Here is a 72,089-nt window from a genome sequence, read left to right as displayed (position 1 = left end):
GTGCATGCACGTCTGTGTGAGAGAGTCACACTTCAGAATAGGGTACTCCAAAGTTCCTGTTTGTGTTCCTGATGTGATTCCTGTGCTCTTTTGTAATTAGCCTTTTAAAAACAGGAAATGTCTAAACAGTAAGGCAAAGGGGCCAGCTAGATGCTGAAATGGAACCTGGCCTAAATCTAAAATCTCTGTTTCTGACCCACCTTCCCTGGTTATCTGTCTCCCATGTGCAGGCCACAGTGATACCACCCCAGAACAGGACTGTCACATCTCCTTCCTGAAGCCCCATGATCCTCCCTTGCTGTTTGACCTGGTCTGACCCCAGTGAGAACTACCCCCTGTCCCTCCTGGGACACCCTGACTTGCAGGCCCTGCTGCAGAGGATAGGGATGGTCAAGGACCAGTTCGAAGCCTCCACAGAGCTTGGGGAGAGCCAGATCGGGAAAATCTAGAGCCCTGCCGCTCCCTGCACTGCATCCCCAAACCTTTCTGCTGACAGTGTGGATGATGCACCCTCAAACCTACAGCGCTACTTGTACTATACCTTTTGTAAGACTAGTTCTAGTACCTCTACTACTGTGGATGAAGTAGCCCCAAAATGAATCTCTGAAATTGTGGACAGACTGTTCTTTAAGCCATTTGAGAAACTACTGTATGTGGGAAGGAGCACTTAGAAATGGTTCATCCAGTTCCATGAGTGTCTTGTCTACACATTCTAATTCTATGGATGATGGCACCATCATGTGGACAAACCCTGCAATTCAGTGACAACAACACCTAAAGACTACTGTATTGGCTAGTTTCAGGAAATACAGACCAAAAATACATTGTGTGTATTCTTTTTAAATACAGGATTGTATTAATACACTTTTATAGTGAGGGTGAATGTAACCTCTTACACCCAGAGAGGAGTGGTAGCCAAATTTAAACCTCTCTCTACTAACTAGACCCACATGCATGAAAAATACTACAGTTTACTATAGAATACTGCAGTACTTACTATATAATTCTATAGTAAACGATAGTATACTGTAGGATACTATACTACACACTATAGTATCTCTCAATCTTGTGAAGTACTTACTATAGAATGTTGTAGAATATTATAGTAAATACTGCAGTATTTACATTCCCCTCCCCCATAAGTGAGAAACCTACATGCCAAGTAAAGACCATATATTGTGTTCCCTACAGGTTATATAAGAGAGCACAACCTCCACTTATATCTCAAAGATGATAAAATAAAAACACTATTATAAGTACTACACTAATGTCTGCAAAAACACTACAGTAAATACTATAGTTCTGCACTTCCGGGTTGGAGCGAGCGGTCGCATCTGCACTCGGTCCGCAGGTAGTATTACATTTCATTACATTTCATTATAGTACAACGGTTTGATTTGTCTAATCTTAGCAATTTCTTCTTAGCTAGCTACACAGCCGTCTTTGTATCATAGATAATTGCGTAATTATCGTATTTCGTCGTCCTAACGCAGTCTACACTGCCCTGCAGCTAGCCAGCTAGCTAACGTCCACCGTTAGCTAGTCCACCGTCTACCGATTAGCAGCACAACTATTACACTCAACTGTACGACTTGATTAGTGTAGTGTTAGCTAGCTACATAGTTGTCTTTGCTGTCTTCGTACCCAAGATAATTGTGTAGTTTAGAGTGTGTAGTTTTATGTCGTCCTTAACATAGGAGACTCTGCTAGCTAGCCAACAGCTAGCCAACGTCTACCGAACAGAACTTCTGCACTCAACAATCCGGTCGCATTTCGCTTCGCTCCACAGGTAGTATCACATTTTTCATTTCATTTCATTACAGTACAACGGCTTGATTTGTTTGATCGTAGCTAGCTACATAGCTAGCTACACAGCCGTCTTTGTATCAAAGATAATTGTGTAGTCTAGAGCGACTTCCTAGGTTAGTTAGCCAGCTATTGTCGTTCTTTTAACGCAACGTAACGTAATCAACACTGCTAGCTAGCCAGCTAGCCCCGAATAGCAGCACAGTAGAAACTATTACACTCAACGGAACGACTTGATTAGTGTAGTGTCAACAACGCAGCCAATGCCAACTAGCCTACTTAGTCAACAACGCAGCCTCTGCCAGCTAGCCTACTTCAGCAGTACTGTATCATTTTAATCATTTTAGTCAATAAGATTCTTGCTACGTAAGCTTAACTCTCTGAACACTCGTGACGTGTAGTCCACTTGTCATTCCAATCTCCTTTGCATTAGCGTAGCCTCTTGTGTAGCCTGTCAACTATGTGTCTGTCTATCCCTGTTCTCTCCTCTCTGCACAGACCATACAAACGCTCCACACCGCGTGGCCGCGGCCACCCTAATCTGGTGGTCCCAGCGCGCACGACCCACGTGGAGTTCCAGGTCTCCGGTAGCCTCTGGAACTGCCGATCTGCGGCCAACAAGGCAGAGTTCATCTCCGCCTATGTCTCCCTCCAGTCCCTCGACTTCTTGGCACTGACGGAAACATGGATCACCACAGACAACACTGCTACTCCTACTGCTCTCTCTTCGTCTGCCCACGTGTTCTCGCACACCCCGAGAGCTTCTGGTCAGCGGGGTGGTGGCACCGGGATCCTCATCTCTCCCAAGTGGTCATTCTCTCTTTCTCCCCTTACCCATCTGTCTATCGCCTCCTTTGAATTCCATGCTGTCACAGTTACCAGCCCTTTCAAGCTTAACATCCTTATCATTTATCGCCCTCCAGGTTCCCTCGGAGAGTTCATCAATGAGCTTGATGCCTTGATAAGCTCCTTTCCTGAGGACGGCTCACCTCTCACAGTTCTGGGCGACTTTAACCTCCCCACGCCTACCTTTGACTCATTCCTCTCTGCCTCCTTCTTTCCACTCCTCTCCTCTTTTGACCTCACCCTCTCACCTTCCCCCTACTCACAAGGCAGGAAATACGCTCGACCTCATCTTTACTAGATGCTGTTCTTCCACTAACCTCGTTGCAACTCCCTCCAAGTCTCCGACCACTACCTTGTATCCTTTTCCCTCTCGCTCTCATCCAACACTTCCCACACTGCCCCTACTCGGATGGTATCGCGCCGTCCCAACCTTCGCTCTCTCTCCCCCGCTACTCTCTCCTCTTCCATCCTATCATCTCTTCCCTCTGCTCAAACCTTCTCCAACCTATCTCCTGATTCTGCCTCCTCAACCCTCCTCTCCTCCTTTCTGCATCCTTTGACTCTCTATGTCCCCTATCCTCCAGGCCGGCTCGGTCCTCCCCTCCCGCTCCGTGGCTCGACGACTCATTGCGAGCTCACAGAACAGGGCTCCGGGCAGCCGAGCGGAAATGGAGGAAAACTCGCCCCCTGCGGACCTGACATCCTTTCACTCCCTCCTCTCTACATTTTCCTCTTCTCTCTCTGCTGCTAAAGCCACTTTCTACCACTCTAAATTCCAAGCATCTGCCTCTAACCCTAGGAAGCTCTTTGCAACCTTCTCCTCCCTCCTGAATCCTCCTCCCCCTCCCCCCTCCTCCCTCTCTGCAGATGACTTCGTCAACCATTTTGAAAAGAAGGTCGACGACATCCGATCCTCGTTTGCTAAGTCAAACGACACCGCTGGTTCTGCTCACACTGCCCTACCCTGTGCTCTGACCTCTTTCTCCCCTCTCTCTCCAGATGAAATCTCGCGTCTTGTGACGGCCGGCCGCCCTACAACCTGCCCGCTTGACCCTATCCCCTCCTCTCTTCTCCAGACCATTTCCGGAGACCTCCTCCCTTACCTCACCTCGCTCATCAACTCATCCCTGACCGCTGGCTACGTCCCTTCCGTCTTCAAGAGAGCGAGAGTTGCACCCCTTCTGAAAAAACCTACACTCGATCCCTCCGATGTCAACAACTACAGACCAGTATCCCTTCTTTCTTTTCTCTCCAAAACTCTTGAACGTGCCGTCCTTGGCCAGCTCTCCCGCTATCTCTCCCAGAATGACCTTCTTGATCCAAATCAGTCAGGTTTCAAGACTAGTCATTCAACTGAGACTGCTCTTCTCTGTATCACGGAGGCGCTCCGCACTGCTAAAGCTAACTCTCTCTCCTCTGCTCTCATCCTTCTAGACCTATCGGCTGCCTTCGATACTGTGAACCATCAGATCCTCCTCTCCACCCTCTCCGAGTTGGGCATCTCCGGCGCGGCCCACGCTTGGATTGCGTCCTACCTGACAGGTCGCTCCTACCAGGTGGCGTGGCGAGAATCCGTCTCCACACCACGTGCTCTCACCACTGGTGTCCCCAGGGCTCTGTTCTAGGCCCTCTCCTATTCTCGCTATACACCAAGTCACTTGGCTCTGTCATAACCTCACATGGTCTCTCCTATCATTGCTATGCAGACGACACACAATTAATCTTCTCCTTTCCCCCTTCTGATGACCAGGTGGCGAATCGAATCTCTGCATGTCTGGCAGACATATCCGTGTGGATGACGGATCACCACCTCAAGCTGAACCTCGGCAAGACGGAACTGCTCTTCCTCCCGGGAAGGACTGCCCGTTCCATGATCTCGCCATCACGGTTGACAACTCCATTGTGTCCTCCTCCCAGAGCGCTAAGAACCTTGGCGTGATCCTGGACAACACCCTGTCGTTCTCAACTAACATCAAGGCGGTGGCCCGTTCCTGTAGGTTCATGCTCTACAACATCCGCAGAGTACGACCCTGCCTCACACAGGAAGCGGCGCAGGTCCTAATCCAGGCACTTGTCATCTCCCGTCTGGATTACTGCAACTCGCTGTTGGCTGGGCTCCCTGCCTGTGCCATTAAACCCCTACAACTCATCCAGAACGCCGCAGCCCGTCTGGTGTTCAACCTTCCCAAGTTCTCTCACGTCACCCCGCTCCTCCGCTCCCTCCACTGGCTTCCAGTTGAAGCTCGCATCCGCTACAAGACCATGGTGCTTGCCTACGGAGCTGTGAGGGGAACGGCACCTCAGTACCTCCAGGCTCTGATCAGGCCCTACACCCAAACAAGGGCACTGCGTTCATCCACCTCTGGCCTGCTCGCCTCCCTACCACTGAGGAAGTACAGTTCCCGCTCAGCCCAGTCAAAACTGTTCGCTGCTCTGGCCCCCCAATGGTGGAACAAACTCCCTCACGACGCCAGGACAGCGGAGTCAATCACCACCTTCCGGAGACACCTGAAACCCCACCTCTTTAAGGAATACCTAGGATAGGATAAAGTAATCCCTCTCACCCCCCCTCCCCCTGAAAAGATTTAGATGCACTACTGTTCCACTGGAGGTCATAAGGTGAATGCACCAATTTGTAAGTCGCTCTGGATAAGAGCGTCTGCTAAATGACTTAAATGTTAAATGTAAATGTAATAGTATAGTACAATTCACAAAAACACTATAGTAAACACTATAGTATAGTAGTCTGCAAAAACAGTACAGTAAATAATACAGTAAAGTACAGTCCGCAAAAACACTACATGAATTACTATAGTATATACTACAGTTTTGTTTTACTACAGTATTTAATACTGAAGTTAACTGTCAATACTACAGTATACTAAAGGAAATACTACAGTATTCACTAAAGTCCACAAAACACTGCAGTGAATACTACAGTAAAGTCTGTGAAAACACTAGTGAATACTAGTATTAATGCTATTTAAGTATACTATAATACTTTTTCATGAGGAACAACTTCATGTAAACAAATTGTACAAAGTCAGAGAGTGAATGGAAAATCTAAGGAAATTGATTTTTCAGAATTCCGCAGCAGCTCGTAAAGGTGTGCTGCAGTATGAAGCTAATTTTACAGGAAGAACCACTGTATGTTATTGTGTGTTTGTATGCATGTGTCTGTGCCTCTGTCTGTGTTGCCTCACAGTCCCCACGGTTCCATAAGGTGTATTTCTATCTGTTTTATAAATCAAATTTTACTGCTTGCATGAGTTACTTGATGTGGAATAGAGTTCCATGTAGTTATGGCTCTATGTAGTACTGTGCGCCTCCCTTAGTCTGTTCTGGACTTGGGGACGGTGAAGAGACCTCTGGTGGCATGTCTTGTGGGGTATGCATGGGTGTCCGGGCTGTGTGCCAGTAGTTCAAACAGACAGCTCGGTGCTAGGGTCAGCCTGTTATATCTGGAGTATTTCTCCTGTCTTATCCGGTGTCCTGTGTGAATTTAAGTGTGCTCTCTCTAATTCTCTCTTTTTATTTTTCTCTCTCTCTCTCTTTCTTTCTCTCGGAGGACCTGAGCCCTAAGACCATGCCTCAAGACTACCTGGCCTGATGAGTCCTTGCTGTCCCCAGTCCATCTGGTCGTGCTGCTGCTCCTGTTTCAACTGTTCTGCACTTCCGGGTTGGAGCGAGCGGTCGCATCTGCACTCGGTCCGCAGAACTTCTGCACTCAACAATCCGGTCGCATTTCGCTTCGCTCCACAGGTAGTATCACATTTTTCATTTCATTTCATTACAGTACAACGGCTTGATTTGTTTGATCGTAGCTAGCTACATAGCTAGCTACATAGCCGTCTTTGTATCAAAGATAATTGTGTAGTCTAGAGCGATTTCCTAGGTTAGCTAGCCAGCTATTGTCGTTCTTTTAACGCAACGTAACGTAATCAACACTGCTAGCTAGCCAGCTAGCCCCGAATAGCAGCACAGTAGAAACTATTACACTCAACGGAACGACTTGATTAGTGTAGTGTCAACAACGCAGCCAATGCCAGCTAGCCTACATAGTCAACAACGCAGCCTCTGCCAGCTAGCCTACTTCAGCAGTACTGTATCATTTTAATCATTTTAGTCAATAAGATTCTTGCTACGTAAGCTTAACTTTTTGAACACTCGAGACGTGTAGTCCACTTGTCATTCCAATCTCCTTTGCATTAGCGTAGCCTCTTGTGTAGCCTGTCAACTATGTGTCTGTCTATCCCTGTTCTCTCCTCTCTGCACAGACCATACAAACGCTCCACACCGCGTGGCCGCGGCCACCTAATCTGGTGGTCCCAGCGCGCACGACCCACGTGGAGTTCCAGGTCTCCGGTAGCCTCTGGAACTGCCGATCTGCGGCCAACAAGGCAGAGTTCATCTCAGCCTATGCCTCCCTCCAGTCCTCGACTTCTTGGCACTGACGGAAACATGGATCACCACAGACAACACTGCTACTCCTACTGCTCTCTCTTCGTCTGCCCACGTGTTCTCGCACACCCCGAGAGCTTCTGGTCAGCGGGGTGGTGGCACCGGGATCCTCATCTCTCCCAAGTGGTCATTCTCTCTTTCTCCCCTTACCCATCTGTCTATCGCCTCCTTTGAATTCCATGCTGTCACAGTTACCAGCCCTTTCAAGCTTAACATCCTTATCATTTATCGCCCTCCAGGTTCCCTCGGAGAGTTCATCAATAAGCTTGATGCCTTGATAAGCTCCTTTCCTGAGGACGGCTCACCTCTCACAGTTCTGGGCGACTTTAACCTCCCCACGTCTACCTTTGACTCATTCCTCTCTGCCTCCTTCTTTCCACTCCTCTCCTCTTTTGACCTCACCCTCTCACCTTCCCCCCTACTCACAAGGCAGGAAATACGCTCGACCTCATCTTTACTAGATGCTGTTCTTCCACTAACCTCGTTGCAACTCCCCTCCAAGTCTCCGACCACTACCTTGTATCCTTTTCCCTCTCGCTCTCATCCAACACTTCCCACACTGCCCCTACTCGGATGGTATCGCGCCGTCCCAACCTTCGCTCTCTCTCCCCCGCTACTCTCTCCTCTTCCATCCTATCATCTCTTCCCTCTGCTCAAACCTTCTCCAACCTATCTCCTGATTCTGCCTCCTCAACCCTCCTCTCCTCCCTTAATGCATCCTTTGACTCTCTATGTCCCGTATCCTCCAGGCCGGCTCGGTCCTCCCCTCCCGCTCCGTGGCTCGACGACTCATTGCGAGCTCACAGAACAGGGCTCCGGGCAGCCGAGCGGAAATGGAGGAAAACTCGCCTCCCCTGCGGACCTGACATCCTTTCACTCCCTCCTCTCTACATTTTCCTCTTCTCTCTCTGCTGCTAAAGCCACTTTCTACCACTCTAAATTCCAAGCATCTGCCTCTAACCCTAGGAAGCTCTTTGCAACCTTCTCCTCCCTCCTGAATCCTCCTCCCCCTCCCCCTCCTCCCTCTCTGCAGATGACTTCGTCAACCATTTTGAAAAGAAGGTCGACGACATCCGATCCTCGTTTGCTAAGTCAAACGACACCGCTGGTTCTGCTCACACTGCCCTACCCTGTGCTCTGACCTCTTTCTCCCCTCTCTCTCCAGATGAAATCTCGCGTCTTGTGACGGCCAGCCGCCCAACAACCTGCCCGCTTTACCCTATCCCCTCCTCTCTTCTCCAGACCATTTCCGGACACCTTCTCCCTTACCTCACCTCGCTCATCAACTCATCCCTGACCGCTGGCTACGTCCCTTCCGTCTTCAAGAGAGCGAGAGTTGCACCCCTTCTGAAAAAACCTACACTCGATCCCTCCGATGTCAACAACTACAGACCAGTATCCCTTCTTTCTTTTCTCTCCAAAACTCTTGAACGTGCCGTCCTTGGCCAGCTCTCCCGCTATCTCTCTCAGAATGACCTTCTTGATCCAAATCAGTCAGGTTTCAAGACTAGTCATTCAACTGAGACTGCTCTTCTCTGTATCACGGAGGCGCTCCGCACTGCTAAAGCTAACTCTCTCTCCTCTGCTCTCATCCTTCTAGACCTATCGGCTGCCTTCGATACTGTGAACCATCAGATCCTCCTCTCCACCCTCTCCGAGTTGGGCATCTCCGGCGCGGCCCACGCTTGATTGCGTCCTACCTGACAGGTCGCTCCTACCAGGTGGCGTGGCGAGAATCCGTCTCCACACCACGTGCTCTCACCACTGGTGTCCCCCAGGGCTCTGTTCTAGGCCCTCTCCTATTCTCGCTATACACCAAGTCACTTGGCTCTGTCATAACCTCACATGGTCTCTCCTATCATTGCTATGCAGACGACACACAATTAATCTTCTCCTTTCCCCTTCTGATGACCAGGTGGCGAATCGCATCTCTGCATGTCTGGCAGACATATCAGTGTGGATGACGGATCACCACCTCAAGCTGAACCTCGGCAAGACGGAGCTGCTCTTCCTCCCGGGAAGGACTGCCCGTTCCATGATCTCACCATCACGGTTGACAACTCCATTGTGTCCTCCTCCCAGAGCGCTAAGAACCTTGGCGTGATCCTGGACAACACCCTGTCGTTCTCAACTAACATCAAGGCGGTGGCCCGTTCCTGTAGGTTCATGCTCTACAACATCCGCAGAGTACGACCCTGCCTCACACAGGAAGCGGCGCAGGTCCTAATCCAGGCACTTGTCATCTCCCGTCTGGATTACTGCAACTCGCTGTTGGCTGGGCTCCCTGCCTGTGCCATTAAACCCCTACAACTCATCCAGAACGCCGCAGCCCGTCTGGTGTTCAACCTTCCCAAGTTCTCTCACGTCACCCCGCTCCTCCGCTCCCTCCACTGGCTTCCAGTTGAAGCTCGCATCCGCTACAAGACCATGGTGCTTGCCTACGGAGCTGTGAGGGGAACGGCACCTCAGTACCTCCAGGCTCTGATCAGGCCCTACACCCAAACAAGGGCACTGCGTTCATCCACCTCTGGCCTGCTCGCCTCCCTACCACTGAGGAAGTACAGTTCCCGCTCAGCCCAGTCAAAACTGTTCGCTGCTCTGGCCCCCCAATGGTGGAACAAACTCCCTCACGACGCCAGGACAGCGGAGTCAATCACCACCTTCCGGAGACACCTGAAACCCCACCTCTTTAAGGAATACCTAGGATAGGATAAAGTAATCCCTCTCACCCCCCCCCCTTAAAAGATTTAGATGCACTACTGTTCCACTGGATGTCATAAGGTGAATGCACCAATTTGTAAGTCGCTCTGGATAAGAGCGTCTGCTAAATGACTTAAATGTTAAATGTTAAATGTTCTGCCTGCAGCTATGGAACCCTGACCCGTTCACCTGAAGTGCTACCTTGTCCCAGGCCTGCTGTTTTCAACTCTCCAGAGACAGCAAGAGCGGTAGAGATACTCTGAATGATCGGCTATGAAAAGCCAACTGACATTTACTCCTGAGGTGCTGACCTATTGCACCCTCTACAATCACTGTGATTATTATTATTTGACCCTGCTGGTCATTTATGAACATTTGGACATCTTGGCCATGTTCTGTTATAATCTCCACCCGGCACAGCCAGTAGAGGGCTGGCCACCCCTCATAGACTGGATCCCCTCTAGGTTTCTTCCTAGGTTCCAGCCACACCTCCACCTCCTGTCTTTTCTGTAGATATTATAAACATGGATTGCTACCACTGTATCATCAAAAGTACTATCTAAGTGAGTTTCAGAGATTGTCAGAATATGAATGTCATCTGTTACTAGCAAATTATTGATTTCATGAACCTTGTTTCTTAAGCTACATATGCTAATGTGGGGTATTTTTAACACTTTTCTGGGATGCTTGTATGTTTTTATTGCTTTACTGGGAAGCTTAGCAGAGGTAGACATGCTCAGGTTGTTTATGTTAGTGCAGGATGAGCTGCAGTGGACTTCTTTCTTGGGCACACCACCTCAGTGCTAACAGCATAACTCTGGTTCATAGTCATATGATTACTGCACACAATAGCTGTGGGATCAGCAGAGGCATTCAGGGCAGTAAGAGGGACATAAATTAGGTTACTTACATTCTGTCTTCCAGTGCCCCTGGGATAATGTACATTTGCTGAAGTATTATGACAACTCAGCGACACAATGGTAGGGACTAAATGAGCTGGGTCATTGATAAGTCATTGTCTCAACGCAGCCTTATAATGTTGTGAAAGGATCCAGGAACCCAAATAACTGTCAATAAATGTTACACCCACAGAGCTGCAAGTCTCGTACAGTTATGGAGGGATAAAAGTCTGCTGAACCGTCCAAAGCCACGATATATGGAGGGCAGAGGGCCAGATATTATGGGGTGCTTGTTGGTGTCAAGTAATGACCCAATCAGTTCTTTAAAATCAATCTTCAGCTGTTCTGAGCAGCCCTTCATAATGTCATTCGACCCCACATGAACCATGACAGTATCAGCCCCTGGTGACTGACTACCCCAGGAAAACACAGTCTTTGCCCCCGGTACAGATATATGCCTCACCATCGAACTCCTTATCACAACAGCCGGAATGATCCAGACTCTGCCATGTCTTGAAGCTGATTGCGAGGCCAGAACTCACATGAGAAGAGGACTCCTGAGACGCCGGCTGCCTGTAGGCCACAAGAGCCAAACGGACAGAGCTCTGATCCAGAGAGCACAGCCCAATGGAGGGGGGCCATGGTGGTCCAGGCTGTGCCCAGGCAGTTGATTGATTAGGACAGGGAGAGGTAGCTGGAGGGACATCCACAGTCATGGAGGGAACACCCAAGTACCCGGCAGAAAACAGCTGGTACAGGGGCTCAAAGCTATTTGAAAGTATTCAGTCCAGACGCGGGAAGAAGGCAGGTGTGCCGAGAACGAATCTTCTCCTTCTTTCTGGTTCCAACACGCATCCATTTACGCTCACCTGGAGTCGAACAACGAGCAAACATTTTCTGGTTCAAGCTAGTAGAGGGGTGCAGTGGCAGAAATTGATCAGAGTCGAGGAAGGTCCCATTATCATCCTCTCGAATGTTTTGATAGGAAGCATTTGATAGTCTCATGGAATCCTTATTCAGTTCAAGGTGCTTGGTCAAATTTGTAATTTCTTCATGAAGAGTAATAATCCTTTCTTTAGCTGCATCAAGTTCAAAACATTTTTCACAAATGAAGGTATCCATTGGACCTTTCCCCGTGACAACTCCAAACATCTTGTAGATCAAACACTTACTAGCATGGCAGTCCCCAGCAGATCCAAAGGAGTTTTCACTGCTGAACGTTGACACTCCAAGGGAACAAACATTTCCTGGTGCTGCCGGGAACTTAGATGCTCCCTCCATGGCCACGGATGCCCCAACCAGCGCCCCCCCCCCCCCCCCCACACAACTGTCTTGTAATCTGTCTCTTGTTGAATGTGGAGAGCGAGAGAGAAGCGCAGGGAGATGGGTGATGACTGGGTCGGTTGTCAGTGACCGCACCGGCCCGGCTGCGTGTTAATGTTTGGTGTAGCCTCTCAGAGCTGTGTTGGGCATGTCCCCAGTGTCTGTAGTCGAGTGGGATACAAAACATACAATTACAGCAATTACAGCATGTACTGACCAACAATTGGAGTCACACTCACACACTGGAAATAAGGACTTTCCTTTAGTAGTTCTATAGAGAGTGTTGTATGAGTTGAACTCTTGGTAGCCTGGCTCAGTTGTTGGTATCCAGGTACTAAAGTTTCCAGGGGTAAAAAGTTGAATGAGAAAAGTTGAGCGAGGAAAAAACGAAGAAGTTGGTAATTGTGTTAAATGCAGAGTTTTGATTAAATGGTTATTAAAAGTACAACAACGACAAACAGCACAGCAGAACGACAACGCGGATGTGTGACATTTTTCAGGAAAGCAGTCACGTGTGCTGTATGATGGGGTTTTCTTGTCAGGTCATGTTTCTACTTGCACGAATGCACACACACAAACAGAAAAAATATTGTAACTTGGACCTAAATCATGCATTAATGTTGACATTTGAATTACAGTGGCATATTTAAGCAATAAGACCCGAGGGTGTGTGGTATATAGTATGGCCAATATACCACAGCTAAGGGCTGTTCTTAGGGACAGTGAAGGGCTGTTATTAGTGCCTAGATACAGCCCTTATCCGTTGTATTTTGGCCACCACAAAACCCAGAGGTGCCTTATTGCTATTATAAACTGGTTACCAATGTAATTAGAGCAGTAAAAATAAATGTTTTGTCATACCTGTGGTATACGGTCTGATATACCACAGCTGTAAGACAATCAGCATTCAGAGCTCAAACCAACCAGTTTATTACTGGGGTTGGGATTTTACTCTATAAATGCACTTTAGACAGATGATTCATAGAAATTGTGATCCAGCAGCACAGTCACACAACCACAAGAAAGAGACAGTCAGATGCATCCTGACATCAAGCATATAGTTTATTCATAAGATCAAACCCATGACAAGGCAGTGTTTTTCTTAGTTTTTATTTTACATTTTGACAAGTCCCCCTAATGATACAAGATAGATGAATGTGTTTTTGTCACATACTGATGCTCTAGTTATACAGTGAATAATATTGTTTATGGATTTTTTTTAAAGTAGATTAACTGTTAACTGGATGTCTGAGCTGCTATACATGACTAGGGGATACTTGGTGGTTGGTTGGTGTACTTTATCTCTCATGGAAGTTCAAAGGACTTCAATTAAGCTGTTACAAGACAGAAAAAATACACAAAACAAACTGGTACAGTTAAGAGATGGCACACATCTGGAGCTCAAAGCCATGGGCTACATTGTCAAGATGCGATAGGTTCCCGTCAGAGGTGTTGGACTCGAGTCACATGACTGACTCAATTCACAAATTTGATGACTCAGCCTGATAGAAAATAAAATCCCTTGATTATCTGACCAGGTTTTGGAACATTTTGTCTCCGTGGAGAGCCAGAGACAGTATCGCACTTGCAAAAAACAACAACATATTGGCTAGTGAAACGCACACATGGACCTATGATTGGACCAACAAAGTCACCCAACACTGGGTGAGCAACATAGTGAGAAGGTTTTAGGGAGTTGAAACTGAATGGGCAAAATATATATATATTTTTATACATATTTTAATAGAATATATATAGCCTACCATTTGTATTGTATATTTATACAATTGCTTATTCGATCTGGTCATTAACATAGGCCTACGGCATTGAACAATTATTTTAAAAACATATCATATGTGCTTCAGAACCAAAAAGCTGCGGGTCTTGACTGTTGACCAATGTCCAGTCATCAGCATTGGTGCGCAAAGGCGGTCGCACACATCCAAATAGTGACCAAAAAGCACTCGTTTCATTTTCTGCGATTTTGCCTGGTAACAACAGAGTAGCCTGCCTACATTAATATGATCCATATGGAGTACCGTTTAGCAATGGTGATTTAATTTATAATTTTCAAATTTCAGATATGGCTTAGTTTGGGTGGGTTATAATTATACAGCTCAGTGGTAACATCACACTACCTTCAATACTTATGGGATGAAGATGTAGCATATTCTGGCGAATTAATTGCTTATTTGTGAGGAAGAAAAAGACAGGTCATGCTTTCCATCCGATCCCGCAGCCTCTGCTGCATACAGGTAGGCCATTTGATCCTGCTAGCTCTGGGCTCCAGCGAAGTGACAATGACCACGTTTACATGCGCACAATAGTCCGGATAGGAGCTCATATGCCGCTTAAAATCTTATTCGGCTAAATTGTTTACATGCACCTCTGATATCCCGCTCACGAGTAAACGTGAATAAACAGAATATTCCTCATTTAAATTAATATGGGCTAAATGGGATAGTAACTGAAATATGGACACGGACAGTAGGCCTATTACCTCTCACATGTAGCGGGGTGAGTATAATTTGTGGAACGTTCCAACTTTGTAAATAACAAGGTTGCCAACAACGCATTCAAAATTCAATAGTGGCAGAATAAGATACCGGGTAGGTTGTTGGCAGTTTGGTTAAGTTTTTCACTCACCATGTTTATTCAGAAGAATGTTTTTCCTTGATCTGGTAGCCAATGGACAAACATTAAGAATAATCTATGTGGTGAGTTGATGCCTATTTAGCTACTAGATAGCTAGGTGAATTGATCATGCTACTTTGTATGCGTTGTTTGTTGGCATGCTTGTACTTCACGAAGTTTTGGAACAGATTCATGTTGGAAGTGGAACGTTCCACAAATTATACCCACAACATATAGCATAATAAAATATTAACTCCTTCAGAATTACGCATTTATTGCAGTAAAATTATACAACAAATGCTAATTTCGTCATGGGAACAGGAATGGATAAATATTATTTATTTATTTCAGCATCTCGAGAAAATACAAATGCCAGGGTAATGTGTTATCTTTGACACTGTAATGCAAGCAGACATATGCACCCAAGCCAAACTGAAGACTTATCAGAAATGTGTTTAATTGTTTTCTCAGATTTTCTTTTCCTTAAAACCAGTCAAACTGATTACATTTTGCACAGGACCAATCTTTCCACTGTTTTGGAGTTGTTGCATTTTCTTTCAGGTCCCTAAACAAAACAGACAACTTTACCGGTATTTACTAGATTACTAATGCATCCATTCTATCAAATGTAAGACATTATTCTGGTGAGCACTACTTTATTTAGTCTTCTGGGGCAACAATTTATGACAGAAGAGAAGCTGCATGTAGGCCTATCTAACCATAGTTGACAAACAATTGGCCTACCAAATGTAGTCAATTATATGGCCTACCAAATGTCAGAAGTTATAAGCAGAAAGTTGTCTAAATTAGTGGTGAATGTAGCTAGTCGGCTATACGGTCCAGTATGGAGTAGCGGCAAAATAAAGTATTATGGAATTATGGTGGATTGAATTTGACAGGTAGCCCACCCTTTGAAGTGATTTGACAATCTGACGAAAACATCATCGCAGAACCCCATGGACTGTACAACACAACATATGTGCAACTGAGCCTGCGCAGACAGCGAAAAACAACAGTAAAGGGTATAAATTGTTTACATCCTTTCTAAAATCAGCATATCCCAGGCATTTTATCTGGGTTTCTCATAACCGGGACAAAAGCTTTTTTGGGTTATAGTAATTGGGATATGATGTTTATATGCACCATCTCAAAAACAGAATACTTGAGTATCCTGAATAATAACGGGATATTGGTGTGCATGTAAACGTGGTCACTGTGACATGATATCCCTAGTTGATATCGGCAGCTAACATGAATGACTTTCAGCTCAAAATGCAGGTGTAAAAGGGTTCTGACTTATGTTTATTTGTGTATCTTTCGTTTTGAAAATGCATCACCGTTTTTTGGCCGTAATGATAGGCTAAATTTGAGCAGCGATTGTGCGCACCTTTGCGTGGGGGTCTCGCACTTTGAACCATTCCCTTTTGGGGGTTGCGGGTCAAACAGTTAGAAAACCACTGAGCTGGCAAACAGATTGCTGATTTGCTGAACAGCTATAGGATCGTGTGCAGCGCAAACGTCAAATTGTAGGGACAGAGGATTGTCAAATGAATATACATCTCTCTCTTTTTTTGCTGATGATCAAGAATATGAACCGTTTACTTTGCAAGCTCATCAGCAATGGGGCATCAAGCAACAATTTCTAGCATAGGCCTACTGGTGTTTTGGTATGTCAAAATTGCTTGAAATGTATAATTTATGTATAAGACTTGCATTTGGAATTTGGTAAAATAAATTATTACATATAATCAAAATGTGATGTTGACAAAATAATGAAAAGGGCTGTCTGGTAGCCTAAAGAAAATGGACAAAGATTTGTAGTTAAACAAGCCTTTGCCTGTATATATATATTTTTTTAACTTGATTTGAGACACACAAAAAAACTTGCGACTCGACTCGCTCTTAGAATGCAAGACTAGGACTTGACTCAAGACTCAACCTGTTCTACTTGGGACTCGATTTGAACCTTGTGACTTGAGATTTGCAGTGACTCGAATAATAGTGACTTGGTCCCACCTCTAGTTCCCGTGTGAAAGCAGACTCTGAAAGCTATTTTAATTGGTTAATCTTTACTACTCTGCTCTATCAGCAGATTGGCCAGCACTTGAGTGGGTGTGGCATTGGATATCAGCAAGGTGACACTTTACGTGTGTCCCCTAATGACAATGTCACAGATTTGCCTAAAAGCAGTGCTGCTGAAGCCTGTCTGTGGGGTGAATGTCTGAGTTAGCAAGAACTTAGTGGTTCACAAAACATAGTGGTTTGATGTAGAGACAGTGACGTGTATGGAAACGCAACACGCTCAAATTAAAACAAATAATAAAAGGAAATGTACAATGTTCTCTCTTTCCATTGTGGTTTTCATGGTTCTTTTTTGTCTCCTTTTATTTGACATATTCCACTTCAATAACATCCTTAACGTAAAGGACACAGCACTATCTTTGTTGACTCTCTATAGTATTTACAGGATCTAACCGACAGCGATACACATTTAGATTATACCCTCTCTCCCCTCCTACTGACACCACTCTCACAAATAATAAACTGGTCACCATGGAGGTCCCATGACTCCTCATCACCAGCGGATCAACAATGCTCTCCTCTACAAGATCTTCTTCTTGCCGTTTGATACTTGTTGAAGAATAAAAGCAGTAGACGAGCATCCCTCGTCTTCTACACTCAACCTGATATTGGGGATTGCAGTATGACACCTGTTTCAATTCATTCTGTGTTGGCCACCTCTCTACTCCCTTCATCTGTTTAGATGTTATACTGTAGGCTACAGTATGCTATGTGAACTGGAAAAGACAACTGTAGAAAGTCAAATGTCCTATTATAAGTACGTAAACGATGTACTGTATATTACCTATGATAAGAGTGAAATCAAGGAGTACATGTGGAAAGGTCAACTTCTCAGGACATTTATCAGGCAGAATATGAGCCATTAGACATTGTAAAGTCAACTTCTAAAACTGTTGGTCGGACCAAAGCAAGCCTATTATATCCAAGAAACTACCGGTCTTTCAATGGTGGCACTTCAATATCAAACCTTTTTCTAACTTAAAGGGGAACTCCTCTCAAAAACGATATTTTTGTATTTTTCCATAAATGATTAGCATTTAACATCATCATGATGGTGGCCGGTGACATCTTGAAAGTCTAATATCTTGAAAACTTAAATGCTTAAACTGTCTATCCTCATTTTGACTTGATCCACCTCAAAGAGAAGGTAGAAGGACACAGAAGGCACCACTACTTTCTTAGTCAGCATTATCGATGTCATGACATTACTTTCCTTGTCGCCTTATGGACAGTCAACCAAGGCCAATATAGCCTTATTCTCAGTGGACTCAACTCAAACAGGGACGGACAGCCACCTGCACAACAGTGCTTCCTGTGAGGGAGTAGTGTTGAACAGTCGGAACCGTGGGATTATGGCTTCTCCTGAAGAGGACCTTCAACTGTCCTCAACCTGATATTCAGACTGATTATCTCTGTACATGTACATTAGGACACTTCACAGTTGGACCAGATGGAAAGGAATATAACATTGGATTGTTTCTGTAATACTGTATTTGCATCATTAGAAGTCCAGAAGCTGAATGATTCTCTTTTTAAATTATTTTTAAAAATCTTTCTCTCTGTTCCCAAAGCACTGACAGTTATCGCCCCGTTTCCATAGCAACCTCTTCCTGCCACTGCTGTGTTTGGAGATTTGATCAGAGGAGCTGTTGTCCAATGACAGATGACTACTGAGACAGTTATGGACCATGGTGGACTGGGCTTACTATCAGGTCAACATCATCAACATAAGTCAGAACCCTTTCAATGTCAAAATGACCAATATGATGAAGAGCCTCCATTGCAAAACTGAGGCTTCATTCCATTTTAGCTCCTAGTCCCTTCCCCTAGCTCCTGCTCAGTGTTCACACCCACAGATGTGAAAGGATCTGGATAGGTGTAATAAATATGATGGCAACTCCATTTAGCTCAATTGAAGGGCTAACTGTGGCCATCACCACGTCGCTTACACCCGCTCGGTCCTTTCAGATCTGACGCCAGTACATTTTCAAACTATGAATAAAAAAATGGTGGACTTCAAAGCTGGGGAAGGAACTAGAGAAGAGAACTGGTACCAGGCATAAGCCACATAACACAACCAGTGAAAGGATAAGCTCTCTGAAATAGGTCCAAGTCCCACCAATTGTTCCTGACCCACAATTTGGTAAACACTGGGCTAAAACATCATCCCTCTCTTCCTTTCTATTTCTTTATTTTTTCCTTTCTTCACTTCCTCTTGTTTGATTATTGGTTGTGGATGCTACTTTCATAGTTTGTACAAGTCATCTGTATTTCTCTACTGCCTATACATAGGTGTTCCTAATGTGTATATTTACAGATCACACTTTCTTGTACACGATACAGGTGTTAGCTCGGACCAATCACATCAATGTACTCTCTCTCTTCTTCGATCTTTGAACAAAAACATATTTACACCAAACCTCACCAAATAATATGCTTCATTGTCCTCTTGATTTTTGCGCTATTTGTGTGTCCTAATTTTATGTGTGTGATTGTGTGTGCATTACCCTCCTAGCCATGCATTGGAACATGTGAAATAGCAGTAGTAGGAATTTCATTGTTGTTATTGTTTTTTAAACCGAGGAGGATACATAATATCTCAAATACGGTACCAAGACTTATTCCTAGAACTGTATCATAGAAAAAGAAACAGGCAATCCATCTAGAAGATGGAAAATAAACGTATAAACAAATGAATCAATAAATGAATAAAACACGTCGCATACTGTAGAACGGAAATTAACATTCCAGTTTTAGAGGGATACTGTATATATGGGGTATTTTACAATGGAAAGAAGAGCCACCAGTACCCCCTGGTGGTGAGATTGATGAACCTACACAAGCAGCAGCAGGAAGAAGAGGATATGGTTGTCATGGCAACACTTCCTACTTCCTGCCTGCTTTACTCCAGGTAGATGTCTTCGGTGGGGCAAGCGTACTCCAGGTGCTCCTGGTAATACTCCTGGAAAGCCCGTCTAGAGAGCAAGACAGAGAACAGAGGCCTTAGCTTAACAAACAGATGTCTACAATCAAATCACCCTGCAATAATGTCTCAGCCAGACTCACATCATGGTTCTAGCCCAAGATGAGCATCAGCTTAGTAAACATTTACCCATACCATTAATTAATGTCTGAAGCCTTTCTGTCCACTAACCCTGACTCCCCAGCCCATACTGTCCTGCTCTGCCCTCTGCTTTGCTGTGTCGACCTTGAGCCATTGCCATCTTTAATAATTCAAACCCAATTTGCCTGATTCAGACAAGACAGGAACTACAGACATTATAAACCCCAGCTCACACACACACACACTCCCTCTCTCTGTCTTTCTCTGTCTCTGTCTCTTGCTGAGAGAATGACTCAATACTTTGTAATGACTTTTCTTCTCCTCTCCAGCATGCCAGCTGAACTAAACGGCTTGATACTATAGGTATAGTAGTCTATGGTTTCCAACATTCTTATTCAGACCACAGTATGTCATATAAGCAGTAATGACCGAGATTGGGAGATAAAGCATTGTTAGGCTCAACCCTAATACACCCCCCCCTTAGCCCTGCCTCTCTGTTTTGCACTATCCCGCAAGCCACATCGAGTCAGAGGGGTCTTCCAATTCAACTCTGAATGAAGGGTAGTGCCTTTTCAGTATTCTAGTTGGCCCTCCACACTAAGTAAATTGACATGCAGACTTCCTTTCGCGTAGTTGTCAAAACTCCCAAAACTGCAACCCAAGGGTCTAAAGTTGCTTCAAGAAGATGGCTGGCAAAAATACTAGGATGGAAACACATGTAAGTAATCCTAACTTTAAAAAACAAATTACGCAAAAAATGTACAGTTCAGAGGAATGTGTTCGTTAATGTATACTGAACACAAACATACAATGCAACATGCAACAATTTCAATGATTTTACTGAGTTACAGTTCATTTAAGGAAATCAGTCCATTTAAATAAATTCATTAAACCCTAATCTATGGACTTTACATGACTGGTCCAGCCAATCAGAATGAGTTTTTCCCCACAAAAGGGCTTTATCACAGACAGAAATACTCAGTTTCATCAGCTGATAGATGAACCCGCAGGTGAAGAAGCCGGAAGTGGAGGTCCTGGGCTGGGGTGGTTACACATGGTCTGCGGTTGTGAAGCCGGTTGGGAGTACTGCCAAATTCTCGAAAACAATGTTGGAGGTGGCTTATGGTAGAGAAATGAACATTCAATTCCCTGACAACAGCTCGTGGACATTCCTGCAGTCAGCATGCCAATTGCACGTGACAAAACTGCACGTTTTTAGAGTGGCTTTTTATTGTCCCCAGCACAAAGTGCACCTGTGTAATGACCATGCTGTTTTAATCAGCTTCTTAATATGCCACACCTATCAGGTGGATGGTTTATCTTGGGAAAGGAGAAATGCTCATAAACAGGGATATAAACACATTTGTGCACAGAATATGATAAATATACGCTTTTGTGCGTATGTGACCTTTTATTTCAGCTCATGAAACATGGGACACACAGTTAACATGTTGCGTTTATATTTTTGTTCAGTATAGACAAACATGATTATGCATATTTTTGGGTCATCACTACGGGGGCACAGCCAATGCCTTACTGCAACTTCAATAAAACAAACAGTGCTGTGGAGAGGCTCTACATGCCTAGGTTTACAAGCACAGCTTAAAGGGGATTGAGAATCATACTCCAAAGTGTGTCCTATAGCAGAGATGGGTGTGTGAAAGAGAGACTCTGAAGTACTGTGTGTGACTCACCCAACACTCTCGGCCACACGCCGCATTGACTCCTGGGAGACAAAGACGTGGCAGGCGAACCTGTTCAGCATGGGATGTTTAGTGATGAAGCCAAAGTAGCTGAGGAGTGAGACAGGGGGTTAAGTATAAACAAATACAGTTGAATGTTCTACCTTTATTCTTTGGTGTTTTATTGTCTAATGAAATGTATCCTCAACATTAACTTTCATACCAATTGTTTTTGGGGTGGCATCCACAGAAAGAGATGTTCTTCATCTGGAAGAAGTGACTACATCTGTCAAACTGGAGAGAAAAAGGGAGGGGGGAGAGAGAAATGCTCATATTATGTGGTAGTTTCAGCATCCTTTTGATTGCACTACAGTCGCTTAAGAGTCTCTGCCAAAAACATATATGTCCCTGTTACGTCCCCAGTTTCTGTGTTGTGGTTTGTTATGTGTGTGTTTCAGGATGGCTTCCTGAAATCCCCCAAGCAGCTGATTGGTCGACTCCATGGCTAATTTACTTTCTTTGCATTGGTTCTGTCCAGACCATTTTCCCCATATTACCGTGTGAAGGAATAAATTCCTATTAAACGGTAAAATCTCTGCCTTTTGTCATCCTTACTCACACCTACAGTCCCATACCTCCTTCACTTCACGGGGAGTTGAGTTGTAGCAGGGAGTTGCGTTCCCTCTTCATAGAGGCGTACGTAACAGTCCCAGTTTACACTCGTTTCTTACCCTCACTTACACCTCCCCATATCTCTCACCTCATCCAAAGTGTCATATTCATCCTCCAGGCTCATCACCAGTTTAACCCCTTGTAAACTAATCTCCAGCTCACACAGAGAGGGGGGTCTCACATGGACCGTCCGCTTCCGCGCTATCGCAATCTGACAAAGAGAGAGTTCGATACAGATCAACTTTGTTAATTGAACACTGTTTCAGACTATTGAGCACTAGCATTGACCTGTTAGTTTACCCAACCCAGAGTGGTGCATTTCCTGTTTACCTTCTGCATGGCGGCACACAGGATACCATTGCCTTGGTGATAGGGCACCTCCACAGAACCCAGGAACTGAACGCTGAAACTGTCCATCCAGGCTGGGTTCCTCTTCACTCCTACCGGAAGTACACACACAGGAGGTGACATCAGACTGGAGGCATTTATGTACCGTCTATTTTATCTTATTGACATCCAGGTTATGTGTCTCCAGTGATGACATACTCTGTATAGAAAGGGAACTTTCCAGTAAAACTGTGCTCCTACCAGACATGAACGTAACGTTTATGTCTCTCCATCACTCACCCATTATCTCCTTGAACTGCCCTATGACCTCATGGGCATAGAAGGCAGGGAATATCCCCATCTCTCCCGTCCGCATGTTGTAGCCTCTGTACCAGTAGTCATCCTCCTCCTCCTCGACATACAGAGGGTCGTCCACATCCAGCTCCAACTCATCAACATGTCTAGGGATAAACCTGTAGGAGGCAGGAGACAGAGGGTATAGATACACACACATTACTTGGTTTTAGTGAGGAGGAAGCAGCATCTGTCTGGGTATCAGGTGACTCCCCGAGGAGAGGCTGTTAGCTGAAGAAACAGCAGAGACACATTTAGGGATGGAGGGAGGAGGGGAGAGAAGAGGGAGGGTGGTAGGAAGGGGTGAAAGGGAAGGGGGAGGGGAAGTGCTGAATGATTTAGGTTTATAAAGGTTAGGGAGAGAGGAATGATTCAGTTACTGAGGAAAGGGGAAACAGTGTGCACACACACACAGTGAGGCCCAGGTGGTGGCAGGCTGGTGTGTGTATAGCTGTTCCCCCTGCAATTTCACTAGGGCCATGACACCTGCCCTCCTCTCACTCTCTCCTTTCCTCTCTTCCTCCCCCCATCTCTTCTTCCCTCCCTCTCTCCAGACCACTAGTGATTTCACCAGAGTCCCGTCTCCTACTGCACACAACCATCCTTTATCCCATATCACCTACAATCCATAGTGCATGTGTGGGACTAAGAACAAAGAGTCAAACAGATAAGAGATTATAACATACTCTTGAAATGATAACGTTACAATAATTACAGTTTTTTTCTCTGATCTTGATTTCAGATTGCTTGTTGTGTTGCTCTCTGTTTATATAACACGGTATGTCTGTAAATGATGTTCTGAATGCTATGACTCACCTGTATACAGCCCTGTGTGTCTGGTCCCTCTCCTCTCCGTTGATGGCACAGGAGAACAGCCCAAATGACTCTGTACCTGCACAGGTAAACACAAACAGTGAGATCACTGATACACACGTTGGGAGGAACATTAATATAACCCATAGGACCTCTCTGAATAACATCTAAATGAATTATAACTGCATCGGTCATAATAACTCATTATGATGAAATTCTTATTCTTTCCATTTGTAATAGATCCTTAATTATGTAGACAATCCTTCAGTGATCTTTTATCATGCTACAGCTTGGGAGAGCCAACATGAACACTCTGGACTCAGTAAATGAGACATATTCAGTTGGGATCTAACTTGGTACAGGCCTGAACATGAATGAATACAACAACCACGTCTCAGTCACTAGTAAGCAGTGGTACTGATAACTCAAAAATGTACTCAAAAGGCATACGTGAAATATGCAAATAAGCCTTAACACAGCATAAAAAACCCACCCAAAATAAAACCTCTATCAACGCAGTTCCACAAAGAGCCATAAACTTGTTTTTGTAGAACCTTTTATGATAGTTCCTTTTGGAATCAAAAATTGTTTTTTCAAAGAACCATCCCATTTAAAGTTTGTTCAAAGAACCTAAAATGGTTTCCCCTATAGCATCACTCTGAATAACCTTATTTGGTTCCAACTGGAACCTGTATCTTTAAGTGTAGGATACTTACTAGAGGATCGTGAGGTGCTGTTGACAAATACGTTGAGGAACTTCTTGGAGAAGTGCATGTCAGCCTCAGGTGAGGAGTCTTCTGACGAGCTGAGGAGTTCTGGCCGCACCCCTCCGTTCCCCCGGAAGTACCCCACCTCCCCCATCCCCAGAGGGTCATCGTCACACAGTGTAGACAGCTCACTGTCATCACTCAGCACAGAGGTACATCTGGGAGGGGCACGGTTCACACAGGTTAGTCATAATAGCTTCATAGAAGACGACAATATAAAAGCATCCATAATGCACTATAAAGTTGACTCCTGATAAATCAGCTTGGGACTGTTGTGACAGCACTGACTAAACAGGAGTAATTAAACAACTTGATGTAAATGACTTTTAAATTGCCAATAGAATAAAATTCAACTAAACCCTTCCACAACAAAGATGGGCCCTTTCTCCATGTAAGTACCTCCTGAGGCTGACCAGCTCCAGTGTAGTGTTCTCATCCACCACCAGAGTGTACTTCATGGAGTCGTATGCCAGACCGTCGTCATCCGGCTGGGACCGCAGAGGGAGGTCTCTCTCACACAGGGTGCGTTCCTGCTCCAATAGGGTGAGGTCCCGGACACTCTCGTCGATGGGCGGAGAGCTATCCAGGTACTGGTGGCTGCCAACGTAGGATGACTGCTTCCTCAGGCAGCTCAGGAATGGGGAGGAGTCTCCCTCTTCCTCATCATTGTCAGTGGAGTAGGTGAGGCTGAAGCATCGGTTGGTCTGGGCCGTGGGGATATCCAGGGTCATGCTGTGTTTGACAGTGTTGATGCGTTCCAGGGAGGCCGTAGAGTGTCCGTTGGGCTTGGCCTCTGTCTCGCGGCCCTCGTCCTTGTCAATCGCCACGCTCTCACTCAGAATAGGAGAGTCCAGCTCCTCCGTACCCTCCAGCATCATCAGGTCGTTATCGGGCTCCACAGTATCGTCAGCTTCTTCATCCTGCCTCTTGGTGTTTTTGCCTGATTTAGGGCTGGTGATTTCTTTCTTAGAGTCCTGAGTGTGATTGTTGTTTGTGGATACCCTGTTGCCATAACGCTCCACGATCACCGGTCTGATGGTGTCAGCTGTGGGATTGATCTTGTACAGACAGGGGCCAAATCTATCGTTGACTTTCCCTGTGTTCCATTTGGGCAGCTCTGCACTCTTCTCCATCTTCTCTCTCTCCTTCCACTCCTTCCTCAGACCCTTCCCTTTTTTATCTTTCGATTCCTTCGTCCCAGATTTCAGCATTCTTTCACCCGCAGCGTCGGTGAACGTGACTGGCTCGATGTCTGAGGAGGGTGAGATGGTGTCCGAGATGGACACTGACCTCTTGAAACAGTCCTCGGGACAGCTAATTGGATAAGACCCCTCCAAGATCATCTTGTTCACCAGGTTGTTAAGCAACCAGGGTGAGTCTGAATTCTCGCTCAGCTCGTCCTCGCTCTCCGACTCGGACTCTCCCTCACTGTTACCGTCATAGTCGTCAGCGTGAGTGGGTATGAGTCTGGGTCCCACTGGCAGGTAGAAGGAGTGTTTGAAGCTCTCCAGGCTGTGGTCGGGTTCTATCTGGAGTACCATCTGTTTGGACCTTCTGTCCTCCTCACAGCGTGGGGGTGGGGGCAGGGCCTCATCTGGGTCAGCCTGGTGCTCATAAGGCAATTCATCATAATCATCTACACTCTGTAGGCCCATCAGAGCCTGGCCGTCATCATAGGGCTCTGGTGGCAGGATGGGGGAGTCAGCAGGGGGCGGGGTGGCTAGGCTGGGGGAGGGTAGTGGTGAAGGTGAGGGTAAGGGTGAGCCCACTTTGATGGGGTCTGGGTGGCCAAGGAGGAGCGATACCTTCATTCCCACAATGCTGCTGTCCTGTTCTAACTCGTTGTCAGGGCCCAGTTCCTGGTCGGAGGTGGGTGAACTGGCCTCTTCGATGGAGTTGGTGAGGTGGGAGGAGCGTCCACTACTACTGTCATCACTGGTCATGTCCAGCTCTGTCTCTGAGATGGAGGAGATCATATTGGAGACCAGGGGTCCTCCGCAGGCAAACGCTGCCTCCAGCTCCCCCTCAATGTCTGATTCTGACCCGGGAGAGCTCAGGTCATGCTCTTGGTCTGAGGTGGCGTAGCACCGCTTGTCATTCATGTCAGCGATGCCAGGGTCCGAGGACGGAGATGTGGAGTCATTGGCCGCCTCATTGGCTGTAGCTGGAAGCTCGCTGTGGTCAGTGTTTCTGGATTGGTCGAGAACATCAGAGCGGCTTGATGGCATATAGCTGGAGAAAAAAGCCAGCTCACAGGGCTCGATGGAGGGGAACTCAACGTAGACTGAGCTCTGGTTCTCCTTACACGCCATGTCATAGGTCTCCTTACACATGAACTCTACGTCAAAATCTTTCTCCAGCTCCTCACCTGACAGAGGGGTGTCAGCTCCGTCATTCCCCCCAATGGGAGCAGTGGAGGACAGGCATCGGCTGGTCCCGTCTGGGTCGTTTTCCGGTTCCCGGTCCAGGCCTGACTCAGTAGTGACCGTGTAGGTGTCGGTGGGACGTCGCTGGGTGGACATGCAGGACCGTGAACGTTTGTGGTTGTGGTCAGCGTTGTTGAGGTCGTGGTCGACCTCAGTGTCAGAGCACTGGGAGTGGTCATCCAGGGATGAAACTCTGGAGGTCAGAGTTGAAGGGTCGGCTGAGGAGTTAATGACCTCGTCAGAGCCCAGGTGAGACTTGTGTTGACCAAAGGAGCCTGTTGGAGAGGGAGAGGAGATAGAGAGAGAACAGAACAAGTAGAGATAAAATGAAGAGAGATGATAGAGGTTGAGGGAGATGAGAATGCAGAGAAGAAAAGAGAGATTAGAATGGATCATGAGAACATTATTGCAATAGCCACTTTAAACCAGAAGTCACCAGAGTAGGGATGGCAGTGATGGGAGCAATAGATAAACAGACCTATCTAAACTATGCTTTGTGTTGGGCCCAAACACACAATTACAAATTAATTCTCACCAATTGGACTTGGAATGTTTGGTGTCAAAATGGAGCCCATTCTTTAGAATCCCAAACTATGTTTGCCAAAGTCTATATCTATAGCTCTGGCCAGTGAGGACAGGACGACTACACTTTTACAACACGTCACTAGATGTTTATGGCGGATGACTTCTGGAGGGCGGCCATTTTGTTTGAGGGGGAGTACCTTTGCTCTGGGACGCTGGGGCCTGGGGGGCTGTTTGGGAAGGACACTGGCCTGTCACGTGGCTCCCATCTTCCAGACATGAGTGGGTTGGAGACAGACGGCCTGCACGCAAAGGACAACAGCTTACAGTAACATTTAAAGACACAGCATAAATAGACAATACTAGGTAGATAAATTATCATACAAACATTTGTAGAAAACCTTTTCCTTAGAAAGCTAGGGTATTTGAGAGGAAATAAGCTGCTAGGTGTTGGTAGTGGTTTATTATTGGTAAGTAATAAGACAGCACAGTATTCACCTTGTGAGGTGGGCTTGCGTAGAGAATGCTGCCAGCTGCCCTTCTTTGGAGAAAGACTGCTGTTGTTGTTCAATGAGTCCTGGGAGAGAGAGAGAGTGGTGGTGAGGTTAAGGGTGGTGGGCCGGCTCTTCAGAGTGCCCAGTGTAGGGGAAGGAGGAAGGGAAGCGGAGGGGGAGGGTGGAGCATCAGGGTCCACCTCCTCTTCATCCTCCTCATCCTCGTCATCGATCATCTCAAACTCCTGGAAGTCGTCCTGGAAGGAGCAGACCGGGTGGTGAATATCGCTCTTCTCCCGAATCAGACAGTCCTGAGAGAGAGAGAGAGAGGATATGAAGGGAGGGAGAGAGAGAATGAGTGACTGGTGGTATGGCAGAGATTGCTTTAACAATATTTTAACACTGTGAGAGGCTGAAATGCAATGCTGTCAGCAAATACTCAAATGCTAGTATGAACAAAAGCAACAACCCCAGAGTCACCTTCCTGGGCTCATATACAATAGTTTTCAGAGAGCTGTGGGACAGTTAAACCCAGAGCAGCCTACAAGAAGAATATAACACTGCAGTATCCCATCAACACACAAACACACATCAAAGCACTGCGGTAGGCTGGGGCTCAGGTGACTTGTCCACTCTGCTCCAAAGTCTAGAAGGGGGGAGAGAAAGAGAGAAAAGGAGAGAGAGGGGTGTATTGATGATGCCTCAGGTTTTAGCGGTTTTACAGTAAAATTCAATTTAAATTAGATTCAGATGTGTGTGTGTGTGTGTGTGTGTGTATGCATGCTTTTGTCCAGGCTAAAAGCACTCAGCACATCTTTGTACTGTATATCTTTGTACATGCAAAAAGTATGCGGAAATAGTCACTGTACCATTAAGTATTTTTTTTAACCTTTTATTTAACTAGGCAAGTCAGGTCTGGCCAAACCTAGACAACACTGGGCCTATTGTGTGCCGCCCTATGGGACTCCCAATCACAGCCAGTTGTGATACAGCCTGGAATCGAACCGGGGTGTCTGTAGTGACACCTCAAGCTCTGAGATGCAGTGGCTTAGACCGCTGCGCCACCCGGGAGCCCTAATCACAGTCTCCAAGTGAAAAGTTGGTGGCAATAATTATAGATGATATCTTTATTTATTGTCTTAGTCGCTACAATGTGAATAGACACGTTGTTACATCACTCACTACAATCAACACAACACTATATTGCTTTTGACAGGGAGAACACTGGATTGAATATATTCTAGCTATCCACTTTGCATTTGAACAGCACAGCACTTCATGATCGGTCTCTCTTTCCTCATCGGTCTCTCTTTCCCTCCTCTCTCTCAGCATCAAAGCCCACCTTCTTGTCCCCTTCACACAGGACTGCTAACGCCTGCTAAACCTTAACACCAGAGAAACTAAAATCAACCGTCAATCTAGAACCCAGGGGAAATCTAGAAGATACACGTACAGCACAGTTTCTCAGAGAAAGTCAAATGACAAAGCCTACTGTACAAGAAACATGGATCGATTGCTTTTTATTAGTATTAAAAAAATGTTGCGTGTGATCACATTTGTAGATCATCTATTAATCTTAAAAGTCATACTGATAGTGTTGTGTATTGGTAGTGTATTAATGATATTGTAATGTACTCAGAACAGTATTACTCCATAGTGGACATTTAAACATTGACATCATTTATCTACAGTTAAACATCACCAAATCAATAAGAATGTAATGACTACATTCTGCTCCTTGGTGGCAGTGGTGATAGTGGACAGCTATACATATGAGTGTGTGTGTTTGTGGATCAATCCCCAGTTCTCAGGTACCCCAAGGACATCCCACCATGTTGGTCCAGACAGAGCTGACATTCCCTCCCTTCTACAGGCCAGGCAGCCAGCCTGGCGGAAGCACAACCCTTCTGCTGACTGAATTAGTTTCCCCTCTCTCCCTGTCTCAACGATAGGAGCCAGCTCCATTATATCCAGAGGAATTCAATTGATAGGAGGGAGAAAATGTTGCTGTACTGTTTGTTAATGTGACATTTGTCTGTGTTTGTGTCACATTATCGGTTCATTACATTCTACTTGTATATACATCCAACAACAGGAGACCAAACTCACATACTCCTAATACATCTATGTTAATCCAAAAACAGATAGATTAATATTGATGGTCCTGGTTTATCAATACCATTTAGTGATTGATTAATAACACTAATGGCTCCTCTCCATGCCCTAATTATACAATGCAGTCAGAAAGTGTTCAGAACCCTTGACTTTTTCCACATTTTGTTACGCTACAGCCTTATTCTAAAATGGATGGGAACAAATGGAAATAGCTTATTTACATAACTATTCACACCCTTTGCTATGAGACTCGAAATTGAGCTCAGGTGCATCTTGTTTCCATATCATCCTTGATGTTTTTAAAACATGTGGTAAATTAAATTGATTGGACATGATCTGGAAAGGCACACATAAGGTCCCATAGTTGACAGTGCATGTCAGAGCAAAAACCAAGCCATGAGGTTGAAGGAATTGTCTGTAGGGCTCTGAGATAGGATTGTGTCGAGGCACAGATCTGGGGAAAGATACAAAAAACATTTCTGCAGCATTAAAGGTCCCCAAGAACACAGTGGCCTCCATCATTCTTAAATGGAAGAAGTTAGGAACCACCAACACTCTTCCTAGAGCTGGCCGCCTGGCCAAACTGAGCATGAACTGGGAGACTATTCAAGATCGAGGGAAAGATGAACGGCGCAAAGTACAGAGAGATCCTTGATAAACCTGTCCAGAGCACTCAGGACCTCAGCCTGGGGTGAAGGTTCACCTTCCAACAAGACAATGACCCTAAGCACACAGCCAAGACAATGCAGGAGTGGCTTGGGGACAAGTCTCTGAATGTCCTTGAGTGGTCCAGCCAGAGTCAGGACTTGAACCCGAACGAACATTTCTGGAGAGACCTGAAAATAGCTGTCCAGTGATGCTCCTCATCCATCCTGACAGAGCTTGAGAGGATCTGCAGAGAAGAATGGGGAAACTCCCCAAATACAGTTGTGCCAAGCTTGTAGCGTCATACCCAAGAAGACTTGAGGCTGTAATCATTGCCAAAGGTGCTTCAACAAAGTACTGAGTAAATTATCTGAATGTCACATCCTGATCAATTTCCCCTGTCCTTGTTATTGTCTCCACCCCCTCCAGGTGTCGCTTGTTTTCCCCAGTGCATTTATTCCTGTGTTTCCTGTCTCTCTGTGCCAGTGTATTTATCCCTGTGTATCCTGTCTGTCTGTGCCAGTTCGTCTTGTATGTTTCCAAGTCAACCAGCTGTTTTCCCGATCTCCGGCTTTTTGCATTCTCCTTTTTCTAGTCCTCCCGGTTTTGACCCTTGGCTGTTTCTGGACTTTGTACCCGCCTGCCTGACCATTCTGCCTTGACCACAAGCCTGTCTGCAACTCTGTACCTCCTGGACTCTGAACTGGTTTTGACCTTTTTGCCTGTCCATGACCATTCTCTTGCCTACCCCTTTGGATTAATAAACATTGTAAGACTCCAACCATCTGCCACCTGTGTCTGCATTTGGGTCTCGCCTTGTGCCTTGATACTGAACCTTTATGTAAATGTAATATTTCAGTTTTTATTTTTTATAACTCCGCAAAAAAAATCGAAACCTGTTTTCGTTACAGTATGATACTGAATTACAGAAAATTACTGGCAGCACAGTAGCCAGTTAATTACTGTAGATTTACAGGAAAAAAATATGGTATGGTACTGTATTCTGTGGGGAACAGCATTGTCACTAATAGGTGCACCAAAAATAGCCTCTTACAAAGCACGCCTCAAAATATGGTAATGAGACATTTTGCCGCCCACATAATTTTCCTACAATGCAGCATAATTTATAGTATGCTTCTGTAAATATACACAAAACAGGTAAGTTATTTACTTTAAAATTGTATTGTAAAATTACAGAATTGTAGCAGAATGACATTGAGCCCCGATAATGTATTGCTCTTTAGTACTGTAATATAGAATTACAGTAGCTAACTTCGTTTTTCTGTAAATTTACAGTAATTTGTTACAGTGCCGGTAAAGGAGAGAGCTACAAGAGTATCTGAGACACACAGACCCACAGGCCCCATTTGTCTACTACCCCTTTGCTATGGCATATTATGAATAATATATATGTGCAGGGGCATTAATCACTGTTAGAGAGAGAGCAAGAGAGAGAAAGAGAGAGTGAAAGAAAGGATGGAGGTAGAGGGGGAGACTCACTTCACCTGATAGCTCAGTGATTTATGCCGGAGACTGACTCAAGGGACTGAGTATCCTGTCTGCTCCCAAAATACTGACAGCCCTCTCTCATTCTTCCTCTCACTCGCTCTTTCATTCATTCATTTTGTATTTCTCTTATCATTTCTCTCTGGTTCTACTCCCAAAGATTGATAGATACCAACAGGAAAATAAGCCATTTGCTTCCACCCAACCAGGCTTTCACTGAGATTCATTGTACACGGCAAACAGAGAATGGAAGACAACTCATGCTCATTTATAGCTCATCTCTTGAGCTCGTCTGTAGCTCATATCTAACTCCCAGACAAGTCACGAGACTGAAGGGAAAAATGCAGAAACTGTCCCGAGTCAGGAGTTAACCTCCCTTTTCTCTTCACTGAAGCATTATGGGAAATATAGGCCAGTGTTCTCTCCTCTCCATCTGCATAGGAATGACAGTGAGAACATGTGGGAGGACCAAAGTCAGTAAAAATCATCATCATGATATTCAGAATGTCAACATTAGGAATAACAGAATTGGAATTGCTTCTTTGTGCGTAATGGGGAAATTAACCATTCCTAGGTTGATTATTTATGTGTGTACAGTAACAGTCAAAAGTTTACCTCTACATGTACTCATTACAAGGTTTTTCTTTATTTTTACAATTTTCTACACTGTAGAATAATAGTGAATACATCAACACTATGAAATAACACATGGAATCATGTAGTAACCAAAAAAAGTGTTAAACAAATCAAAATATAGCCACCCTTTGCCTTGATGACAGCTTTGCACACTCTTGGTATTCTCTCAACCAGCTTCACCTGGAATGCTTTTCCAACAGTCTTGAAGGAATTCCCACAAATGCTGAGCACTTGTTGGCTGCTTTTTCTTCACTCTGCAGTCCAACGCAATTGGGTTGAGGTTGGGTGATTGTGGAGGCCATATGATGCAGCACTCCATCACTCTCCTTCATGGTCAAATAGCCCTTACACAGCCTGGAGGTGTGTTGGGTCATTGCCTTGTTGAAAAACAAATGATAGTCCCACTAAGCAGAAACCAGATGGGATGGCGTATCGCTGCAGAATGCTGTGGTAGCCATTCTGGTTAAGTGTGCCTTGAATTATAAATAAATCACTGACAGTGTCACCGGAAATGCACCCCCACACCTCCTCCATTTTTAATGATGAGAACCACACAATGCAAAGATCATCCATCTGTTCACCTACTCTGCGTCTGACATAGACACAGCGGTTGGAACCAAAAATCTCAAATTTGGACTCATGTTTCTTGGCCCAAGTAACTCTTCTGTTTATTTGTGTCCTTTATTAATGGTTTCTTTGCAGCAATTTGACCATGAAGGCCTGATTCACGGAGTCTCCTCTGAACAATTGATGTTGAGATGTGTCTGTTACTTGAACTCTGTGAAGCATTTATTTGGGCTGCAATTTCTGAAGCTGGAAACTCTAATGAACTTATCCTCTGCAGCAGAGGTAACTCTAGGTTTTCCTTTCCTGTGGCGATCCTCACGAGAGCCAGTTTTATGATAGCGCTTGACGGTTTTTGCGACTGCACTTGAAGAAACTTTCAAAGTCCTTGAAGTTTTCCAGATTAGTCTTAAATTAATGATGGACTGTTGTTTCTCTTTGCTTATTTGAGCTGTTCTTGCCATATTGTGGACTTGGTCTTTTACAAAAAAGGGCTATCTTCTGTATACCCCCCTACCTTGTCACAACACACCTGATTGGCTAAAAATCCACAAATTAACTTCTAACAAGGCATTCCAGGTGACTACCTCATGATCCTGATGGAGATAATGCCAACAGTGCAAATCTTTCAACAAGGCAAAGGGTGGCTACTTTGAAGAATCTGAAATATATTTTGATTTAACACTTTTTTGGTTACTACATTATTCCATATGTGTTACTTCATAGTTTTTATGTCTTCACTACTATTCTACAATGTAGAGAATAGTCAAAATAAAGTGAAAATGTATAAAAACCCTGTAATGAGTAGGTGTGTCCAAACTATTGACTGGTACTGTGTGTGTGTGTGTGTGTGTGTGTCGCAGCTTACTACAGTTCAACCAAGTCAAAAAACTTAATTACACGCATGAAAACATCTGTTTTCCTCCTTCTCAAAGCATTCTGGGTCATCTTCAAAAATACATTAGTAACTGCAGCAGTTTACACCAATAGTATGGAGGGAGATGTGGGCTTAGGTTGTAAAAACATTATCACATTTTAAACATTTAAATCTTCTCTCCAAGAAATGCCCTTTCTGGTATATTAAAAAAATCCCATGATTGAAGACTAATATCTCTGCTCCGGGACATAATCAGTTTAAGTCAGTTTATGATGGTATGGGTGTGTGTGCGTGTGTGTGCGTGTAACTCAAAGGGAGCCAAGCCTAATCTTGAAAGGGGTATGCAGATTAGGAAGTGAACAATGAATGGTTATTAATCAGAGATGGGGATTGGGCAGAGGGATAATCCTACTTTTCTGATTGGTTGTCAGCCTTGAAGATCAAAGAAAGTGCTAAAAGATGACCTCTACAAAATTATTTCAGTGCTTTATCACACACACATACAGCACACATACAAATACAGGCACATGTATAAACAAACAGAAACCATTTAACTGTGTGATAGAGGCTTAATGGGCTGATGACAAACACCCAATCAAATACATAAAACAAACACACATGCACACGCACACACACCACTCTCCAGCTCTGTTCTTAATCCAGAGTGTCAGTCCGAAGTCAGCAGGATTAGTTCCTTTGGGGCTGGGCGACTTGGTGGGGGTGGGTTTGATGATGTAACATAACAAAGAGTGACACTGTCTCTGGCATACACCCACACATCTGTGGACTGAGCAGTCAGGGCCTGTTTGTTCCATTGGGTGATCTGCGTTTGATATATGACATCTCAGATTGCAAGGATAAAAGTGTTTCCCTTAACTTGCTTTCTGAGGTTGTAGGCCCGGGTCGTCTCTACACACTGACAAATTGCTTTGTAGAAAGAACTTTGCATGTGACTGAAAAAATATAACTCAATTGCCCAGTTTTTTTGTTGTTGTGGGATTAATGAGGCAGAAGCAAAAACATGTCTATTATGGGGAAGAGGAGGAATTGAGGTAAAAAGAAGGGGGTTGAAGGTAGGATCTCTCTGAACAGAGCTCTGCAAAGCAGCTAATGAAGGAATGAGCAGTCATGGGAGAGGGGAAAGAGAGAGGGAGGGAGGAGAGAAGGTGTAAAGGAATGATGCGGGAGGACTGTCTCTGCATAGCAGCAAACTGCACTAGGTTATTCACCCTTTTCTGCAGCTATGGCTCAAAGCCCCATAAAACATTCATATCCCTCAGGAGAGAGAGAGAGGGCGGAGGGAGAGTGAAAATGGGGAGAGAGATGAAGAGGGAATGAGAGAAAGGGGTGACAGATAAATAATTAAAGAGGGAAACAGAGATAGAGAGAGAGAGGAAGCAGACCCAGTGCTTCTCCAGTAGTACAGGTCTGTGGATTATCTCCAGAGCTCGGTCACTAAGAGGGGATTTGAGTTGCACAGTACCATTCATATACTACTCTGATGCTGGAACTGATGTTGATAGGATGGAAATGATAGGGCAGGACTGAGCTTAGTATAAGGTCACTAATGTAATGAGCTCTGGTAACACAGGTATTAACAGCAAGTTACACTGCCGCTTATATAAGAGATGAGCCGAGTACACACAAATTGGCAGTTATCACCTCCAATGGCTATACCGGGGGAGTCGATCACTCTCTCCCTCTCTCATATTCAATCTCTCGGTCACCCACAGCAATTGTCAATCAAAGCCCTGAGCACCATGTGTTGGCAGAGACACACACAGCCACACAAAGAAACCCAAACAGACTGACAGCCAAGGTGCTTTGCTTCAAATTTGTAGGAAGACCTTTGTTTTCTATCTGTACTATAGGAGGAGCTTTTAGTTTACACAACAGTAGTTTGAAGCCGTCTGCAAGCTAATCTATTTATTGAGGAGAGCAGAATAGTCCCCAGAAAAGTTCTTAATTACAGACATGCCGTTTCACTACATTACATTGGTGTATGTATGTGCCTGTGTGTTTGTGTATGTGTGTGCATGTGTATGTGCGTTCCACCTTCTCGTATGGATCAGAGTCGTAGTTGAGTCCTATTCCACAGTCATCTGTGATTTCAGACAGATCCTCATCATCAAACTCCTCCAGACTGATGTCATGGGAAGGCCTGGAAGAACGGGAGGGAGAACATTAATATTTACACATAGTACACACACACACACCTACACACAAACATTTGTGATTTCACCTCCAGTCCTCATGTACCTGACCACCACCCTTCCGGAGGTGAGCAGCTCTCTGAGTGATGCCCACACAGAGTGCTCCGACCCTGGGGACGACTGCTCTGAGATATGGCCCATCACTATTTAGTTCTGTGCCTCACTCACCAGCCACAAGAACCCACCCATCCTCCATATTTTGCTTTGCTCTCTAAGCAGACAGAGGAGTTCAGCCATTATCCCCCCAGTTTGCAGACAACAGTTCATGAGCTCATCATCTTGTTTTCTATAAACCATCTGTATAACTGTGGTCCATTAGTTACAACAGAAGCTCAGCTATCTACTCCATTAGTAAGATACTTTTGTAAGGCTCAGAAGGAAATGCTGCAATGCAGGTTTTCTAGTGAGGACAGGACATTCCAGACAGGGCTTAGTACAGATGTATATAGAACTACTGTGAAGCAGTGTCAGAAAAAACATCAAAAAAGGTGGAAACGTAAAACTAGATCATTGTCTAACTGGGCAAAATTGCATACTGTAATAGTGCTAAATCAGAAATCATGGCTAGATCATAAACACACACACAGAGCTCCTGACCAGCAGCAGCCTGCAATGTGATACAGGGAAATTATTTGGGATGTTATTCAATATGAATTGCTGTCTGAAAATAAACTATTCAGGCCTTTGTGAACCCTCCTTACTGTAATAAAAAAAGCAACTACAGGACTGTTGTCGCTGTGTGTACAAATCTCCAATTATGTTAACATTAGACATCTAGGCTGAGTTGCAATGAAAAAGCCATATCTCAGACTGGCCAATAAAAAGAAAAGATTAAGATGGGCAAAAGAACACAGACACTGGACAGAGGAACTGAGCATCCCGGAGTCGCCTCTTTATTGTTGACGTTGAGACTTGTGTTTTGCGCATACTATTTAATGAAGCTGCCAGTTGAGGACTTGTGAGGCGTCTGTTTCTCAAACTAGACACTCTAATGTACTTGTCCTCTTGCTCAGTTGTGCACTGGGGCCTCCCACTCCTCTTTCTATTCTGGTTAAAGCCAGTTTTCCCTGTTCTGTGAAGGGAGTAGTACACAGCGTTGTACGAGATCTTCAGTTTCTTGGAAAATTCTCACATGGAATAGCCTTCATTTCTCAGAACAAGAATAGACTGATGAGTTTCAGAAGAAAGTTATTTGTTTCTGGCCATTTTGAGCCTGTAATCAAACCCAGAAATGCTGATGCTTCAGACACTCAACTAGTCTAAAGAAGGCCAGTTTTATTGCTTCTTTTTAATCAGAACAATTGTTTTCAGCTGTGCTAACATAATTGAAAAAGGGTTTTCTAATGATCAATTAGCCTTTTAAAATTATAAACTTGGATTAGCTAACACAGCGTGCCATTGGAACACAAGGAGTGATCGTTGCTGATAATGGGCCTCTGTACACCTATGTGATATTCCATAAAAATAAAAAAAAATCTGACGTTTCCAGCTACAATAGTAATTTACATCATTAACAATGTCTACACTGTATTTCTGATCAATTTGATATTATTTTAATGGATGAAAAAGTGTTTTTCTTTCAAAGGCAAGGACATTTCTAAGTGACCCCAAACTTTTTAACAGTAGTGTAGGTCCTTGATGTCAGGAAGATTGGCCCCAGTGATGTACTGGGTCGTACGCACTACCCTCTGTAGCGCCTTACGCTCAAATTCTGAGCAGTTTTCATACCAGGCGGTGATGCAATCAGTCAGGATCCTCGATGGTGCAGTTGTATAACTGAGGATCTGGGGACCCATGCCAAATCTTTTCAGTCTCCTGAAGGCAGAAATGTGTTGTTGTGCCCTCTTCACAACTGTCTTGGTGTGTTTGGACCATGTTAGTTAGATGGTGGTGTACACCAAGGAACCTGAAACTCTCGACCCGCTCCACTTCAGTCCCGTCGATGTTAATGGGTGCCTGTTTGGCCCACCTTTTCCTGTAGTCCATGATCAGCTCCTTTGTCTTGCTCACATTGAGGGAGAGGTTGTTGTCTGACCTCCTCCCTATAGGGTGTCATCGTTGTAGGTGATCACGCCTGCCACTGTTGTGTCGTCAGCAAACTTAATGATGGTGTTGGAGTCATAGTTTTCAAGCCCTGCCACATCCGACGAACGTCAGAGCCAGTGTTAGTAAAATTCAATCTTAGTCCTGTATTGAAGCTTTGCCTATTTGATGGTTTGTGTAAATGCATAGCGGGATTTCTTATAAGCGTCCGGATTAGTGTTCCGCTCCTTGAAAGCAGCTCTAGTCTTTAGCTCGGTGTGGTTGTTGCCTGTAACCCATAGCTTCTGGTTGGGATATGTACATACGGTCTAGAGGTAGACCGATTACTCGGCTGGCCGATTAATTAGGTCCAATTTCATAACAATCGGTAATCTGCCTTTTCTGGACGCCGATTATGGCCGATTACATTGCAATCCATGAGGAAACTGCATGGCAGGCTGACCACCTGTTACGCGATTGCAGCGTCAAAAGGACCTTGTGGCGGCAATGAGCCAAGATAAGTTGCTAGCTAGCATTAAACTTATCTTGTAAAAAAAACAAATCAATCTTCACATAACCACCAGTTAACTACAGTACACATGGTTGATATTACTAGTTTAACTAGCTTGTCCTGAGTTGCATATAATCAATCTTGCCTGTTAAATGTATCGAATCACAGCCTACTTCAACTTTGCCAAACGGTTGATGATTTAACAAAAGCGCATTGACGAAAAAGCACATTCGTTGCACAAATGTACCTAACCATAAACATCAATGGCTTTATTAAAATCAATACACAGCAGTATATTTTTAAACCTGCATATTTAGTTAAGATAAATGCATGTTAGCAGGCAATATTAACTAGGAAAATTGTCACTTCTCTTGCGTTCAATGCAAGCAGTCAGGGTAAATGCAACAGTTTGGGCCGCCTGGCTCATTGCAAACTGTGTTTCTTCCTAACAGAGACCGTAATTAATTTGCCGAAATTTTACATAACATTGAAGGTTGTGCAATGTAACAGCAATATCTAGACTTAGGGTTGCCACTTTCGACAAAATACGGAATGGTTCTGTATTTCACTGAAAGAATAAACATTTTGTTTTCGAAATGATAGTTTCTGGATTTGACCATATTAATGACCAAAGGCTTGTATTTCTGTGTGTTCATTATAATTAAGTCTATGATTTGATAGAGCAGTCTGACTGAGCGGTGGTAGGCAGCAGCAGTCTCATATGCATTCATGCAAACAGCACTTTCCTGCGTTTTTCCAGCAGCTCTTAGCAATGCTTGAGGCACAGCGCTGTTTATGACTGCAAGCCTATCAACTCCCGGGATTAGGCTGGCAATACTAAAGTGCCTATAAGAACATCCGATAGTCAAAGGTATATGAAATACAAATGGTAGAGAGAGAAATAGTCGACGCGTCATAATTCATATAATAACTACAACCTAAAACTTCTTAACTGGGAATATTGAACCATCAGCATTCATATGTTTTGAGCAAGGAACTTAAACGTTAGCTTTTTTTTTTACATGGCACATATTGCATCTTTACTTTCTTCTCCAACACTGTGATTTTGCATTATTTAAACCAAATTGAACATGTTTCATTATTTATTTGAGACTAAATAGATGTTATGTATGTATTATATTAAGTTAAAAAATAAGGGTTCATTGTTCATTCAGTATTTTTGTAATTGTCATTATTACAAATATATAAAATTGTAAATAATTGGCCGATTAATCGGTATCTGCTTTTTTTGGTCCTCCATTAATCAGTATCGGCGTTGGAAAAAAAAATCATAATCAGTCAACCTCTAGTACGGTCACTGTGGGGACAACGTCGTCAATGCACTTATTAATGAAGCCAGTGACAGAGGTCAAATCAAATCAAACTTTATTGGACACATACACATGATTAGTAGATGTTATTTCAGGTGTAGCGAAATGCTTGTGCTTCTAGCTCCGCCAGTGCAGTTATATCTAACAAGTAATATCTAACAAATTACACAACATATACCCAACACTCACATCTATGCGGAAATAAATTAAGACTATATACATAAAGTTGAAGTTGGAAGTTTGTGGCGAAATCCTGCACGGAGCCTTCACCGTGCGCTGCCACTTTAAGAGCACTTCAGCAGTAAGGAAGGAGGAAATAAAGACAGTTCATTCAGCTCTTTGGGGAGGAGCACTTGGTTGGCGCGACAGTTTGATTGTGTGTGCTATGCTGCAGAAGTTTGGTTTATTTTCAGCGTGTGTAGTTTATAAAGTATTTAACTCAATCATCGGTGTGACAGTTCTAGGTCGTGGTTGTTATCGTTTGAGACTGTGCCGGTTATGGATCGCATGGATTAGCAACAACATTGTTGCGATGCTTTGACATACAAACCATCGAACGGTCAGACAGTATACCGGCAAGCCTGAAGACCACAGCTAAGATCTCTCTTCTCCTCTTTCTCTTCCCGCTAATTGTTCCAGTGCTTTACCCTGCAAGACTTTCTATTTTTCAAATGCACTTCCCATTGAAGTCCATTAGACCTGGACTATTATTGCCCTGCCAGAAGTATTTGGGTGTATTGTTATTTGAACTGTATTGAGGTGGGGTGTACTAATAACATGTGGCCGAGAAGATTGTGGACATTTTTAAGGCCTTTGTGTCTATGAACCCCCCCACATTCATACTCTCTGCACTCCTCCACTGGAAGATCATACAGATTATTGCAAATCCTCTGTTGATGACTGGGTTCTTTCTTGTATGAAGTTTCTGTTCAATTGCTCTGCCATTTATTATTATTATTATTGTATGAGGTAGTCTTGGTGGGGTTACCCCTGTGCTGTGATGTGGGTTTTATAGGGTGTGCATTCTCTTTTCTCTACACTGGCTATCTGGTAAACAGGCTACACTCTAGGCAGTGTCTTCTGCTGATGTGTGTGGGTCTGGTAGTGGTACTCTCTCTATTCTACTCTTTTCCTTTCGGCATGGTTAATACCTGCCTGGCGCCCGAACAAAATCTCTTTACCCCTCTCTTAATAAATAAAGCTACAGAATTGGTGCCCAAACAGGGACTTGAAGAGAAACACCCATGACACCATCCACACTAGGTTGAATCAGGTCTTTTGTTGGAACCCCATACTGTGTCAATATGGACACACCTGATGGTAATCATGTTCGGGATTCTTTCATTGTGAAAGGACTCGATGGACTAATGGAGTTGGATAGCACTGACCCTAATCCCCAGGCTTCCGGCTCACCTATAACATCTCCACCATTACCCTCCTCTTAACCTCTTCCTGTTACCCTGTCCAGAGAGACTTGGAGAGGTGTCTCTGATCACTGGACACACAACCAATCATAGTTTGACAATGCAGGAGAAGGCCATTCGCAAACTCTGTGATTGTGTGGAGGCTCAGACAGATGTGCAGCGGAGGTTGGATTACCTTCCCTGTCAAATGGAGGAAAACCAACAAATTGTTCAGAGAGAAATATTTACAAGATTCTCTGAAGCAGGATATTCAAGGAAAACTGCACCGGTTCAAAACACAAATGGAAACTAACCATCAAGTCATAATCTTTCTTGAGGAGGAATAAAAACAGAGAGCAGAGGAGTCAGCCTCTGTTGTGAAGGGAGTGTGTTCTTATCTGAAGGAAGTTATGGAGGACATGAATGACTCTCTCACAGGGGAACTACGATTTTTGATTGAACAGACTCAAAAGGACACCGTTAATGAGATGGAAAAAGCACAGAAGGCCACAGACCTTCAAATGGAAGCGTTGCACCAGGAGGTAATGTAGTGCTTTTCCCTTCTAGACAAACCTTCTGCACCTCCCTCAGGTTTTACCTCTGCCACTGGCTTGGCCAGTAAGGGAATAGGAACAGGCAGCACTACAAAAAACCCTCTGAAGATACTGTTAAACAGAACTCCCGCTGCCATTGTCATGCCTCCTCTAGAGTACTCCCTCCCTATCAAACTACTTATCCCCACTTTCGGCAGCCCAGAAGATGATGTTGATCCACTGTTTTTCTTATCTAAGTGTAATGATTGTCTTTCTATCCGGCCCCTTGCTGACTTGGAGGTTCTTGCCACCCTCCGCAGTGTTCTCCATGGTACAGCTGGTGGGAGAAAGCCTGTGAACATGTGTCAAACTGGGAGGAGTTTCAAAAAATATTCCTCTCAGAGGACTATGGGGATGAACTGGCGGAACGTGTTCGTAACAGAGTCCAGGGTGAAGCGGAGCCAATACGGGACTTTGCCTTCTCCTATCGAGTTCTATGTAGGAGATGAGATGGAAGGCTGACATTACTGAGCAGGAGATGGTCAAACTCCTTAAGAACATGTTTCCCCACCTTGCTAGTCGACTTCGAGAACGTGTGCAGAATGTGGATGATTTGGTGGGTCTGGAGGACTGGAAGCACCACCTCCAAACTAAAAACCCTGTTCCCTCATCCCAGTATACCCATAACTCTCCTGGGGCTAAACAGTCTCAGATATTTGATCCAGGACAAAAGTCTCAGATATTTGATCCAGGACAAAAGTCTCAGATATTTGATCCAGGACAAAAGTCCAGTGATGTGTTGGAGGTGTAAAGTCCAAATTCCTCCAGATTCTTGCCCGCTCTATGTCCAGCGTCAGGATTCAGGAAAAGGTCAGAAAGGACAGAAGACTAAACGTCTACACAGGCGTGGTGACTTGCATACAATTGGGTCAGCTTTAATGCCCACCATGAAGCATTTAGACAGCACAACTAGCGGTCTTATTCCTATTCCGCAACAACTATTGGTTCCTCTGACTGTTAGGAACTGGAGAGGGAAGGCCATAATGGACACAGGGGCATCTTACACCCTGATGCAAGAGGCCCTGTGGCAGAACATGGCATTAACTCATGAGAAGCTACGAACATGGGAGGGACCATTGTACTTGGCCAATGGAGAACCTACCACCCCCTTGGGCTGGATTAGTATAATAATAAAACTGCATCGTGAGACTAAACCTTCCTATGGCTATTCTTGCAGATTCAAGCCTTGCATTTGCTGTAGTCCTTGGTCTAGACTTCCTGTTCTTCAGTGGACTGACCATCTCGATGTCCGAACCCTCCTATCGGCTGCACTCTGACTATTGCCAGCCTCATCCATTTCAACCTGGTAATGCACTGATTTCAGGCTGGAGCCTGTTACATTATGCAGAGTCCGGACAAGGTCAAGTCAGAGACAGAGAAAATATAAAGAGACAAAGACAAAAACATGTTCCACCAGTGAAGTCCGAGAACCCAACTATCACCCTGATTACCGCCGTACCACCCCCCCTCCTTCTATCCGAGAGCAAAAGCAAACCTGATGCTGATTTCTACATCAAACAAGCGGTGGAACAGGCATGTCTGTCAGATGATGAAAGGTGGCAGCTCTCCAAGATGTTGGACATGAACAGTGAGGTCTGTACTCTTACACTCGGCCGTACAACAGTCTTCAAACGCAAAATCTATAACCGGCATGAGGTGAACAGCTCAAAAGCATGTTGGAGAATGGAATTGTGGAACCTTCTTTTTCCAGATGGGCTTCTCCGGTTGTCCTGATTCCTAAGAAAGATGGTGGATATCGATTCTGTGTGGACTACAGGAAGCCGAATGCCATAACAGAAAGCGATGCTTACCCTTTACCAAACATAAATGACATACTGGAATCTCTGGCAGGAGCATCCATCTTTAGTAATCTGGATCTGAACAGTGGCTATTGGCAGGTGTCAATGGATCCCGCTAGTCAGGACAAGACTGCCTTTGTCACCCCTGCTGGTTTGTACTCCTTCAAAGTCATGCCTTTCGGCTTGAAGAATGCTCCAGCAACCTTCCAAAGGTTGATGGAGACTGTCCTGGGAGACCTGAGGGGTAGAAATTGTCTTGTGTATCTGGATGACATCATAATCTACTCCTCCTCTGTCGCGGATCATCTGCAAGACATACAGTCCGTCTTCGACAGACTAAAGGCTGCAGGTTTGACCTTGAACTTGAAGTGTCGTTTCTGTCTGCCAGAACTCAAGTTCCTTGATCATGTGGTTAATGCTGAAGGTATCCATGCAGATCCAGCCAAAGTTGCAGCCGTGCAGGAATTCCCAATTCCCACATCCCTCAAGGCTGTTAAGAGAGGCCATCAAAACTCTGTTCTCACGCAATTGCATAGCCTATAGTAAATTTTGCGCAACATGAGCTCATGAAGTGTTCGATTTGATTTTCGAATGCATTTGTATTGATGTCAGAGTGATTAGAGGATTAAAGAGCGCAGACTACCAGGCCAGTGGTGATGCCATTTGTTACTACCAGGCCATTTGATAGCCTACTATTGTCCATCAGTGGCATCAGAGCACAGTTTTGGAGAAGCCTAGTTACCATGACTAAACAATCACATGGAATTTGACTGCGGTCATGACTCATCAACGCAGATGTGGCAGTAACACGGCCACTGTAACAGCCCAAGGCGTGGCATGTGTGTTGCTAATGGGATTGCAGTCTACACTCTTAGCTCCTTTTTTTCCTATCTAGAACCTAAATGGGTTCTTCGGCTGTCCCCATAGGAGAACCCTTTGAAGAACCCTTTCGGGTTTCAGGCAAAACCCCTTTAGGTTCCAGGTAGAACGCTTGGAACCAAAAAGGGTTATCCTATGGGGACAACTAAAGAACCCTTTCGTACCCCTTTTTTCTAAGTGTGTAGCTAGCTCTCAATTCTGGGAGGTGAATCTAGCGCTGCCAGGTCTCTGAGGAGTCCAACTCCACTCATGATTCCAGAACTCCACTCAGGAGGAGCAGCCTTAGAATAGAATGAACAATAGAATTAGTCCTGTGTATTCTTCTAAATTCTAATCATCAAAAGTGGGGGTGGCTCCTTTCAGCTCCACTCCCACTTTATCTTTCTGTAAGAGATTCCTGGTGATGTAGATGACTAATCCCACTGGGCAAAAACTGGTTGAATCAATATATGTCAGCGTAATTTGTCAACCTTATGTGACGTGGAATCTTTTTAAAAAATACATTGGATTTGAAAAAGTAATTATAAAATTCATCAACTGTTGTTTTAAGGGTGAAATTTCAACCACAGGATTCTGTCATCATGGTAACCACATTTCAACAAAATATGTTTGATTTTTTACCTATAAAAAACAGATCTATGTCATATCCACAATCAGAAAAGAAAACATTCGGCTAGACAGCACCCCCTACTGGAGAATTGATTTACAGCTACCATTTGGCCTTCCATCCAGGGTTTTAACCAATCCCAGTCCTGCATAGCTATGAATTTGACAGACTATTACCAATGAGCTATCATGAGAATGATTGTTGAGAGATCTCCACTTAAACTAAGTAGATTCACTGTTGCTATTGAAGTCATTCCAAAGGGTAGGTTTAACAGATCAAATGAAATGTGACCATACTTTATCACTCATATTATCAACGATGCTATTTCAGCCTATATAGCATTTGCAAAGTCATCAACCGCTATTGTTTCAATTCAACATAAAATAGACTATACAATAAGGCCTAAGGTTTCAAGCTCTGGTTGATATAAAATGTCATGATATTGAATTGTGTTTGGTTGTCAACGCAACCAAATATCAACATTTGAAGGAGATGGAACTATCCAAGCAGAAGATACATCTGTACCACTGACTTAGTCTAGCTTTAATTGCACTTTGTCTACAAATTAATAATTGATATGTTGGATTCAAATCTCCATCTCAACCAAAAGTTTTAATTAAGGAATAGGTATAAATCAAATCAACCTTTATTTAAAGTGCATTTCAAGTTTGATTTTATTTAGTCCTATTCTTTAACATAGATTTTTGGTTGAGATGGAGACCAACATATGATGAATCCAACATATAATTTATTACATTTGTAGACAGACTGGAATTAAAGCCAGCCAGTAAGTGGCACAGATGGAACTATCCAAGTAGAAGATAAATATCCTTCAAATGTTGATATTTGGTTGCATTGAAACACAAATCAATATCACTTTTGAAATATAATAAATAGCCTGCAGGGGAAAAAAAAGTGTTGGAAAAAAAGAGAAGCGCTGCTAAGGTACACAACAGTAGGTGTTGGTAGACAGAAGGTACACTTTGATAAAAGGTGTAAATCGGTCATCAAAAAGAAAGGAATAAGGCACTCCTCATAATTAATCAAAATACCTTAATTTGTATGGCATGTTCAATGGAAACAAAGTTTTAAAATTGACAAGTTTTGGCTGCATGGCCTTCGTCAGGGAGTACAAAATAATAAATAGACTATTAACTTGTCGACAAGTTAACAAATTATATGTTGGATTCACGTCTCCCAACAAGTTTAAGAATAGGATTAAGCCAGTGGCTCAGATTGAACTATCCAACAGTAGGTATATCTACTTTACAATGTTGATATTTGGTTGTATTGTCAACCAAACACAATTCAATATTACTTGCGTAATACAGCAAAAAGCCTCAAGTTAAGTCTCTTACAAATTTCTATCTACAAGCCATCAGACTGCTGTACACTTGAACTGGACTGACCACCTGCTAGGATTCTCTGCACCTTAGCACACATGCACTCACTCATATGCATACACCCACACACATCACAACTGCTGCTACCAGAATCGTATTATATTGCTCAGTTTATACACTGTCCCCATCCCTCAATACACAAGTAAATATTGGACTATATAAAAACAAAAGTGTGCAGGTTCAAGGTAGCATGCTTACGTCGTCACAGGTCTGTGGAGCGCTTCGCAATTGCTGTAATAATCTGTGCAGAACCACGAACGGAATTGATCATTTGCATCATGTACTTTTAATATAATCTCAACTGCAATCCAGGTCATTTGGTTCTGCTATTAGATGAAGCATAGAGATAACACATTAATCTGTTGTTTGAATGAACAAAATATCTGATATTGTATTTTCATTTGAACTTTGCCGTGCTTTTACATGGTTGAAAGCGCATTGATAGACATTTTGGTGACAACAAAAATCCGACATTGCTTTTCCAATGGAATTTGGTTGTGCTTTTAAATGGTTGAAAGAATAGTGATAACACATTGGAAATTCAATTCATGTTTGGCAGACTTTTTGAGTGGGCGAGTGCCTTCAGAAAGTATTCACACCCCTTGACCTTTTCTTGTATCACAGGCTGAATTTAAAACCGATTAAATCAAGATTTTTTTGACACTTGACCTACACACATTAGCCCATAATGTGAAAGTGTAATTATGTTTTGTGAAATTTTTTAAAATTAATACAATATCTAAAGCTAAAATGTCTTGAGTCAATAAGTATTCAACCCTTTTGTTATGAAAAGCCTAAATAAATTCAGGAATAAAAAAATTGCATAACAAGTCACATAATAAGTTTCATGGACTCACTGTGTGCAATAAGTGTTTAACATGATTTTTGTTAACCACTGTACCCCACACATACAGATAATTGTAAGGTCTCTCAGCCGAGCAGTGAATTTCAAACAGATTCAACCACAAAGACCAGGGAGGTTTTTCCAATGCCTCGCAAAGAACAGAACATATTGGTGGATGAAATAAAATAAATAAAAAAGAAGAGTGAATATCCCTTTGAGCATGGTGAAGTTATTTATTACACACTTTGGATGGTGTATTAATACACCCTGATACAAGCATCCTTCCTAACTCGGTTGCCGGAGAGAAAGGAAACCACTCAAGGATTTTACAATGAAGAAAATGTTGACTTCAAAACAGTAACAGAGTTTAATTGCTGTGATGAGAAAACAGAGGATGGATCAACAACATTGTAGTTACCTCACAATAATAACCTAATTGTAAAAAGAAGGAAGCCTGTACAGAATAAAAAATATTCCAAACAGGCATCCTGTTTGCAACAAGGCACTAAAGTAATTAGAGGTCGACCGACTATGATTTTTCAATACCGATATTGGAGGACCAAAAGAAGCCGATACCAATTAATCATACCTTTTTTATTTAATATATATTATATATATATATATATATATATATGTAATAATGACATGTACAACAATACTGAATGAACACTTATTTTAACTTAATCTAATACATACATTAAATTGATTTAGTCTCAAATAAATAATGAAACATGTTCAATTTGGTTTAAATAATGCAAAATCACAGTGTTGGAGAAGAAAGTAAAAGTGCAATATATGCCATGCAAAAAAGCTAACGTTTAAAGTTCCTTGCTCAGAACATGAGAACATATGAAAGCTGGTGGTTCCTTTTAACATGAGTCTTCAATATTCACAGTTAAGAAGTTTCTGGTTGTAGGAATTATAGGACTATTTCTCTATAACATTTGTATTTCATATACATTTGACTATTGGATGTTCTTATAGGCACCTTAGTATTGCCAGCCTAATCTCGGGAGTGAATAGGCTTGAAGTCATAAACAGCACTGTGCTTCAAGCATTGAAAAAAAAAATGTTTACCTTTATTTATCTAGGCAAGTCAGTTAAGAACAAATTCTTATTTTCAATCACTGCCTAGGAACAGTGGGTCAACTGCCTGTTCAGGGGCAGAACGACAGATTTGTACCTTGTCGAGGGTTTGAACTTGCAACCTTGCGGTTACTAGTCCAATGCTCTAACCACTAGGCTACCCTGCCGCATTTCTAAGAGCTGCTGGCAAACGCAGGAAAGTGCTGTTTGAATGAATGCTTACGAGCCTGCTGCTGCCTACCACCGCTCAGTCAGACTGCTCTATCAAATTATAGACTTAATTATAATATATTAAACACACAGAAATACGAGCCTTACGTCATTAAAATGGTCAAATCCAGAAATTATCATTTCGAAAACAAAACATTTATTCTTTCAGTGAAATACGGAACCATTCTGTATTTAAATCAAACGGGTGGCATCAATAAGTCTAAATATTGCTGTTACATTGCACAACCTTCAATGTTATGTCATAATTATGTAAAATTCTCACAAATTAATTACGGTCTTTGTGGTTAGGAAGAAATGGTCTTCACACAGTTCGCAACGAGCCAGGTGGCCCAAACTGCTGCATGTACCCTGACTCCGCTTGCACAGAATGCAAGAGAAGTGACACAAATTCCCTAGTTAATATATTGCCTGCTAACATGAATTAAAGTAAATATGCAGGTTTAAAAATATATAGTTGTGTATTGATTTTAAGAAAGGCATTGATGTTTATGGTTAGGTACATTGATGCAACGACAGTTTTTTTGCGAATGCACTTGTTAAATCATCACTCGTTTGGCGAAGTAGGCTGTGATTCGATGATAAATTAACAGGCACCGCATTGATCATTTGCAACACATGACAAACTAGTTAAACTAGTAATATCATCAATCATGTGTAGTTAACTAGTGATTATGTTATGATTGATTTTTTTTATATATAAGATAAGTTTAATGCTAGCTAGCAACTTACCTTGGCTCCTTGCGGCACTCGCGTAACAGGTGGTCAGTCTGCCACACAGTCTCATGACGTGCAACGTAATCGGCGTACAAAAATGCAGATTATCAATTGTTATAAAAACCTGAAATCGGCCATGCCGATTAATCAGTCGACCTCTAAAAGTAATACTGCAAAAAATATTTTTTTGTCCTGAATACAAAGTGTTATGTTTGGGGCAAATCCAATACAACACATGACTGAGTACCACTCTCCATATTTACAAGCATAGTGGTGGCTGCATCATGTTATGGGTATGCTTGTAATCATAAAGTCTTTTAGGATTAAAAAAAAAAACAGAATCGAGCTAAGCACAGGTTCAATCCTAGAGGAAAATCTGGTTCAGTCTGCTTTCCACCAGACACTGGGAGATGAATTAACCTTTCAGCAGGACAATAACCTAAAACACAAAGCCAAATCTACACTGGAGTTGCTTACCAAGAAGACAATGAATGTTCCTGTGTGGCCGAGTTTCAGCTTTGACTTAAATCTACTTGAAACTCTATCGCAAGATCCGAAAATGGTTGTTTAGCATTGATCAACAACCAATTTGACCGAGCTTGAAGAATTTGAAAAGAATAATGGACAAATGTTGCAAAATCCAGGTGTGGAAAGCTTTTAGAGAATTGCCCAGAAAGACTCACAGCTATAATCACTGCCAAAGGTGTATCTACAAAGTATTGACTCAGGGGTGAGAATACTTATGTAAATTAGATATTTCATTATTTATAAATTACCAAACATTTCTAAAAACATGTTTTCACTATGTCATTATGGGGTATTGTGTGTAGATGGGTGAGGCACTTTTTCAACAATTTTGAATTCAGGCTGTAACACAACACAATGTGGAGTAAGTCAAGGGGTATGAATACATTCTGAAAGCAATGTATCTCATTGATCAACATCTCAACCAAATATTACCCAATTATCCACATTGAAATGGTGTGCCCAGTGGGATAGGACCTCACACCCCCCCCATTTAAGAATAAAAATCAAAGTTAATGTTGGAATACATGAAGTGACATGAGAAACATTAACAAAAGTAAGGCTTTATGGATGTTATAGAGGAACCATATGTTTCAGCAGAGTTTATGCTCAAACTGAATCCATGAAAATAATACCTACATGTGTCTAATATTAGATCCATTACTGAATCTGCTCCTTCATGGGTTTTGAAACAGAATAGTATCATAATCTGTAACATTTCTGTTCATATCATCACCTACAGTCATAATTTATAATGTTTTTCCAATTGAAGAGAAATGTATGTGGCAACAGCCTAGCAGTGGATTATAGAGGTGAATGCTGCATCTTTAAGAATGCATCAAATCTAAAAAATGCCTGACAGAGAACGCACATGTAGATCTATACTGCGTTAAACTAAGCTTAAACTGTGCTGCTTCAAAGTATGTGAACCACTTGGGAAATTACAGATTTATTTTAGTTTCTACCATGAAATCTTAATTTAATCAGAACCAGTCTTTTTGATCTGACATAACAGGTTTATATTTACCAATACCATATGTTGGTGTACAGGAAATCATGTGTGTAGTAGAAAAACAACATTCAAAAGGAATTGGTGCAGGTGCAAAAATAAGTGAACCCCGGGTTGCATTGATTAAATCAAGTAGGTAAGTAGAATCCAGTGGGGAAATAATTTGGTACCAAATTAACCAATCAAAGGAGAGATAGTTAGGAAAGTGTTTGAGCGGGACTAAGAAACCTGAGCTGTGTTCAAATACCCATACTAACATACTGTATGCTACATACTGTATGCTACAAAGACCGTACTTTTTGGAGAAATGTCCTCTGGTCTGATATAAACACAGAGGTCGACCGATGTATGATTTTTCAACGCCGATACCGATTATTGGAGGACCAAAAAAGCCGATACCGATTAATCGGACGATTTATTTTTTATTTGTAATAATGACAATTACAACAATACTGAATTAACATTATTTTTACTTAATATAATACATCAATAAAATCAATTTAGCCTCAAGTAGATAATGAAACATGTTCAATTTGTTTTAAATAATGCAAAAACAAAGTGTTTGAGAAGAAAGTAAAAGTGCAATGTGTGCTATGTAAGAAAGCTAACGTTTCAGTTCCTTGCTCAGAACATGAGAACATATGAAAGCTGGTAGTTCCTTTTAACATGAGTAAGAAGTTTTAGGTTGTAGTTATTATAGGACTATTTCCCTCTATACCATTTGTATTTCATTAACCTTTGACTATTTGATGTTCTTATAGGCACTTTAGTATTGCCAGTGTAACAGTATAGCTTCCCTCCCTCTCCTCGCTCCTCCCTGGGCTCGAACCAGCAACACAACGATCACAGGCACCACATTGAAGCAGCGTTACCCATGCAGAGCAAGGGAAACAACCACTCCAAGGCTCAGAGCGAGTGAAGTTTGAAACGCTATTAGCGCGTGCTAACTAGCCAGCCATTTCACTTCGGTTACACCAGCCTCATCTCGGGAGTTGATAGGTTTGAAGTCATAAACAGCGCAATGCTTGACGCACAACGAAGAGCTGCTGGCAAGAATAATAATAAATCAGGTAAAAGCCAACCCAAAGATATAATTTACAGATTTGCAGACCTCCCTTGCTGCATCTCAAGTAACATTGCATGTGCATTCTTCAACAAGAAAAACACTGAATCACAATGGGAGGGTTGTTAGGAAGAAGCCTCTGCAGTCAAAAAATAACCAAACTGGTCGTCTTAACTGCCAGAGTCCAATTGACCTTTTTGGTGGCGAAAACACTACCTATCACCAAAATAACCTTATCCCAACAGTCACGCATTGTGGTGGGAATGTCAAGATCTGGGGCTGCTTTTCCTCCACTGGACTTGGATGATCCACATCATTAAGGGAACCATGAATTGAGGTATACCAGGAGATTCTTGAACAGAACATCAAGCCATCAGCTGGGACGAAAATGGGTCTTCCTACAAGGCAATGAGTCAAAGCATTCAAGGAAATCTACCAAAGAATGGCTCAGGAGAAAGACGATTTGTGTTTTGGATTGGCCAAGTCAAAGTCCTGACCTAAATCCAATCGAGATGCTGTGGCAGGACCTGAAGTGTGCAGTTCATGCCAAACACCCCTCAAACCTCACTCACTTGGCTGAGCTCTGTAAGGACTGGGCAAAAATTCCTCAAAACAGATGTCAGGGACTGATTACTGGCTATAGGAGACATTTACTCCAAGTTATCGCTGCTAATGGAGGTGCCACAAGCTATTGACTGAAGGGGTTCACATATTTTTGCACACATCAAATCTGAATTTCTGTTAAATAAACCACTTTTGTTAAATAAACAATGAAAATATATATTTTTGGTTTCTGTCATTTACTTGGAATGTTTTGGGGGTTGGGGTTTAGATAAGGATTGTATATGCTTATTTTAATATGTTATAGCAAAATAATGACCAGCCCTGTAGGGTTCACGTGTTTTCAAGCAGCACCCCACCACCCCAAACCATGAACACAGACCTGAAGTGTTAAACAATCCAATCAACAATAGGTGGATACACGTTTTGTGGCTATTGATATTAAAGGAAAAGTGTAATCTTATAGCCTATAGTGACTGAGCTCACAGCACCCATTTCGGGCTGTTTGTCTCAACAGGGCGTGGGCCTCATTCCCTCCGCCTCTGAGGTAATTGAATCTGAGCTAGAGAATGCGCCAGCCAGGCGGGCAAACGACGTGACCGCCAAAAATCTATATCTTGTCCTCTCTGTGAACATTCCTCCTCTCTCCCCTTTGCTCTTAAAGGCAGTTATGTGTTGTGTATAGCTCAATGGTATTTTCTAAACGAACTCACATCAAGCGAGAGACAAAAACATAAGCAACCAACACAGCATCAGCTACGCGCTGCACGTAGTGATACACCTATATAACGACGTAGAGCAGCATCATCAGCATTCAATAGTCCTTTATGTCTCATGTTGATAATAATACAATGCGGTAATATCAACAAAACTGGCAAACATACTAACGGTTCACCCCATCCTCGCACATCCGCCTGTATCACCTCCACCCTTCAGTATTGAGCGCTCGAGGATAGCCTACCAGTTATGCCCAGCCACCCTTCATTGCTCCGTCTGCGGGTTTGATGTCTTACCTGCAGCCTGGAGGAGAGAGGGAGTGGAAGGTGGAGAGTGAGAACATCTCATCCCTGTCCGCCATCTTCCTCCAGAAACGACTCGAAGTGACTGCAGATAAACACTGAGGGAGCGCAGTCCATTCACAACCGCGGAGCGCGACAGACGGACGCAATACGGACAACGCGGTTTCTCTCTCTTTCCCTCCCTCTATCCTACTCCCACGCTGTTAAAGATGCTCCTGGCCTCGACCTAGCCAAATCAGATACACGTACTCAACATCACCATCAAATCTGACTTGAGCTGCTATCCACTCTACGACCCGGAAATGGCAGCGAACAGAGGAAAAATAACAATGCGGTAATCACAAAAACAAATCGTATCTGCCCCCGATGCGGCCAGCCCAGCCAGCCAGCCTGTCACACACACGCAGACTGCCTTGTCAAATATATGCTGTTGTGATGTTGCCTGTGAAACAAAGCAGCGGCGCAGAGAGGGGAGGTTTGGGGGGTGATAAGTGCCAGAATTAAGCCTCGTGAAGCTACTGATACGTCTTACAAAGTCACCTAATGTCTTCATAGCGCCATAAAACACCACCATGAATTAACATGGATGTCAATGGAGCCAATTTTTTTTCTACAGCATCAAACTGCCAACGCGTTAACGACACAGACACATGACATAGTGTTCACATCCTGTGCATTAAGGGTTAGTGTTAGTTTAAGTGTCTGTTTAGTTTATTATTAATGATCTCACCATGAACGCCTTACAAACATGTACATGATTTTGTAAAAAATATTTTAATTGACAGATTAATCCATTTCATTGGTGATTTAGCTAAAGTAGGCATATCACATTATTACAAAAATGATTAGGCTTGTTGATATCGCAGCCAGCCACCATTTACTGTGTAGATGATGCCTATTTCTCACATCAATATAGACAAGGGCTTCTTTGTTGGAGGTAGTCCAATTAAAAAATAAGAGGTAGCCTAGGTCTCTAGTGGTGTATTCAACTCCGACTTCCGACTTCAGTGCGCTCAAGACAACTGGAAACTAAAAATAAAACGACTCAGAATTCCAATTCAGAAACTCTGGCATTCTTTATTTGCCCTGAAAATCGCAGATGACATGATTTTACCTTGTTTTTTACCCAGAGTTCCCAGTTTACCAGTTTAACAGACACAATCAGTCACCATGCAATCCTTAGGCTATACATTTCTGTGGAGATGTCTTATGGTTAAAATAAGGACTCGAATTGAGGGGCTAATTGAGGATATAGGCCTAACCCCTGTTATGGAGTCAGGCAAAAAGCATATGCTACCTCTTGTTTGCTTATCCTCAGAAAAAATAATGGACCAGAATATATAAAGCGATCTAGGCTACCACAATTATTAACTCCACAATTATTTCCGCATAGTCTACAAGCCTATCAAAGGTCTTGCTCAGCCTCAACATCACAGGAAAATGTGGTTGGTTTATTAAATTCTCCGCAATGTAGAATATTAGTGGTAGGTTATGCTTACCGCAACAGACCAAAAATCTAGAATCGGTATGGGTCAATGCATAAACCAAACAGTTTAACAGATAACAACTTTTTATTCAGGAGAATCACATTGAATCAGGCTATTTCATCTCAAGACATCAGTCATGAAGTTAAAGCTTGATCGCAAATGGGTCTTCCAAATGGACAATGACCCCAAGCATACTTCCAAAGTTGTGGCAAAATGGCTTAATTAAGGACAACAAAGGCAAGGTATTGGAGTGGCCATCATAAAGCACTGACTTCAATCCTATAGAAAATGTGTGGGCAGAACTGAAAAAGTGTGTGCGAGTAATGAGGCCTACAAACCTGACTCACTTACACCAGCTCTGTCAGGAGGAATGATCCAAAATTCACCCAACTTATTGTGGGAAGCTTGTGGAAAGCTACCTGAAACATTTGACCTAAATTAAACAATTTAAGGGTAATGCTACCAAATACTAATTGAGTGTATGTTAACTTTTGACCCACTGGGAATGTGATGAAAGAAATAAAAGCTGAAATAACTAATTCTTCACATTCTTAAAATAAAGTGGTGATACTACCTGACCTAAAACAGGACATTTTTACCAGGATTAAATGTCAGAAATTGTGAAAAACTGCATTTAAATGTAGTTGGCTAAGGTGTATGTAAACTTCCGACTTCAACTGTATGTAAAAAGTTTCAGCACCTGACAGAACTGTTTTGTTTTTTTCACTTTTATTTTGTTTGAATGTTTTTGAGTAATAAAATATCATGAACACTTACCACGCTGTGCTTTGGTCTGATCCTCATTCTGACGAGAGCCGTGACAAACATATCAAGGCAGCAACACATGACAACACAGCATGGTAGCAACACAACATAACAACTACATGGTGAGGTGATGGAAGATTCCATAAAGCAGCTGAGGGACAATTTATCCTTCAGATTTGAAGACTGCAGCATGCCCAAGGATATCATTGCGTTTGTACCTGATCCTCTCACAGTCCACCCAGGTGGAGAATACTCCTCCCTTGCTAAGAAAACTATACCCTCGCTGGATGTGGCCACAATTCAAACTGCTGATTGAATTCCAGACATCGAGCCAAATCAGGGATGCGCTCAGGAGTGTCGAGTCCCTGTGTTCATTGCGGGTGGCATGCTCCGAGGAATACAGCACAGCAAAGAAACTTGCATTTTATGTGCTTACAATGCGAGTCCTCATTTTCCTATATGAATGCAATGTAGACTCACGACAGGAAGCGGCTTTCACTTAAGTCAATTGAGGACTGCCTGCAAATCAAAATCACATCTATCCATCAAACCCGACATCCCCAAGATTGTGTCCGAGGGGAAATCCAAATTCTCATTGAATAAGTAACTTAGTGGCCTTTATGACTGTATTTAGTCAATTGTAATATTATTGTGAGAGGTTATCCAGGGATATTGATATGTTCTGTTTGTTCTGTCGTTACAAGAGCAGGCTATCCTGACACAGGCAGACTTTTTTTCTTGAAATAATTGTTTTATGTAGGATGCTACATTTTTTACCAGTTGCAATTGTAAGTAGGCCTAAGAAGTAAATATCCTACTTCTAAGAGGCTGTTAAGGTTGTTAAGCCTCATAGCCTCAGCCATTTAAGTTATTTTATATAGGTCTAGGCTCTGAAGAAATAGACTCCAATTAAGCCCTCTTGTTTTTTTGTATTGTCAAATTAAAATGAAGATTATTGCTGAAATGAATTGCTCGACTGGTGTAGGTTTTCTCCATCTGTTGGTTTTTGGACAAGGACATCCCGGCTGGCCAAACCGTCCCCTAACCCAGATGACGCTGGGCTAACTGTGCGTTGCCTCATGGGTCTCCCGGTCGCGGCTGGCACAGGTTTCAAACCAGCATCTGTAGCAATGCAGAGAATGCATTTGACTGTTAGGGCTTTCAGGAGGAATGGAGAATTGCATGTCAATTCATAAACCATGTGCCATGGAATCTCCATCCAACTATTTTGCAATCTATATGGCTCTCCATCAATAATACAATTTAGAGGATTGGGGCGAGGTGATGAGTCCTGAATAAGTGTGACTTTCAGGTTAAAATAGGCTATATCTATACAGCAGATCGCCGATTGTCCTCAATTTGATTATGCTGTAACAACATACTGTATCACCATGACCATGATTTCTATTCATTTAAGTGAGCAGACTAGGGCTTTCAGGAGCAATGGAAAATCTACTGGAGAAATTTTTAAAAAAAATACTCGTAGACTTGGGGATTTTGGTCATGGACAGTGCTATTCGCAAACACCATCAGATGCCGTGTTACGCCGAACGCGAAAGCTCAGGACAATTAACAGTTACAGTAGGTGACAATAATGTAAAGTAGGCCTAGTAATGCTAAAAATAATGCTTAAATAAATCGACTGCTGGTCTTTACTGTATGCTGCTCATTTTTACGTTGTATTCCATTTCCAGCAGGACAATTCAAGCCATCGACTCACTGATGAATGAAGATGATGAGCGATCGGCAAAGACCATCTGTAATCTGCTGGCATGATGGCACATCAACATTGCTCTAATCACAGTCAAGACAGTTGAAGAAATGTGCATGGACTAATGGGAAGTCTCAGTAAGAGATATTATATATATACATTCTGAGAACAATAACAATGCATGTGTGTTTTCTTGTTTTGTACTGTTCTGTAGTTTCGACCCAATGATTCGTCTGACAAACAAAGAAATGTGTGTCCTGCAGGCCCAGGCATGGATCAAAGCTGGCGAAACGTCTTGACGTCATCTTCACAGACTAATCAACCGTGGCCCCTGAGCAATTTGCTCAAAATTGCTTCAGAAAAAAAGGAAGAAGTTCAAGCAAGCCGAGTCTCAAGCATCTGCTCAAACTCCATGTATGGGGGGCAATTTCTCGCCAGGGACCAGGCCGAAGTTTAATTGTTGACAGTAAGTTCGGCTATACAAAGCAAAAGGTACATAAAATATTGTAGCCTACACCTCAGGGACTGCTATTTGTTCCACAATAATTTACTGTTGCCTCCTTTTTCAGGGATCATGGCTCGAGATTTCTTTGAGGAAGAAATCATCATCTTTACTGAAGACTCATCTCTTCAGTAGGTAATATGATTGAGTGTAGTCTGGCCCAGGAGTGTGAAGGTGAACGGAAAGGCTCTGGAGCAACGAACCGGCCTTGCTGTCTCTGCCTAGCCGGTTCCCCTCTCTCCACTGGGATTCTCTGCCTCTAACCCTATTTCAGGGGCTGAGTCACTGGCTTACTGGTGCTCTTCCATGCCGTCCCTAGGAGGGGTGCGTCACTTGAGTGGGTTGAGTCACTGACGTGATCTTCCTGTCCGGGTTGGCGCTGTGGCAGAGATCTTTGTGGGCTATACTCGACCTTGTCTCAGGATGGTAAGTTGGTGGTTGAAGATATCCCTCTAGTGGTGTGGGGGCTGTGCTTTGGCAAAGTGGGTGGGGTTATATCCTGCCTGTTTGGCCCTGTCCGGGGGTATCATCGGATGGGGCCACAGTGTCTCCTTACCCCTCCTGTCTCAGCCTCCAGTATTTATGCTGCAGTAGTTTATGTGTCGGGGGGCTAGGGTCAGTCTGTTATATCTGGGGTACTTCTCCCAGTCCTGTGTGAATTGAAGTATGCTCTCTCTAATTCTCTCTTTCTCTCTTTCTTTCTCTCTCTTGGAGGACCTGAGCCCTAGGACCATGCCTCAGGACTACCTGGCATGAGGACTCCTTGCTGTCCCCAGTCCACCTGGCCGTGTTGCTTCTCCAGTTTCAACTGTTCTGCCTGCGGCTATGGAACCCTGACCTGTTCACCGGAAGTGCTACCTGTCCCAGACCTGCTGTTTTCAACTCTCTAGAGACAGCAGGAGCGGTAGAGATACTCTTAATGATCGGCTATGAAAAGCCAACTGGCATTTACTCCTGAGGTGCTGACTTGCTGCACCCTCAACAACTACTGTGATTATTATTTGACCATGCTGGTCATTTATGAACATTTGAACATCTTGGCCATGTTCTGTTATAATCTCCACCCGGCACAGCCAGAAGAGGACTGGCCAACCCTCATAGCCTGGTTCCTCTCTAGGTTTCTTCCTAGGTTTTGGCCTTTCTAGGGAGTTTTTCCTAGCCACCGTGCTTCTACACCTGCATTGCTTGCTGTTTGGGGTTTTAGGCTGGGTTTCTGTGCAGCACTTTGAGATATCAGCTATATAAATCAATTAGATTTGATTTGATCAAGATATATGCTGGAACCTGTGTCAGAGGTGTTTCTGGGACCACATAGTTTCCTTCAAAGTAGGATTATAGCAACATTTTGTTATGTTTAGGCCTATTTACATGTATATTTCTGGTATTGTACTGTTAGGCTAAATTTAGTTTTTTGCAGACTGACCCAAAACACACCCCCGTCCCGGTTTGCATTGCAAATGAGGGAATAAACTGGATCAAATACATTGATCATCTCATAAAGGTTTTGGAGCTGGGTGGAAGTGCAACTAAAATGTAGTTTAAATAGTCTGCATTTTTTGTATTTTTTCTCTATTTTATGAACGAAAGTATAAAGTTGTTGATGAAGAAATAATGTACTGCTGTTTTGAGTTAGAAATGTAACACTTTAGAATACTTAAGCATTGAATACATTGCAAGTTGGAGGATGTTCACACCTACACTATCCGGGCTATAAAGAGTCTATTGTCCTGTTAATGGGGCTACACCTGCTACAGTATTACAGTACACTTGTGAAAAACAAGTATTTGAAAACCTGTTTTCAAAATGCCTCCAGCTGTTCATCACTACTGTAAATAAAAACTCAGCATCTTGTTTAAGTTCTTTATTGTAACCACAATGTCACAAATCATTTGTATCTACCTTTCCAATTACTTTTAGAGTTTGGGATTTAGGGAGAGAAACCAAAAGCCTACCATCATCTCATGGGTCTCCCGGTTGGCACGGTTATTGAACCAGTATCTGTAGCAACAGAGTTTGAACTGCAATGCAGTGTCTTAGACTGCTGCACCACTCAGGCACTGTACAATATGACCGGTTGGGAGTAGGTTTCAGTACTACCGTAAGAGCAAAATAATCCTAACATTTCCACAACTTAATTGTAGTCTAAGTTTCTCTTAGAATAAAAACCTGGTGTCAAAATTGGTGAAGTGAAATGAAAAAAATAACATGTTTCAAAAAAATAAAAACACCCCCTTTGCTATGAAGCTCCTAAATAAGATCTGGTGTAACCAATTAGCTTCAGAAGTCACATAATAAGCTAAATAAAGTGCACCTGTGTGCATTCTAAGTGTCACATAGAATGCACACAGTGTGTCACCTGCATACCACTGCTGGCTTGCTTCTGAAGCTAAGCAGGGTTGGTCCTGGTCAGTCCCTGGATGGGAGACCAGATGCTGCTGGAAGTGGTGTTGGAAGGCCAATAGGAGGCACTCTTTCCTCTGGTCTAAAAAAATATCCCAATACCCCAGGGCAGTGATTGGGGACACTGCCCTGTGTAGGTTGCCGTCTTTTGGATGGGACTCTAACCCGTTAGCGGGATGAAATTCGACAACATATGGTATTGCTACATAAATAGTCATTTAAACATTCATGAAAATACAGGAGTCTCACATGTTTCGAAAACCTAGAATCTTGCTAATCCAACTGCGTTGTCAGATTTAAAAAATAATTTACTGCGAAAGAATAGTCTTCCAGAGATTTGAGACTGGGACGGAGGTTAACCTTCCAGCAGGACAATGACCCTAAGCATACTGCCAAAGCAAAACTCAAGTGGTTTAATGGGGAAACATTTAAATGGAATGGCCTAGTCAAAGCCCAGACCTCAATCCAATTGAAAATTTGTGGTATGACTTGAAGATTGCATGACTTGAAATTAATTTTGTCATTGGCCTGTAGTTTGTAAATCCAAAAACTTTCCCTTTGGTTTCCCATGGCAACCCTGCCTCCCTACAAGCTATGGGTATTGTTACGGATACAGGTATCCTGTGTGTGTATGTATCCTGTGTTCTTTTCTCTCCTTCTCCCCTCACAGGTGAAAATCATCACTCCCCAATCAGTCACCAATCAATTATCAATCAGAAGACACACCTCCTCCTGTTTCCTACCCAATCACAGTTCCTTTCCCTTGGTTTAAAAACCCTGTCAGTTGTTTGCTCTAGAGCTCAATCTCTCTGTAAATGCCATATGTCTGTAGATCGCTCTGGTTCACCCTCTCCTACTATGGCTCTCTATCGCTCTTTATGTATTGAGCACCTCCATATCACTTTGTCCTCACCTGTGAGTATTGTTTTTGGTTATGGTGTTTGTTTGCTGGTGGGAAAAGGGGGAACCAAGACAAGTCGCAAATGGGCATACACTACCTGTAGGTAAACTTAGTTAAAAACACTAGTTAGAACTGGGTGGACCACCCACTGTATTCTTGGTTAGTTAGCTGTTGAAATAGGCTAGTCTAGCTTGGGGGTGTTTTGGATGCTTATTGATTCTTTCCTTGGATCCAGCTCAGCCCCCCAATTACCGTGTGTTTTCTAATAAACCATGTGTTTGATGGTAATTTAGTTGTCTGTGGTTATTTCATTCTCACTTACTTTTTCACTATTATAATTTGCATGAGTTATGTTACGGGTCTCGTTACCATCTCACCTAGGCTGTCGGGCCCAAAGGGATTCGTAACAGGTATTGATCATATTCCGGCCTCTATTAGAAAATGGGACCGTCTTAAACAATTAAACCAAGGGGAAAGTTTTGGGATTTACAAACTACAGGCCACTAAATACCCTGGTGTAAATGAAGATATGGATTTCTCACCCTTCCTGTAGGGTCGTAATGGGTACATTTGCTGTCATCTAGTGGACATTTTGCTCAATTGCCCTCAGCTATGGTTACTGTTCATGTTTTCCTGTGTTCTAGTGTACTATGGAATATATATATATATATATATATAGCTTTCTTATTCTTGACACCTCTCCCAGTCATATTTAAGGTTAGAACTACCTTGTGTTCTGATACTTCTAGTTTGGAGTTGTATTTTTATATTAATATTGCTACAGTATTCATCTTTTAATGTGTATAGTATTATAAGTCGCTCTGGATAAGAGCGTCTGCTAAATGACTTAAATGTAAATGCTTACTAGGTGTGTCCAATCAATTGTATAACCACCCCTTGTTCAAATTAGGTCTAATTGAAAAGCTGTTAAAAAGAGGACCTTGTATTCCTTTTTTTTGTACTCCCTGACGAAGGCCATGCAGCCGACCGCGTCGGTTTAAAAAAAACGTTGTTTCTATTGAACATGCCATACTAATAAAGGCATTTTAATCAATTATATGAAGAGTGCCTTGGTCCTCCTTTTTGATGACCAATTTACCCCTTTTACCTTAGTAGCGCTTCCCTCCCTTCTCTTGCTACTAGTAAATATAGTCTACTTACTCCTCAATCGGATCAAGGACATCTTGGTAATTCTAAGGAAACTTTCTGGGGCAGACACTCGAACGCATCTGTGTCACCGCTGAGCTCTCAAATACCATGCCTATCTCTCACTCAAAGGTAACTGCTATCCAGATTCCTTGGGATGTCCCTACTCTGAACCCTAAACTATAACTCTTAACTAACACAAAAAAATAATTTTATATTTATACTTGATTGAGGTAGGGACATCCCAGGGATATAGCAGACCCTCTGGGTAAGCATATAAACTCCTCTATTCGACTGAAAGCCATGGGCACATCTCTTATTGGTTTTGTGATGTAGGCTACAGGGAACTTAACAGTCTGTGATTGGCCATCAAATCAATTATTTATATAGCCCTTCTAACATCAGCTCGAAGTGCTGTACAGAAACCCAGCCTAAAACCCCAAACAGCAAGCAATGCAGGTGTAGAAGCACGGTGGCTAGGAAAAACTCCCTAGAAAGGCCGAAACCTAGAGAGGAACCAGGCTATGAGGGGTGGCCAGTCCTCTTCTGGCTGTGCCGGGTGGAGATTATAACAGAACATGGCCAAAATGTTCATAAATGACCAGCATGGCCAAATAATAATCACAGTTGTCGAGGGTGCAGCAAGTCAGCACCTCAGGAGTAAATGTCAGTTGGCTTTCCATAGCCGATCATTGGTGGTATATCTACCACTCCTGCTGTCTCTAGAGAGTTGAAAACAGCAGGTCTGGGACAGGTAGCACGTCCGGTGAACAGGTCAGGATTCTATAGCCGCAGGAAGAACAGTAAGAACTGGAGCAGCAGCACAGCCAGGTGGACTGGGGACAGCAAGGAGTCCTCATGCCAGGTAGTCCTGAGGCATGGTCCTAGGGCTCAGGTCCTCCGAAAGAGAGAAAGAAAGAGAATTAGAGAGAGCATACTTAAATTCACACAGGACACCAGATAAGACAGGAGAAGTACTCCAGATATAACAAACTGACCTTAGCCCCCCGACACAAACTACTGCAGCATAAATACTGGAGGCTGAGACAGGAGGGGTAAGGAGACCCCCGGACAGGGCCAAACAGGCAGGATATAACCCCACCCACTTTGCCAAAGCACAGCCCCCACACCACTAGAGGGATATCTTCAACCACCAACTTACCATCCTGAGACAAGGCCGAGTATAGCCCACAAAGATCTCTGCCACGGCACAACGCAAGAGGGGGTGCCAACCCAGACAGGAAGATCACGTCAGTGACTCAACCCACTCAAGTGAAGCACTTCTCCTAAGGATGGCATGAAAGAGCGCCAGTGACTCAGCCCCTGTAATAGGGTTAGAGGCAGAGAATCCCAGTGGAAATAGGGGAACCAGCCAGGCAGAGACAGCAAGGGCAGTTTGTTACTCCAGACCCTTTCCGTTCACCTTCACACTCCTGGGCCAGACTACACTCAATCATATGACCCACTGAAGAGATGAGTCTTCAGAAAAGACTTAAAGGTTAAGACTGGGTCTGCGTCTCTCACATGGGTAGGCAGACCATTCCATAAAAATGTAGCTCTATAGGAGAAAGCCCTGCCTCCAGCTGTTTGCTTTGAATATCTAGGGACAATTAGGAGGCCTGCGTCTTGTGACCGTAGCGTACGTGTAGGTATGTACGGCAGGACCAAATCAGAGAGATAGGTAGGAGCAAGCCTGTGTAATGCTTTGTAGGTTAGCAGTAAAACCTTGAAATCAGCCCTTGCCTTGACAGGAAGCCAGTGGAGGGAGGCTAGCACTGGAGTGATATGATATAATTTTTGGTTCTAGTCAGGATTCTAGCAGCCGTATTTAGCACTAACTGAAGTTTATTTAGTGCTTTATCCGTGTAGCCGTTAAGTAGAGCATTGCAGTAGTCTAACATAGCTGTTACAAAAGCATGGATTAATTTTTCTGCATCATTTTTGGGCAGACAGTTTCTGATTTTTGCAATATTACGTAGATGGAAAAAAGCTGTCCTTGAAACAGTCTTGATATGTTCGTCAAAAGAGATCAGGGTCCAGAGTAACGCTGAGGTCCTTCACAGTTATTTGAGACGACTGTACAACCATTAAGATTAATTAGATCTGCATACAGCGTTTAGATCTGTATACAGCGAGATAAGATAACATACCATGTTGAGGGAAAGACAGATTACCTATAGATTAGACATATTCTTTTCCAGGCAATTAGTGATAACAGGAAATACACAAGCTGAAATACAAATGTCGGCTTGCACAGGAAGAATGGTATGTTTTAAAATGTATGGTTGAAATGTACTTAATATAAATATATACTTTGCACCTTATGACTTTCATTAGCCCGCAGGCGTCATGCAGACGTTAGTAAGGCATTGGTATGATGACATGTTAGTTACACACAGATGTCACGTTGTAATGAATTTCCTCCTCCTCCTCCGAAGAGGAGAGGCGAAACGGATAGGAGGACCAATATGCGTCGTGGTAAGTGTCCATGGTTCTTTTTAATGGGTTAAGGTACACATGAACAACTGACTACAAAAAAACAAGAAATGTGAAAACTCAAAACAGTCCTATCTGGTGCAAACACAGAGACAGGAACAATCACCCACAAACACACAGTGAAACCCAGGCTACCTAAGTATGATTCTCAATCAGAGACAACTAATGACACCTGCCTCTGATTGAGAACCATACTAGGCGGAAAACATAGAAATACCCAAAACCTAGAAAAACAAACATAGACTGCCCACCCAACTCACGCCCTGACCATACTAACTAAATACAAAACACAGGAAATAAAGGTCAGAACGTGACACACGTACACGTTAGTAAGGCATTTGTGTCATGTCAGTCAGACGTTCAATGGTAGGCGAGAGCCACAAGGTGGTACGATTGCCTTGGCTTAATTCTGGCACATATCACCCCCCATAGGAAGGCTTTGACGGGATAGAGACCGCAGACATAGTGTTTGTGAATGGACCGTAATTCAGTGGCCTGTAATTCGGGTCTGTCCTGCAGGTGGGCTTTTCTGCAGTGCAGGAACCCCTCTTTAATGTAAAGTGAACTTCACAACACGTTCTAAACCGTTCTGGTGACAAATAAACTTTGTTGCCCTGTCTCAAAATCATCCACATGGCTGGCTGCTTTGCTACAACCCGAAAAGACCAGAAAGATTCTCCATTATTTCATTTATCTAAGAACCCCAAAAACGGAGGCAGTGAGAGAACATATTCAAGTAACTGAATATATTTGAGAAAATGTAAAAATTCTAAAATCAAATAAAAACTCTGTATTGTTAGCTACATAACGACCAGGTTTGGTGAGTAACAGATTACATGTAACTGGTTAAAAAACTGTAGGCCAATCTGTAATCCGTTAAATTACTAGAAAAAATATTGCAATCAGATTATAGATACTTTTGAAAAACAAGATGTTTACTTCAAGGATTACGTTTAAATTCAGAAAGCATGTTTGTGGAAAAAATTGTTGTCACGCCCTGGTCGAAGTATGTATGTTTGTCTTCATTTATTTGGTCAGGCCAGGGTGTGACAGGTTATTGTGGTGCGTTTTTGTCATGGGGTTTTTGTGGGGTGTCTAGCTTAGTCTATGGCTGCCTGAGGCGGTTCTCAATCAGAGTCAGGTGATATTCGTTGTCTCTGATTGGGAACCATATTTAGGCAGCCATATTCTTTGAGTATTTTGTGGGTGATTGTTCCTGTCTCTGTGTTAGTATTTCACCAGATAGGCTGTATAGGTTTTCACATTCCGTTTCTTGTTTTTGTATTTGTCATGTTTATTCTTTCATTAAACATGTATCGAACTAACCACGCTGCATTTTGGTCCGACTCTCCTTCAACGGAAGAAAGCCAAGCAGCGTGGTGACAGGCAGCGACAGCAGAAGTAGCGAAAGGAGGAATGGACATGGGAAGACGTTTTGGATGGCAAAGGTTGTTACACTTGGGAGGAGATACTGGCCGGAAGAGATCGCCTCCCATGGGAACAGGATGAGGCACTTAGGAGAGCAGAGGCAGCCGGAGAGAGGAGCCGACGATACGAGGGAACACGGTTGGCAAGGAAGCCTGAGAGTCAGCCCCAAAAATGTATTGGGGGGCGCTCACAGGGAGTATGGCTATGCCAGGTACGAGACCTTCGCAAACTCCCTGTGCTTACCGGGGGGCTAGAGAGACCGGGCAGGCACCGTGTTACGCTATGGAGCACACGGTGTCTCCAGTGCGGGTGCATAGCCCGGTGCGGTACATACCAGCTCTTCGTATTGGCCGGGCTAGAGTAGGCATCGAGCCAGGTAAGGTTGGGCAGGCTCTGTGCTCAAGAGCTCCAGTACGCCTGCACGGTCCGGTCTATCCAGAGCCACCTCCACACACCAGTCCTCTGGTGGCAGCTCCCCGCACCAGGCTTCCTGTGCGTGTCCTCGGTCCAGTACTACCAGTGCCAGCACCACGCACCAGGCCTTCAGTGCGCCTCGCCTGTCTAGCGCTATCAGAGCCTTCCTCCTCTCCAGCGCTGCCGGAGTCTCCCGCCTGTTCAGCGCAGCCAGAGCCTTCCTCCTCTCCAGCGCTGCCGGAGTCTCCCGCCTGTTTAGCGCAGCCAGAGCCTTTCTCCTCTCCTGCGCTGCCGGAGCCTCCCGCCTGTTCAGCGCAGCCAGAGCCTTCCTCCTCTACAGCGCTGCTGGAGTCTCCTGCCTGTTCAGCGCAGCCAGAGTTGCCAGCCTGCATGGAGCAGCCTGAGCTGCCAGCCTGCATGGAGCAGCCAGAGCTGTCAGCCTGCATGGAGCAGCCAGAGCTGTCAGCCTGCATGGAGCAGCCTGAGCTGTCAGCCTGCATGGAGCAGCCAGAGCTGCCAGTCTGCATGGAGCAGCCAGAGCTGCCAGTCTGCATGGAGCAGCCAGAGCTGCCAGTCTGCATGGAGCAGCCAAAGCTGCCAGTCTGCATGGAGCAGCCAGAGCTGTCAGTCTGCATAGAGCTGCCAGTCTGCATAGAGCAGCCAGAGCTGCCAGTCTGCATGTAGCAGCCAGAGCTGCCAGTCTGCATGGAGCAGCCAGAGCTGCCAGTCTGCATGGAGCAGCCAGAGCAGCTAGATCTGCCAGTCAACCAGACTCTTCCAGATCCGCCAGTCAACCAGACTCTTCCAGATCCGCCAGTCAACCAGACTCTTCCAGATCCGCCAGTCAACCAGACTCTTCCAGATCCGCCAGTCAACCAGACTCTACCAGATCCGCCAGTCAACCAGACTCTACCAGATCCGCCAGCCAGCCAGGATTTGCCGGATCCACCTACCTGCCTGAGCTTCCTCTCAGTGCTGAGCTTCCTCTCAGTGCTGAGCTTCCTCTCAGTGCTGAGCTTCCTCTCAGTGCTGGGCTTCCCCTCAGTCCCGAGCTACCCCTCAGTCCCGAGCTACCCCTCAGTCCCGAGCTACCCCTCAGTCCCGAGCTACCCCTCAGTCCCGAGCTGCCCCTCAGTCCCGAGCTGCCCCTCAGTCCCGAGCTGCCCCTCAGTCCCGAGCTGCCCCTCAGTCCCGAGCTGCCCCTCAGTCCAGTGGGGTTCTGGGTGAGGACTACTAGGCCATGGTCGGCGGCGAGAGTGGATTATCCCAGGACGCGAGGGGGAGGAACTAAGACATTAATGGAGTGGGGTCCACGTCCCGAGCCGGAGCCGCCACCATGGACAGACGCCCACCCGGACCCTCCCTATTGTTTTGATGTGCGTTCGGGAGTCCACACCTTAGGGGGGGGTTCTGTCACGCCCTGGTCGAAGTATGTATGTTTGTCTTCATTTATTTGGTCAGGCCAGGGTGTGACATGGGTTATTGTGGTGCGTTTTTGTCATGGGGTTTTTGTGGGGTGTCTAGCTTAGTCTATGGCTGCCTGAGGTGGTTCTCAATCAGAGTCGGGTGATATTCATTGTCTCTGATTGGGAACCATATTTAGACAGCCATATTCTTTGAGTATTTTGTGGGTGATTGTTCCTGTCTCTGTGTTAGTATTTCACCAGATAGACTGTATAGGTTTTCACATTCCGTTTCTTGTTTTTGTATTTGTCATCTTTATTCTTTCATTAAACATGTATCGAACTAACCACGCTGCATTTTGGTCCGACTCTCCTTCGACGGAAGAAAGCCGTTACAATTGTTTTCTCAAGGACATTAAAATCAGCATTGAAAAAAGGTGAAAGTTGTTCCACTCTGATGATACACTATATGTGTTTGATGGATCGCGGGAAAAGAGCAGGAATCGACTTTTGTAGGCCACAGTCCAAGCTATGTCTTCCAATGGTAAGACTGGTGTTGGCATCCAAAGATTATACATCCAATTTGAATAAATGCTTGGAAGTAAGGACTACAGCAGTGGTGTAGCTTATGGACAATGGGTAGCCTAGCGGTTAAGAGCGTTGGACCAGTAATCAAAAGGTCACTGTTTTGAATCCCCGAGCCCACTAGGCAAAAAACCTGTTGAGGTGCCATTGTGCAAGACACATAAACCAAATTCCTCTGGATAAGAGTGTCTACTTAAAATTATATGGAGATCACTTATTATTGATATCTACATCAATAGCGGTGCGTGGGTAAAATTACTGAGGAAGCCAAGCCAGTAAAAGAAGCCATATTACAACCTATGTTGTGATAATTGCATTTGCTTTATAACCCATTTATAACTCCACCGTGTATACAAGACCATGACAACAAAATTACAGTCACACAGTGGTGGAAAGAATTTAACTACACATACGTTTGTTTCATCACAAAAATGGAAAGCAACATCTGTCCAGTGAAGTCCACAAAGCAAATTTAGCATACAAATAGTTATATAACAGTCAAGCAAGTTAGTGTTTTTGGCAGTTTACTAAACTACTAATTTAGAACCACAGAGTTACCGCAAGTCAGCACAAAGACAACAGGAGCACAGCCTCTGCTATTCCATCACCACCTTTTAAACATCATAAAATCAACCAGACTATATATTCTTAGTTTAATGCACTGAAAACAAACTTAAAGATACCAAAAACAATTTAATCCAATCAATGTTGCTATATAACACGTGGATGTCTATGGTACTGATTTCTGTGTGTGTGTACGCTCGCAAGTAAAATAAAAAATGTTGACTCAACCTATTTGTAGACATGGTACTTGTAGACTTGTTGAATGGCAATGACATCCTCCTCTCTTTCATGTTGGCAAAATGGTCTGTGGCTCTGTCATACAGTACACTTTCAGTTTTTGTTGTCATAGGCTACCAACTAAAATACTTGATAGCGGAATTTCCTCGCATGGGTAGCAATGAACCACCTAAGTTAGCTAGCTAACAAGTTAATGTGAGCCTACTAAGCTACATCTAGGCTAGACATTGAAGTTCAATCGTCTTATGCCAGTGGCACAACATATTAATTTATAGTACAGAGAAATAATTCAAATCCACAAGTCCAAATCCCCATCTCCATCCATGGCTTAGGAAAGAGCCGAATTTACAAGCTAGCTACTGCGCGACATTAACACAAGCAGACCCGAAACAGACATATTTTTCTGAATGTGGAAGTGATTTCATTGGTCTGAAGCCAAATCCAAACTGGCCACCCTTGGGGGTTGTTTTGCGGCTACAGGATCACCCACAGTTGAGCTCAGCTTATTTTATAATGTTTGTATCAAGGGAGGCCAAATGCTTGCAGGCATCACTCAATCAAACGCTATGGTGGCAACATGTTAACAGCTTCTGGTCTGCTTGTGCATCAGATACATGGGCTACACATAGCCTACTGAGACCAAGGGACTCTGTTTTGCTCGCTCGTATGATTTCTCCGTTGAGATTCAGCCACTTGCGAATTGACAGGAAATTATGAAAACACAGAGATTATTATTATTATATCATTTAAATGGATTTATTGGTCAAATATTTGGGGAAGCTTGGCTTCCCTTGGCATCCACGAATACACGCCACTGATCTACAAAGCACATTGATGTGAATTACTGCTCTCTCATTTAGCTATTTGCACTGTATGGATTGTGGTTGTTGTGGATGGCTCCTCAAAAATGTACATGTGTACTTTAATTAATAACAGATATCAGATATCAAAATGGGCTCTTGGGCCAAAAGAAATTGGGAACCCATGTTTTAGTCACTCAAAAGGCTATTTTACATGGGAATCAGAATGACTGTTCAGGACCTTTTAACATTGTATTATATACAATACATATTTCATGAAGCTTTATTTTGAGGGCCTACACTCACATAGTTTAAAATAATCAAATCAAATCAAATTTATTTGTATAGCCCTTCGTACATCAGCTGATATCTCAAAGTGCTGTACAGAAACCCAGCCTAAAACCCCAAACAGTAAGCAATGCAGGTGTAGAAGCACGGTGGCTAGGAAAAACTCCCTAGAAAGGCCAAAACCTAGAGGAACCAGGCTATGTGGGGTGGCCAGTCCTCTTCTGGCTGTGCCGGGTGGAGATTATAACAGAACATGGCCAAGATGTTCAAATGTTCATAAATGACCAGCATGGTCAAATAATAATAAGGCCATGCTGAACAGTTGAAACTGGAGCAGCAGCATGGCCAGGTGGACATTTATGGACAGAACAGTCATCATGTTCTGGTAGTCCTGGGGCATGGTCCTAGGGCTCAGGTCAGTTGAAACTGGAACAGCAGCATGGCCAGGTGGACTGGGGACAGCAAGGAGTCATCATGTCAGGTAGTCCTGGGGCATGGTCCTAGGGCTCAGGTCCTCCGAGAGAGAGAAAGAAAGAAAGAGAGAAGGAGAGAATTAGAGAACGCACACTTAGATTCACACAGGACACCGAATAGGACAGGAGAAGTACTCCAGATATAACAAACTGACCCCAGCCCCCCGACACATAAACTACTGCAGCATAAATACTGGAGGCTGAGACAGGAGGGGTCAGGAGACACTGTGGCCCCATCCGAGGACACCCCCGGACAGGGCCAAACAGGAAGGATATAACCCCACCCACTTTGCCAAAGCACAGCCCCCACACCACTAGAGAGATATCTTCAACCACCAACTTACCATCATGAGACAAGGCTGAGTATAGCCCACAAAGATCTCCGCCACGGCACAACCCAAGGGGGGGGGCGCCAACCCAGACAGGATGACCACAACAGTGAATCAACCCACTCAGATGAC

General features: G+C 43.7%; 1 protein-coding gene across 1 annotated transcript; it reads right to left on the bottom strand.

Annotated features, from left to right (window-relative positions):
* Positions 1-13,079: 13,079 nt before the first annotated feature.
* On the bottom strand, positions 13,080-54,626 carry LOC115109489 (C-Jun-amino-terminal kinase-interacting protein 2-like). The gene is made up of 13 exons (XM_029634429.2): positions 54,023-54,626; positions 36,271-36,376; positions 27,877-28,183; positions 27,579-27,680; positions 24,830-27,131; positions 24,380-24,588; positions 23,667-23,742; positions 22,797-22,969; positions 22,500-22,609; positions 22,258-22,380; positions 21,721-21,791; positions 21,510-21,608; positions 13,080-19,726 (listed from the first exon to the last, which is right to left on the bottom strand). Exons 1-13 carry the CDS (start codon positions 54,085-54,087, stop codon positions 19,654-19,656), a joined length of 3,816 nt encoding a protein of 1,271 aa, XP_029490289.1. The 5' UTR covers positions 54,088-54,626; the 3' UTR covers positions 13,080-19,653.
* Positions 54,627-72,089: the final 17,463 nt, after the last annotated feature.

Source organism: Oncorhynchus nerka, linkage group LG25 (assembly GCF_034236695.1).
Source record: "Oncorhynchus nerka isolate Pitt River linkage group LG25, Oner_Uvic_2.0, whole genome shotgun sequence".
NCBI lineage: Eukaryota > Metazoa > Chordata > Actinopteri > Salmoniformes > Salmonidae > Oncorhynchus > Oncorhynchus nerka.
This window is presented reverse-complemented; position numbering and strand designations above follow the sequence as displayed.

What these genes read in the sequence shown, in the direction of transcription:
- LOC115109489 (XM_029634429.2), bottom strand. Translation starts at nt 54,087, where the DNA reads ATGGCGGACAGGGATGAGATGTTCTCACTCTCCACCTTCCACTCCCTC. An exon ending in GAGCTGGTCAGCCTCAGGAG is followed by an intron (nt 24,589 to 24,829) that starts GTACTTACATGG and finishes TGCCCCTCCCAG; the next exon opens with ATGTACCTCTGTGCTGAGTG. An exon ending in CGTGTGGCCGAGAGTGTTGG is followed by an intron (nt 19,727 to 21,509) that starts GTGAGTCACACA and finishes CTTGCTCTCTAG; the next exon opens with ACGGGCTTTCCAGGAGTATT.